This window comes from Eurosta solidaginis, chromosome 4 (genome assembly GCF_040869045.1).
Source record: "Eurosta solidaginis isolate ZX-2024a chromosome 4, ASM4086904v1, whole genome shotgun sequence".
Classification (NCBI taxonomy): domain Eukaryota; kingdom Metazoa; phylum Arthropoda; class Insecta; order Diptera; family Tephritidae; genus Eurosta; species Eurosta solidaginis.
In genome coordinates this window covers 215,582,045-215,654,133 of record NC_090322.1, presented here as the reverse complement: position 1 = coordinate 215,654,133, position 72,089 = coordinate 215,582,045, and the positions used below count along the sequence as shown (strand labels likewise).

The 72,089-nt window shown below is 35.9% G+C and overlaps 1 protein-coding gene across 2 annotated transcripts; it reads right to left on the bottom strand.

Moving 5' to 3' along the window:
- Positions 1–21,536: 21,536 nt before the first annotated feature.
- Positions 21,537–45,363, bottom strand: LOC137250964 (very long chain fatty acid elongase F-like). Of its 2 annotated transcripts, none has more exons than XM_067784754.1 (5): positions 45,233–45,363; positions 44,445–44,635; positions 37,845–37,988; positions 29,655–29,760; positions 21,537–22,265 (listed from the first exon to the last, which is right to left on the bottom strand). In XM_067784754.1, the coding sequence occupies exons 2-5, from the start codon at positions 44,589–44,591 to the stop codon at positions 21,697–21,699; spliced, it is 966 nt and encodes a 321-aa protein (XP_067640855.1). In that variant the 5' UTR covers positions 44,592–44,635; positions 45,233–45,363; the 3' UTR covers positions 21,537–21,696. The 2 variants fall into 2 exon arrangements, with proteins under 2 accessions (XP_067640855.1, XP_067640854.1); XM_067784753.1 differs by lacking the exon at positions 45,233–45,363 and adding an exon at positions 44,796–45,208.
- Between the last annotated feature and the right edge of the window lie 26,726 nt (positions 45,364–72,089).

Sequence of the window (72,089 nt, the reverse complement as noted above, 5' to 3'; positions counted from 1 at the left end):
CATATGTACGCCGCAAGTACAGTCACTTACGCCAATAAACATTCATCATTCATTGCAGTACACATAAATTACGATGGAAGTGTAATTAAAATTGCATTAAAACATGCTTACAAATTTACAATGAAGGTAAATACTTGTAAACAAATATGACTACAAAGTATATATTAAATGGGTTGTAAGCATAAATGTATGTATGTTAGTTTGTGTCAATATATGTAATATAATAAGCTTACATAAAAGTTTGTGTAATACAAGTTTTTAATTAAAAATGCTCTTAAGTTCAAATTTTATCAATAAATTTCAATATAAATATTGCAGCATTCGATACTGAAATCATATTATCTATTAATATTCATATCAGTCACTTTCAATAACACCATACATATATCTAACAAGCAAGCTATCATTGGCAAGGTTTTAAGCACAATAATAATTCGCTGGGAGTTAAGGGAAAAGAAAGGCCTGGAAGGACTTGTCAATTGTGGGCACTAGGGGATACTCTCAACAGCGTATACTCTCCCGTGAACCCAAGTCATATACGACTTCCTTAAATTTGACACACAAACGTATGCAGATGAGTAAGTAATCTGTATTACAGGGAGGCATGCAACAAGCGCTACCCATCATAAAAAAGTATTGTCACAACAAAGGACTGTCTAACAACCCTAAAAAAAACAACCCTAGTGCTTTTACCAGGAGAAGAAACCTACCCATGCCCTAACCATACATAGGTGACACCAAAATCAGATCATCAATGGCATCAATACCTGTGGGTTTCACTGAACGCAATCTTCATGTAGGATGCTCATTTGGATACTATCTTAAACAAAGAAACATAAGCTTTCTTCGCCTGCCCTCGAATATGGCAACAAATGCAGGCTATTTTCTAAAATAATATACTGGACTTTTAATGCTATTGTGAAGCCAATAACCACCTATGGATTCTTTGTTAAATTGCCGAAGACCACGCAAAAGAACATCATTATCCAAATTATGCAAACTTCACCCACTTGCTTGTATAGAAAGAACGTCCGCTGCTGATGCACCTTTGTGGCAATACATCCCTTCCCCATTTTTTATAGAGAAAGAGGCAAGTCTCGCTGCACACAGAATATCTCTGAGCTAAAAGCGAAAACATGACAGGCCTTATGAAAGTTAAAAGGAAATTCATAGGAAATCCCGTATTGCAATTACGTGATACATGGGGTCAGCTCAGAATCTAATCGAGTTTTGTATTGCCCATTGTGGAAAGCACTCTTTGGGAAGAGGAAATCGCTATACCATCTCTGACTCAGAGGTCTGTTTAAAGCTGGATCTAAATTGGGTTATGAAAAAAAAAACGGGAAATAGCATCTATGACCCAAACTTCAAGAGATCGATACCAATGGGATGCTACCCCATTTTTTTTTTTTTTTCAGGCAGGAAGCCATGCAAGGGAAATTTGTGGCAGAAAATTCTCACGACAGGGTGTTCTCTTCAGCTTTACGCAATTACGTCTTGGCTAGTGGAGGAATTCTAGGAGTCCGAAATGATCTGGAAGCCAAAAACAATGTTTTTTGACGATTCGTTCCCGAGCATTGGGGAAATTAAGGTAATGAACATACACTACACCTAGTGGACCTACGAGCTCCCACTGGACACTGTAATCTAATATTGCACTTAAGGAAGTTAAATCTATTCGACACACAAATCTGTCGCTTTTATAAGCTGCAGGATTAAAAGAAGGTTCACATTTTCTGCGAATGTATCGCTCATGAAGGGCAGAGACTCTGTCATCTATACAGCGTGAAACTTAATCACTTCGCGATATGGAGTAAAAAGCCTTGAGAGGTGCTAAAATATGATTAAATTTTCCCCATACTTTTATAAGCTAAAAGGACTTGCGAAGTTCTAAATAATTTTGTCTTCAAATTAAATAGAAGATGTCCAGGTGGTAAAGTCAAACCACAACAGAGGTAGCTTTGCTAGAAACAAATAATAGAATAATAGAATAATAACAGAATAGAAGATTTAATATGGTCTTATTAATCGTTCCCCGTATGGTCGGGCTTTAATGGTGCCTTTATTAGCAGAACGTACCGGATCAATATCTGGCAAAGGACCATCAACATTGATAATACTCCCCAAGATCTTCGGTAGTGCTTTTGTCGTTAATACAACAACAACAGCAAAGAGTCAGCGCATTAGTATCTGTATACCCACGCCTCTGCTCGCAGTTATCATTTGGAAATAGTAAAAGCCCACGTTTATTTGAGAAGCAGCATTAACATAAACAGCGACATCAGCTCTGGAATATAGTGAAGAGTTTCTTTTGCTTATAAAGCCTAGTCCAACAAGGTGGGCAATTGAAAAGTTAAGTCCTCTCTCGGCAAACGAAAATCATGCTCTTCTAGTCACTTATCGTACTCATACTGCTTTATGATGCAGGAGCATGGACAATGACAACATCAGAATTTTAATTATTTTCCAACAAATCAGAGACATTTCCACAATTTTCATGCGCCAAAATTTAAATTGTATAAACCCAGCAGCTAATTTGTTTAGCGGGCAAATTTAGTAAATGGAAAATGTCGCAATGCAGCGTAAAAATTTCAATTTCTCCAAACCGATGTCTCATAAAACTGTTACGCATTAACACAAGCGTAACAAAACACATACATTTGCATGTATAAACAAGTAAGGAAGGCAAAGTTCGGGTGTAACCGAACATTACATACTCAGTTGAGAGCTATGGAGACAAAATAAGGGAAAATCACCATGTAGGAAAATGAACCTAGGGTAACTCTGGAATGTGTTGTTTGTACGATATGGGTATCAAATGAAAAGTGTTAATTAGTATTTTAAAAGGGAGTGGGCCTTAGTTTTATAGGGGGACGCCTTTTCGAGATATCGCCATAAAGGTGGACCAGCGATGACTCTAGAATGCGTTTATACAATATTGGTATCAAACGAAAGGTGTTAATGAGTATTTTAAAAGGGAGTGGGCCTTAGTTCTATGGGCGGATGGACGGATTTTCGACATATCGATATAAAGGTGGACCAGGGGTTACTCTAGAATTTGTTTGTACGATATGGGTATCAAATGAAAGGTGTTAGTGAGTATTTTAATGGGAGTGGGTCTTAGTTCTATAGGTGGACGCCTTTTCGAGATATCGCCATAAAGGTGGACTAGGTGTGACTTTAGAATTTGTTTGTATGATATGGATATCAAATGAAAGGTGTTAATGATTATTTTAAAAGGGCGTGGGGCTTAGTTCTAAAGGTGGACCCCTTTTCGAGATATCGCCATAAAGGTGGACCAGGGGTGACTCTAGAATTCGTTTGTGCAATATGGGTATCAAACGAAAGGAGTTAATGAGTATTTTAAGAGGGAGTGGGCCTTAGTTCTATAGGTGGACGCCTTTCGAGATATCGCCATAGAGATGGACCAGGTGTGACTCTAGAATGCGTTTGTACGATATGGGTATCAAACGAAAGGTGTTAATGAGTATTTTAAAAGGTAGTAATCCTTAGTTCCATAGGTGGACGCCGTTTCGAGATATCGCCATAAATGTGGGCCAGGGGTGACTCTAGAATTCGTTTGTGCAATATGGGTATCAAACGAAAGGAGTTAATGAGTATTTTAAGAGGGAGTGGGCCTTAGTTCTATAGGTGGACGCCTTTCGAGATATCGCCATAGAGATGGACCAGGTGTGACTCTAGAATGCGTTTGTACGATATGGGTATCAAACGAAAGGTGTTAATGAGTATTTTAAAAGGTAGTAATCCTTAGTTCCATAGGTGGACGCCGTTTCGAGATATCGCCATAAATGTGGGCCAGGGGTGACTCTAGAATTCGTTTGTGCAATATGGGTATCAAACGAAAGGAGTTAATGAGTATTTTAAGAGGGAGTGGGCCTTAGTTCTATAGGTGGACGCCTTTCGAGATATCGCCATAGAGATGGACCAGGTGTGACTCTAGAATGCGTTTGTACGATATGGGTATCAAACGAAAGGTGTTAATGAGTATTTTAAAAGGTAGTAATCCTTAGTTCCATAGGTGGACGCCGTTTCGAGATATCGCCATAAATGTGGGCCAGGGGTGACTCTAGAATTCGTTTGTGCAATATGGGTATCAAACGAAAGGAGTTAATGAGTATTTTAAGAGGGAGTGGGCCTTAGTTCTATAGGTGGACGCCTTTTCGAGATATCGCCATAAAGATGGACCAGGTGTGACTCTAGACTTTGTTTGTACGATATGGGTATCAAATGAAAGGCGTTAATGAGTATTTTTAAAAGGGAGTGGGCCTTCGTTCTATAGGTGTTCGCCTTTTCGAAATATCGTCATAAAGGTGGACCAGGGGCGACTCTAGAATGAGTTTGTACGATATGGGTATCAAATTAAAGGTATTAATGAGAGTTTTAAAAGGGAGTGGTGGTAGTTGTATATGTGAAGGCGTTTTCCAGATATCGACCAAAATGTGGACCAGGGTGACCCAGAACATCATCTGTTGGATACCGCTAATTTATTTATATATGTAATACCTGCCAAGATTTTAAGGGTTTTTTATTTTGCCCTGCAGTACTTTTTCATTTTGTTCTACTTAATATGGTAGGTGTCACAACCATTTTATAAAGTTTTTTCTAAGGTTATATTTCGCGTCAATAAAACAATCATTACCTTACCATGTTTCATCCCTTTTTTCGTATTTGGTATAGAATTATGGCATTTTTTTCATTTTTCGCAATTTTCGATATCGAAAAAGTGGGCGTGGTTATAGTCGGATTTCGTTCATTTTTCATACCAAGATAAAGTGGTTCAGATAAGTACGTGAACTGAGTTTAGTAAAGATATATCGATTTTTGCTCAAGTTATCGTGTTAACGGCCATGCGGAAGGACAGACGGACGACTGTGTATAAAAACTTGGCGTGGCATCAACCGATTTCGCCCATTTTCACAGAAAACAGTTAACGCCATAAAGTCTATGCCCCTACCAAATTTCAAAAGGATTGGTTAGTTTTTGTTCGAATTATGGCGTTAAAAGTATCCTAGACAAATTAAATGAAAAAGGGCGGAGCCACGCCCGTTTTTAAATTTTCTTTTATTTTTGTATTTTGTTGCACCATATTATTACTGGAGTTGAATCTTTACATAATTTACTTATATACTGTAAAGATATTAAATTTTTTGTTAAAATTTTACTTTAAAAAAATTTTTTTTTTTAAAGTGGGCGTGGTCCTTCTCCGATTTTGCTAATTTTTATTAAGCGTACATATAGTAATAAGAGTAACGTTCCTGCCAAATTTCATCATGATATCTTCAACGACTGCCAAATTACAGCTTGCAAAATTTTTAATTACCTTCTTTTAAAAGTGGGCGGTGCCACGCCCATTGTCCAAAATTTTACTAATTTTCTATTTTGCGTCATAAGTTCAACTCATCTACCAAGTTTTGTCGCTTTATCGGTCTTTTTTAATGAATTATCGCACTTTTTCGGGTTTTCGAAATTTTCGATATCGAAAAAGTGGGCGTGGTTATAGTCCGATATCGTTCATTTTAAATCGCGATCTGAGATGAGTGCTCAGGAACTTACATACCAAATTTCATCAAGATACCTCAAAATTTACTCAAGTTATCGTGTTAACGGACGGACGGACGGACGGACATGGCCCAATCAAATTTTTTTTCGATCCTGATTATTTTGATATATGGAAGTCTATATCTATCTCGATTCCTTTATATATGTACAACCAACCGTTATCCAATCAAACTTAATATACTCTGTGAGCTCTGCTCAACTGAGTATAATAAGAATTTTAAAATGGAGTTGTGGTAGTTGTATATGTGAAGGCGTTTTCGAGATTTCGACCAAAATGTGGACCAAGATGACCCAGAACATCATCTGTCGGGTACCGCTAATTTATTTATTTATGTAATATCACGATCAGTATTCCTGCCATGATTCCATGGGCTTTCGATTTCGCCCTGCATAACTTTTTCATTTTCTTCTGCTTAACGTGGTAGGTGTCACACCCATTTTAAAAAGTTTTTTTCTAAAGTTATATTTTGCGTCAATAAACCAATGCAATTACCATGTTTCATCCCTTTTTTCGTATTTGGAAGAGAATTATGGCATTTGTTTCATTTTTCGTAATTATCGAAATCGAAAAAGTGGGCGTGGTCATAGTCGGATTTCGGCCTTTTTTTATACGAATACAAAGTGTGTTCAGATAATTATGTGAACTGAGTTTAGTAAAAATATATCGATTTTTGCTCAAGTTATCGTGTTAACGGGCGAGAGGAAGGACAGACGATCTACTGTGTATAAAAACTGGGCGTGGCTTAAACCGATTTCGTCCTTTTTCACAGAAAACAGTTATCGTGCTAGAATCTAAGCGCCTACCAAATTTCACAAGGATTGGTAAATATTTGTTCGACTTATGGCATTAAATGTATCCTAGACAAATCAAATGAAAAAGGGCGGAGCCCTTTTATATTTTGTTGCACCATATCATTACTGGAGTTGAATTTTGACATAATTTACTTATATACTGTAAAGATATTAAATTTTTTGTAAAAATTTCACTTTAAATAAAATTTTTTTTTAAGTGGGCGTGGTCGTTCTCCGATTTTGCTAATTTTTATTATGCATACATATAGCAATACAGGTAACGTTCCTGCCAAATTTTTTTCATGATATCTTCAACGACTACCAAATTACAGCTTGCAATACTTCTAAATTACCTTCTTTTAAAAGTGGGCGGTGCCACGCCCATTGTCAAAAATTTTACTAATTTTCTATTCTGCGTCATAATTTCAACCCACCTACCAAGTTTCATCGCTTTATCCGTCTTTGGTAATGAATTATCGCACTTTTTCTATTTTTCGAAATTTTCGATATCGAAAAAGTGGGCGTGGTTATAGTCCGATTTCATTCATTTTAAACAGCGATCTGAGATGAGTGCCCAGGAACCTACATACCAAATTTCGTCAAGATACCTCAAAATTTACTCAAGTTATCGTGTTAACGGGCGGACGGGCGGACGGACGGACGGACATGGCTCAATCAAATTTTTTTTTCGATACTGATGATTTTGATATATGGAAGTCTATATCTATCTCGATTCCTTCATACCTGTACAAGCAACCGTTATCTGTGAGCTCTGCTCAACTGGGTATAAAAAATTTACCTGCAGCAAAAACTGGCAGTTTTTCGTAGAGCAACGTTTATTTAAATAGCTGGAAAATAATTTTGTTTCATGATTAATGTTTTATGATTTTGTTGTTATTATTTAGTAATATACATGTATATTTAGTAATATACATATATTCATATATTCATTTTTTAAAACTTCGATTGCCTTATAGTAGTATTTTATAATTTTACAATTTCACGCTCACTTGCCAAAGCTTTATGTCCTTCGGCTCTCGTATGTCACAGCAACTCTTAACTGCTGCAATACGAGGTGTATACGTCAAACGCAAGTTCCATAAGCACCTTAATTGAAAATCTCATAACTAGGCTGTAAATTATTGACCAATTATTAATTAACTAGAAAAGCAATTTTCGGTGCTTGAGATCGGGTAGGTGATGCGAATATTGTAGAAGCAGTAGCAGCTTCACTTAAATATCCTTTACCGCTTGCCTAAATTTTGCTGCGAAAAACATACACACATATACACTGAGTTACTTATTAATATCGTTATAAGCTTACGAATATGTTACCCATATGTGTATGTATATGTGTATTATGATGGGTCGATTTATAAACCTATATCGCGCCATCGATTTTTCGATAGGTTTTGGGCTCAGAAAAAAAAGTTCCACTAAGCATACCCAAAAAAATAATTTTCGATCCTGCAAAATTTGATTTTTTTGACTTTTTTTCTTTGATTTTTAAGGTTTTTTTCATCACCTACTTAAAAATTTTCATTTATACCCTGTCCGACTCAAAATTGTCCGCTAAAACCTTTGGCACTAACACTTTTTTGAGAAGAAAAAAATTGTTTGGGTTTTGAGGAGCGTTTTGGTGAAAAAATTTATTTTTTTGCCACTTTTTTTAAGGGTTTCTTCAGAAACATGCAAAATTGTTGCCGATGAAAACGAATTTGTCTCATAGTTCCTATCCCACTTAACATTATGCGATAAAAACGTTGACGTTAACAGTTTTTAAACAAATTTTTGTTTTTTGTTTTTGGGACTTGTTTTGGGCGAAATCGATTTTTTTCATTTTCAAGGCTCCAAATCATTTTTTATGTATATGTTTCCGTTAGACCCACCAATAAGTATACCAAAATGATCAGGGGACCAGCTAAGTTGATATAGCCATGTCCGTTCGTCCGTCTGAACGCACCTAGTGCATCAATTATCTTGATGAAATTTGGTAAGCAGGCATATTTTGATGGGGGATTTGACATTTGTCGGAATCGACCGGATCGGACCACTATAGCTTATACCTCCCATTCTACGCTGAACACCGTGAATTTACTGTGAAATATTGCCTTTCATAATAATGCAGCGAGCTTTTTGAACAGAAATAACTGCTGTTTTAATTTTGGCCAGCTAGATTATTCAAATACCCCACCGTGCATTGACTGCTGACTATAACCAATCTGCAAAATGTAACCTAGGTTAGGCATAAAAATATTAGCACTATTGCTGTTTATAAAGTCCGTGTTGCTGGCGTTATTAGCAAAATCTCTTTACTCATGTCACGTGCCAAGTTGCTGCACCGCAGGCTGTATATACAGGGTAATTTAAATATTATTACATTAAATAACTTCTTTAAGTTTATGTATATATTGACGTGCCATCATTTTTGATAGCGTTGATTGTAGGCGTAAGAGTAGTATTTTGAATTCGAATATCCAAATATTGTTATCCACTTTGCTTAAGCACGTATAAATCAAATTTTGAAATACTTAAGTTAGGTTGAACTAGCCGGTCTATGAGGACCTCACATAGGCTGATTGAGTCCGTAGTGTTACCAGAAGTTTGTTTTAACGACCAGAATGGAAACTCCTATCAAAAACCACGACCTATGTTATAAAATAACTCCGTCCACTTGGCAAAACCTAGCAGCGTCATAGGATTTAAGCCAATTGCTGCTTTTAGATCTGTCAGCTGTATCACTCCTAATAGCTGGAGTCTTAACCTGGCAAGTGCAGGGCACGAGCATAGGACGTGCTCGATCGTTTCCTCCTCCAAGTCGCAATTCCTACATCTGCTATCACTAACCAAGCCTAATTTAAAGGCATGTGACGCCAGAAGGCAGGGTCCAGTCAGAATACCCGCCATGAGTCTACATTCCATGTAATAATGAGCCACTAAATGAACTAAATATAATGCGAAATAATAGGCAAAAGTGTTGGACGCGCCAAATATTTATTGATAATCATAAGCAAGACCAACTGAACCTTAATCAGGTTACGCTACGCCTCACAGTTTTAGAAATTTCACGCGCTCACCGCTTTTAGTTATTTGTCTGGTAAACGACCTAGATAGATAAGGAGTGTGATGACTAGTAGCTAGGACCAACCTGATTATTTTCTAGCTTTTAAAATTAAAATTTTTTTTTACAAACTTGCAGGTAGGGACCTCTATGTTTTATGCCGATTTCAAACGGCATCTGCAAGGCAGGTGAATTTTTACTGAGAGGCCTTTCATGACAGGACTACACTCCAAATGCTTGGCAAAATATAGTCGAGGGGCCACTCCGCTTAGAAAAACTTTCTTCTAATTGAAAAAAACTTGTTTCTAAAATTTTTATGATGCTTTAACCGGGACTTGAAGCCATGATCTTCGGTGTGGTAGGCGGAGTAGGATACCACCATACCTCGACGGCCGTCAACTCAACAATTATTTTCATATCAAGCATTAAAGGAGGCTCAGCAGCAGAAACTGGAGAATTACCAACCTCTAAAGGCTCATTCCATTTCAAGACACCCGGCCCGCGCAGGACAAGATTTTTGATTTCAATGAAATTTTAATATGTTGTTCTTTGGTGAAAATAATGCAACAAGTGTTTTTTTTTGCATCAAAAAAATTTTTTTTTCCGATTTATCGGCAATTGAATTCGATAAAATGCAATCGATATTCTATTCTTCTATTTCTTCAACTGTCAATAACTTTGTCAAAAACTAACTGATTCTCATGATTTTTTCTTTGAAATATTCGTTATTACTTTTACTTTATATAAATTTATGAACAATGGCATATAGTTTAAAAACAATTACAGTGATTTTGTAACAGGACAGGTATTGAAGGTTTAGTGAAATATTTTGCCATATTCTGAAAAATAATAACAAATGAATGCTTTCAATAATAAATGTGATATTTTAATTAATTTTAAGCATTTGGCATTGACCGACTTGTATACTGATATGTATTGCATCAATATGTGGGCGAAAAAAATTTTTAATATTCAAAAGTTCACATCTCGAAAACAACAAGTTTTGGCTAATAGGCATTTGGCCAAGTTGAAACATGAACTGTTTACTCAATATACAAAAAGTTTAAAAAAAATAAACTTTTTTGAGAAATTAATTTTTGAGAAAAGTCATAAATTTTTACTTAATACCAAAAAAAAATTTTTTTTTAAGTAAATGCCATTGTTTATAAATTTATATAACAGTAAAAGTAAAAACGAACATTTCAAAGAAAAAATCATGAGAACCGGTTAATTTTTGAAAAAGTTATTGACAGTTGAAGAAATAGGAGAATAGAATATCGATTGCATTTTATCGAACTCAATTGCCGATAAATCTGAAAAAAAAATTTTTTGAGGCAAACACAAAAACACGTGTTTCATTATTTTGACCAAAGAACAACATATTAAAATTTCATCGAAATCAAAAATCATGTCCTGCGCGGACCGGGTATCTTGAAACGGAATGAGCCTAAATGATCAGGCCGGCGCTTAACAACGAAGCTAGGGTGAAGGCGTTTACTAGTGGGAGCCCCGAGCGGACGGCACCCTCCAAACGAACGCATTACTATGCCAGCCTGCTGAGGAGGTTCATGATAAGCGATACCAAAGGCTGATCCCGGCGCATATATGTGGAACATGTTAGCGGCACCAGACAGTACCGCGCCACATCCACGTGAAGATGACAAAACTCTTAATCTGCAGCCAATCAGTGTTTAATTGTAAGATGGTGCAGTTTCATTGTGATTGAAATATATATTTTGTCAGCAACCTTTTAACCTTAACTTGACGTAGAGAAGTATACAAATTATAAAAAAAATATGTAGCTATAAATTCATTGTTTACATTTAACTACGTGGATGTGCTTAAAAAAAATAATTGACCTTGGGACCACTTGAAAAATTTGAGTTGACCTTATTACTACATCAGAAAACGACGTTGTTATTATTTAAATTTAACTATTTTAAATATATTTTCTTGGCTGAGATATGAACTGGAGTTTATCTGTATTTGTATACTTTAACTTTTGTCAGTTTTTTGTTATTTTTAAACGGTTTGTAATTGAAATTTAAGTAACTTCCCGATAAGCTACAAGCTTGTAACTTGGAATATAGTTCAGAACCCGATGACAACGCAATAATAAGAAAAAATCGCCGCTAGGTGGCGCAAGGATCGAGATATTCACAAAAATCGTATTTGTGGTCCGATTTCGCTCATACTTGAAACACATAATACATACAAGAATAGAAAGCGACCTATGTAAAAATCGACGCAAGGTGGCGTAATGATCGCAAAAATCGTATTTTTGGTCCGATTTGGCTCATATGTGGAACACATAATACATACAAGAATAGAAGGCGACATATGAAAAAGAATCGCCGTTAGGTGGCGCAAGCATCGATATATTCACAAAAATCGTATTTATGGTTGGATTTGGTCTATATTTGGAACCAATATTACATACAGTCCGGTAGAAGTAACATCAAAATATTTTGGAGTTGGAGGAGGGAAAAGCATACTTAGCAGGACCTTGATTGCAACAAATTCTCAGGAAAGAGTCCTTGTAATAATGAGTCACTAAAAAACTAAATAGAATGAGAAATAATAGGAATTAATTAAACACTAAAAACTTTAAAATAAAATAATTTAAAACAAATGTTTAACTTAACGTTTTTATTGAAGACAATACTTACATTAAGTAATAATAATACTAAAAGCTAGAAAATAATTAGGTAGGTCCTAGGTACTAGTCATCGCACTCCTTATCAACCTAGGGCGTTGATCTCTTATATTCAATAATGTGAAAGGAAAATACAATTATTAATTTTATTTCAATGTAGAAAATGGATGATTTTTTTTTTTTTTTTTATAAAAAGTGCAGCTTTCTATTTTGCTAAATGTTATCCAAGAGTTTTCAAAATATGTTTCTGTCATGAAAATTTTCTGATTAAAGATTGAGCCTCGAAAATTTATGCAAGAAAAAATTTACACAAAAATTAATAAATCGAATTATTTCATCAATCACCCTGTATAGCATTATTGTATGTATTCGCATGCACTACGACAGGTTTGGTCTACGACCAATGTCAGTCGTCTGTTGCTGTCAGCCAACATCAGCTTCTGTTATGAAATAATATTGTCATTAACAGACACTTTAAGTTCAGCTGCCTGGCGTATAGTAAAGGTTCTGTAATGAATTTAATGTACCGACACATATTTAACACATACAAACATATATATATAGGTAGAGTGCGGCTCATAAATAATGTACACTTTTTTCTTTCGAAAAGGTTAAGCTTATTTTTATTCCAAATATATATACCTAGCTCAGAATTACGACTTGTTTGTACAAGTGTGGCTACCAATTGTTCATCTTTGCATCCAATTAGCCTCTCTTCGGAGCTAGGCAATGAACCTGTAGTGCGAAATTGTCACTTTTCGTAAATGTCTTCCTTTTCTTTGCAGGATATGTACATATACAAATATGCATAAATACATGAATATACTTAATAAATATAATAATATTTATGTCGCATATGAAAAAGAGGTCTATAATATTATAGACCCGATACATAGTAGTTTTCCTGCAGCACCGTTCGCCAACAGATCACCTCTGACATGGAAACGTAGCCAGCTTTCCATTTTTGTTGCAAGCACAGCATTAGAAAAAGAATTTTACATCTGGTTTGGCTATGAGTGCTTTCAGAAGCTATGTATATTAGTGCTCTTGCAACGTTTTTCATAATTAAGAACTGCATTTTGACAAATGATTAGGAGAAAAAAAACCTTTTTAGTATAATGAGAATGTTTATTAGAGTTCTTCGCAAAATTTTGTTTATAAATTGGCAAATCGAAATAAGTTTCAGTGCTAGGGTTAGGTTAGGTTAGGGTGGCTGCCCGAGGGCACACTTAGGCCAGTAGTATTAGGCCCATTGTGATACTAAGAAAAACACCGCTACCTTTCCTCTTCGAGCCATTTTGAGGACCTGATGAAAGCTACCATGTCCTTGACGTCATGCTGCACAACCTGGCTCAGATTATCAAGAAATGGAGCTTCCAAAAAGCGCTGCCGTGTTCCGCTTAATGCTGGGTAGTTGCAAATGAGGTGAGCCACCGTTTCCTCCTCCTCATCCTCTTTACAACTCCTACAGCAACGACGATAAGGCGCTCCTAACTTTTCTGCATGCCTACCTATGAGGCAATGACCCGTTAGTGCCTCCACAAGTGTGGAAATTATATCTCTTCTTAGGTTGCACACGTGACGGGATCTTTTAGGATCCCATTTAGGCCTGGTGCTTGACACCCCCCTCTTTTAGCATTAGCTTGCATGTGGACTGGGGCATACCCAAGCGTTCTTGTCCAGGAAGTTTCAGTGCTAAGTCTGAATTGCTATTTATATTATAAATGCAACATCTTGCGCTATTGCGATTATATTAGCTTCTGCAAAGAAATTCACGACTACGAGAAAATCTATTCTGAGGGGGCCATTATACAAACTACAAACAAACAATTATTTAAGACTAAAAGAATTAAAAGGAACCTTATTTTGGGCATAAATTAAACAAGAATGCTTTTTTGACTTACAATGTTAGATAAAAATGTAATCATCGTCTATCCGAAAATTATATGCAAATAAGTAACGACTTTGATTGATACATATTTTTAAGCAATTTGGCAATAAGCCTTCCTTAAGATGTATACTTTGTCTCCTTGGATTTCTAAGCGTATTTTTAAACGCTTTGTCGTCAAAATTTCGGCTTCATTTAAAGCAGCAGAAAGATAACAATGACAGTTTTTATCGAATTTCGTCAAATAATTTTTTTTTTTATTTTATTGTGGATATTTGAAAAAAAAAAACTATAAACTTTCTGATTGAATCAATGCAAACCAAATTCGGAAATAAATTTTGGAAAAATTCAAAAGTTTTACGAAAATTTAGAAATTTATGCTTGAAGTTCTTTGAACTCTTCTTAGTGTGTAGTTTTGTAGCCCAATTAATTTTAGCCAAAAAAATACAAGTTATAGGTCTTTCCAAATTCGCCTTGATTTACCAATTTTTTTTTTTTTCGAAAGGTGTTTTAGACTTATTTCCATAGAAAGTGTGATTTTTTTATATGAAATAAACTCCTTCCACGAAAAATCAATGCAAATTTCGGGAGACCTATAACTTGTGTTTTGTTGGGCTAAAATTTATTGATCTGCAAAACTTTATACTTAGAAAAGTCAGAGAACTTCAATTAGAAAGTTCGAAATTTTCGTAAAACTTTCTCAAATTTTCGATTTTTTTTTTATTTTAACTCTTACACGCATAAGAGGCATATATGTCCCCGAGAAATTTTCACCATTTTCAGCAATACTGGCATCCCAAAACACTTCTAACTTCATTTTATTTAAATTTTACTATACTTTTTTAAGCTTTAGAGTTGGCAACATGGATAAAAACCGTTATGTGTGTAAATACTCGTGGATAAAGAAGCAGAAATCTCTTTAACAAGACATCAGTATTTAAAACTGTTTAATTCTATCTATAAAATATATCTCAATAATTTTTTACTTGATATATACTCACTGGTAAGTAAAATTAGTACTTTATTACATACTTTTGGTTTTTTGGCAAAAAACCCAAAGGCACGCGGGTGTCCCTACATACATCAAAGGAGCCTTTTGCTTTCATCTATTAATATTTTATGCTTTGAAATTATTTTAGGTTTTCGCTATTATTTTCTTATATTTTGGTGCCGAAAATGTTTTCAAATATCCGCAGAGAATTCTCGTTGCGGGAAGAAGAAATTATAGAAGTCTTAATGGCTGATAACAGCGACGACGGGAATGGTTCGCTCCTTGATGAAGAGGACCAAACATTTTTAGCGCAAGAGCTGAATACCGGGGGACTGCTGTTGAAATTGAACCTTATTCAAGCCCTCTTCAGTAAGATGTAATTCAAAACCTGCCAACCAGTGCTAGTGCCCAATATTTTAATTGGCGAAAAAATGCGTATTTGCCCCATAATTATCTGGAGGAACAAGTTCTTATTGCTTATAGCAACCGCTCTTTTGATGAGGAATCGACTCCTGTATACATTTTCGATAAGGTTGTTCACTTCGAAAACTTAATTGATAAGATTATAGTTCTTGAATCAATACGTTATGCTGAACAAAACGGCCGATCTTTTACTATGAGTAATAAAGAGGCAAAACTTTCTTCGGAATGATCTATCTAATGAGCTATCATTGCTTACCTACATTTCGGAATTATTAGTCTACGGATATTTATATGGGAGTTCCTTACATTGATAATGTGATGACTATAAGACATTTCGAAGAAATAAGAAGAGACTTGCATTTCAGTGACAATTCTAAAGAGCCGCGTAGGACCGATCTAAATTATGACAGAGCTTCCAAAATACGCCCAGTTTTGAAGAACTTCAATCGAGCTTTTCAAAGCTCTATGACCTATACCTAGACCCAGGCAATAGACGAACATATGGTTAAGTCCAAAGTTAAGTCCAAAGGTCAAAATATCATGAGACATGTGTAGAATGAGCCAACAAAGTGGGGATTAAAAATATGGTGAAGGGCAGACTCTTCTACGGGATATTTATTTCAGTTTGACTTGTATACTGGAATAAAAAATAGCGGCCCTGAAACTGGATTTGGGGAATTGGTGGTGTTGCAATTGTTATTCCTAACATAATTTGTGTTTATTTTAAAACAAATATTCGCAACTACTTTTCTTTTTACACATAAAAACATGTATACCTTTTCGCATATAGGGTCATATATGTCCCCTTTAAAAACCACATAAATATAAAAATTAAAAATTGTTTTCTTAAATTTTATGTTGAACTAAACCAAAATAAATAGATACAAACCAAAAAAAATTATTTTTACTACCTTGGTTTCCTTATAAACGTGTAAGGGTTAATTATTGACATTAAAGGCATTATTTTTGAATAAAACAAGAAGAATTTATTTAACGACATTCGAAAAAACGCCATTACAATTTTTTTGTTTGCTGCTGTAAATAAAATTCATATTATTAGGGTACAAACGTTGAAAAAAACGTATAGAAAGTCCTCTCTCGACAAAAAAAACCCGCCCTACAAGTCGCTCATCATAGTTGTCCTGGTGTACGTCTCGCAAATATGGACGCTGTGGAGAGATGAGACGGATTTTTATGGATTCGAAAAAAATTCTGTCGAAGATTTATGGTCCTGTATGTGATGATAACGGCAAGTATCGGGGGAGGTATTTTGAAGGGTTTTACGCAGATATGATAATAGTGCAGCGAATAAAACCCCTAAGGCTTCGCGGGCTAGGTCATGTTATGCGAATTGATGAATATTCTCTTGCCAAGAAAGTATTTCAGTCGACAGCGCAGTTTTGAAGAAGAGGAAATAGAGACCCACACTGAGTTTGGGAGAGTCAGACTCGACCTCCCTCGATAACCTCCAGTTATCTCGAAAAAGCGATAGCAAATAGATAGAAAAACAATTAGTTACTCGTGGTTAGCTATTGTTGCTTATATAAATATTAGTACCAGGGCAACCGAGCTTTGCTCGGCAATCTTCGGGTATGCCGCATACTTTATTCCACATGTCATCATTAACCAAACTCTACTTTTTATAACTTTCATGAACATGAAATGGTATATTAACTTTGGTCCGATGTTTGTAACGTTACGAAATATAGAAAATAGATTCGGCATTAAGTATACCGAATTGACCAGGGCGACGAACTGAGTTGATATAGCCATGTCCGTCTGTCCGTCCGACTGTCCGTCCGTCTGTCTGTTTGAACGCAAACTAGTCCTCAAATTGTCAGATATCTCAATGAAATTTGGCACAAGGATGTATTTTTGTATTTTGCGGATGCGGCGGGATCGGACCACTATAACATATATCCACCATACAACCGATCGTTCAGATAAGACGATTTTGGTCATTCCTGCCGCAATTTAGAAAGTATAAACGTGAAATTCGGTGATATGTATTTTAATATATAATAGAAGATTTTCTGAAAAAATAACTTTGATCGGAGCTATATGTATATAGTATATACCTATCCCATACAACCGATCGTTCAGATAGAAATATTTTTGGCAATTTCTCCCTTAATTTCCAATATAAAAACGTTAAACTTGGTGATATATATTTTAATATATCATAGAAGATTTTCTGTAAAAATCATTTCGATCGGAGCTATATATAATATATATTCCATACAACCGATCGTTCAGATAAGGGGGTTTTTTGCCACTTTTATTTTATATTTATCTTAAAAATCGTTTAGGTATGTACATCTGTCCACTATATATTTCTTATCTTATACATCCGATTATTTGGAGATTACGAACGGGATAAGATTTTTGTTCAGCCCCATTTATGAAAGGTATGAAAAATAAATTAAAAAAACCTTTTAATTCGGATAAGTTTTTTATTTTTGTATAAGCCGTTTCTTTGTTATCAAGCCGGACTTTTATTTTGGCCCTAAAAAATAAAAGTCCGGACTTAACTTTTATTTCAGGACTTTTATTTTTAGAAGTCCGAGTTTAACTAGTTCTATCGGGCTCAGGTAATAAAAATTCGAAAATAATTTTTATCTTGATCCAAATATATTAAAAGTCCAAAACTAATAGTTTTGCAAGGAATTATATTATAAAAGGAATAATAGATTAAGCCCCTGAGTTCAATACCAAAACGACATAAATCCTCATACAATTTTTTAAGGATTCTGATAAATGCATATTCTCCTTTCCAATATCTTCAAGATAGCAACTAAAAAGTATAAGGCTAATTGGTCTTACCTAACTAAAACAATTGTATTTGCACTAAGACATTACATGTCTTGATTTTATTTTTTTCAACTTCCTCGATCCTGTTCGATTTTGATTATTACGTTTTGATTTGGAGCTTCACAAATGGTAGAAATAAGAAGGAGATATGGAGGAGAAGGAAGTAAGTTTGTTGCCTATTCGATGGTTTAGAGGATGAGAAAGGGAAGGGAAGTCCACTTTTCAAATATAAGTCAGACCAACTTCTACCTAGTACGCTATTATGTAATAAAGTAAAAAAAAATATAAAATAAAAATATGAAGATGCTCCGGCTCAGATAGTATTCTTATGGATAGCCATGTTTAGCAGCAAAGACATCGCAATAACTAGACTGAGTTGTGAGAAAGGTGGAGGAAGATTTTGTTTCCTAAGTGCTCCCAACTGGCGTCAAATTTCATAAACTAAAAGTGGCTGACATAATTTGCTACTCAATGGCCAAAATCCCCTAAGTGGTTAAGAGCCAACTAATTGATCAATGAATGTCATCCCCATTGATTTATGTCCTGATAATTATGTTGTGTTTCATTCATATTTAGCTCAATTTAATTTCCTCATTTAATTAATATAAACTCATTAAATTTGTTTTTATTCAAACACCACTAATGATTTTTTACAGAAAACCCTTAAATCTCAGCCACAGGCTTTATTATTGTCATACTGTGGTTGCTAACGCCAAAAATAGTAGTCGAATTTTTTCGAAAAATATTTGCGGTTTTCTGTGTATAAAAAGTCAGCTTAGTTATGCTATTAATTAAATAATTTAATAAGGTGTACACTGTTTTTATTAAAGTGTGTCACTGGTGATTTTATTGCAGTTTTTATTTTATTCTTTTCGTTTGCCATCTCATCATTATCATTAATTGGCGCTTAACCGCCTAGGAGATCGTGACAGTTATGTAGAAAGTTTGGCCATTCATCTCAGTTTCGTTATAACTTTCACCATGTGGAAGTACCATGGGAAAATAAATCTTCATCCATCTGTCTTTTGCAGCCTTTTACCTCTGCTAATAAATGCGTCTTCTTGTATTCCCAAAACATGACCCCTCTGCAAACATACCATGCAGTTCATCATTAAGCTTCCTTCGATATATCCTGTTAGCATCACGAAAGCGACCATATCCTCTCTCAACACTGCCTATGATTGGGAGCTAAGAAGTATAATGAGGTATTTAAAAAGCATTGGTTCTACATTGAAATGGGAAAGATGGTTGGCGTCATGTGGGGACACTTAACATGCGTGAGGTCATTGCTTATTCTGTATAAATAATATCGACGGTGTGCCAGAGTGAAGCGCGTCTCACAAGGGATAGTGCTTTAATTAGCTGCGAGTTTCGGTTATTTGTCGGGGAAAACGCTGTCCATAAGTCATTTATCGGCACCGTACCTTTCCGAATATTTAATGATGACTACGACGGTCTTTTAGGCTTTTTTCATTTAAATGGCTAAAAAGTTTTATGACAGGTTTTTTTGTTGTACCAGCGGATATAAGACCTTATCTCCCTGGGAGGCCTAGACTCTTCAATCAGATGCCTGCTGGGATGTCACAGTTTCTCATAATTCAATAAAAATAGTCTGATCAGCATTTCGTTTCTTGTCTTTGGGGAAAATTCTCGACTACGACGTTGAATGCTGGAATGCTCTCGCGCAATCTCCTTCAGTTACTGAGCTCGTGCTTTGCACACAGAGTATATTAACTTTGATTGTATAACGGTTGGTTGTACAGGTATAAATGAACCGCGATACATATAGACTTCCATCTATCAAAACCATCAGTATCGAAAAAAAATTTGATTGTGCCAAGTCCGTCCTTCCGTCAGACCGTTAACACGATACCTTGAGTAAATTTTGAGGTATCTTGATGAAATTTGTTATGTAGGTTCCTGGGTACTCATCTCAGATCGCTATTTAAAATGCACGATATCGGACTATAACCACGCCCACTTTTTCGATATCGAAAATTTCGGAAAACCGAAAAAGTGCGATAATTCATTACCAAAGACCGATAAAGCGATGAAACTTGGGAGGTTGGTACACCTTATGACGCAGAAAGAAAATTAGTACAATTTTGGACAATAGGCACGGCACCGCCCACTTTTAAAAGAAGTTAATTTAAAAGTTTTGAAAGCTGTAATTTGGCAGACGCTGAAGGCATAGACTCTATGACGCTAACATTTTTCTGTGAAAATGGGCGAAATCGGTTTAAGCCACGCCCAGTATTTATACACAGTCGATCGTTTTTCCTTCTGTCCGCCCGTTGACACGATAACTTGAGCAAAAATCGATATATCTCTACTAAACTAAGTTCACGTACTTATCTGAACTCACTCTATCTTTGTATAAAAAATGGCCGAAATCCGACTATAACCACGCCCACTTTTTCGATATCGAAAATTACGAAAAATGAAAAAAATACCATAATTCTATACCAAATACGAAAAAAGGAATGAAACAAGGTAATTGGATTGGTCTATTGACACAAAATATAACTTTAGAGAAGCTTCGTAAAATGGGTGTGACACCTACCATATTAAGTAGAAGAAAATGAAAAAGTTCTGCAGGGCGAAATCAAAAGCCGTTGGAATCTTGGCAGAAATACTCTTCGTGGTATTATATATATAAATAAATTATCGGTACCCGACAAATGATGTTCTGGTCACCTTGGTCCACATTTTGGTCGATATCTCGAAAACGCCTTCACATATACAACTAAGGGCCACTCCCTTTTAAAACCCTAATTAATACCTTTAATTTGATACCCATATCGTACAAACACATTCTAGAGTCACCCCTGTTCCAACTTTATGGCGATATCTCGAAAAGGCGTACACCTATAGAACTAAGACCCACTCCCTTCTAAAATACTCACTAACACCCTTCATTTGATTGCCACATCGTACAAACACATCCTAGAGTCACCCCTGGTCCACCTTTATGGCAATATCTCGAAAAGGCGTCCACCTATAGAACTAAGGCCGTCCCCCTTTTAAAATACTCTTCAATACCTTCCATTTGATACCCATGTCATACAAACACATTACAGGGTTACCCTATGTTAATTTTCCTACATGGTGATTTCCCGTATTTTGTCTCCAAAGCTCTCAGCTGAGTATGTAATGTTCGGTTACACTCTCATTTGCAAATGACTATTCTCCTATCGAAGTGACGCTTTCTCTTTTACAATTGACGATTCTTATTTCCAAATTACGTTTTCTCGTTTACAAGTTGAAATGCCGTAGAAAAATATATTAAAAATTAGTTTATGAATGGATAGCAAAAATAATAAATATTCCAAAATTACGTTCGCTTTGAATTTGTTTAATACTTAAGCACTAAGACCTACATATACATTTTTTTACACACAAAGTAAATATAACTAAAAATCTAAGTGAAAGTGGTTTTCTGCTATGAAAATAAAAATAAACAAAAGAAAATTTCTTTAAAAGAAAATATAAAATTAACTGCACTTTGCTTCAAGCAAATTTGATGTTTGCAAAGTATAAATATTGTTCGTACTGCTCGTCGTGTTTGTTGTTGTTGTAGCAGTATTCGGACTACTTGTCATATGAAAGCGTGAATTCAATTGCTCGGCAGCTTTTGATGCCCGTTTCTGCTGCTGCACCTTCTCAATCTGATCATCGGACGATAATTGTGCTTGCACTTTGCCGCTCTGTATAATCTGTGTTTGTATTTGCAACTTTTGTTGGTTTTCAAGCTTTTCACTTGATTCCACCTTTGGTTTCCGCATATATGCTCTGTAGTAGAAATCGAAAAATAGCGCAAACATAAAAAGATTCTGTATTAGGCCAACAAATGATACAATAACCGGATGTTGACAGTGATTATTAACAATTGACATTGCAAAATGTAACATTAAATAGCCAAACTGAAACAATTGCAGTTGGGTTATATGACGCTTCCACCATACGGACCCTTTCGTTGGCCATACTGAGGTCACAAAATAATAAGCGTACATGACGGTATGAATGAAAAGATTGATAATACCCAACATGGTGCAATGACTACCTGCAAGAAAGAAAATGGAACAGAGTAAATGGTATTAAGTGTTGATTATTGAGATGTAATTAAGAAATAATGCTGATTGTATTCACAGTGTTGCGCAATAAAATTGAATCAAAAAATGTGAAAGTGCTTTAACTCTCGTTTCGACGGATACCTGTATTATAGACAGGGCCGTAAAGAGAATATCCGGGCCCGGGACTAAAAAATTTACGGGCCCTATAAAAAAACCACTTTTACATTTGATTAATTTTAATTAATAACGTCCCTTCATGAATCATTGTTGATGGATTACATAAAAAAAAAATTTTTGCCACATCAGCTAAATGATTTTTGGACTAAGAACTGAAAATAAAATTAACACAGAACATTTACAATTTATACTGTTTTATTGTAACGTAGAAATAAAATTCTCTTTTAACAGCCACATATTGTTTCAAATAATCTTTTCTGGTTATGTATTTTGTAACATTTTAGAAGATTTCTTATTTAATGATGATTATAAATTTTAATTATTCAATATAGAAGGTCGGGTATCAAAGTATGGCTTCTCTTGCTTTTTTTCGCTGCAAAATTTTTTAAATTAATATCAAAATTTGACTGTCTTGCCAAAACGGATTCAACACAAAGCGCGGTAAGTCCTAAAACCCGCTTTTTAGATCGAAAAAAGATCTATGAAAGTTGTTGATTCTTGCAAGGACGCTGAAAGAATATTCTGCACTAGCTACAGTGGCAGGTATAGTGCAAAAGATACGTTTTTTTCCCGACTTGTATTTTTCGAAAAATTTTGCTGAGCTCGCCCGAACCGTAGTTTCATCTATGTCTTCAAATTGCCACAAAAATGAAAACGTCTCGCTCTAATTTCTCATAGCTGCAAATCGTTCACTAATGCCAGTGATTACCGAATCAACGATCACCAGGAATGTATTGTTTTTAAAATCAGACCCTGAATCATCCGTAATCATCTCATTTAAATTATCTTCAGAACGTCTTTTGGCGTTTCTCTTTCGAATATCCGGAAATTTTGGCAGGTTTTTCAAGTGAATAGCAATTTTTTTGCATTAGTTTAAAACTGTTTCCCATTGGTTCAAATCAGCTAATAAGGCATCTAGATGTCACCTCAACAGCTGTGGTTACGTCTCTAGCTTTGAGGACCACGTTTCTTTCATTAATGGTAGTCAGTATTTTGAACCAAATTGAGGACAGCAAGATACATTCGAACTTGTTGATATACTTGAGAATGCCGGTAACATCGCCGTATGCTTGCGCAGTCAAATTTGGCTTTTGGCTGAAATACTATGAAGAGGGCTCGGTAAATTTTTTTTTTAGGATGTCCCATCGTTGTGGAGTGCTGCTGAAAATAGTAAAACATTTTTGTACAACTCCGAAGCAAGTAATCGCAGCCCCACAACAATCTGCAGCACCAAACCACATAAATTGAGATTGTGGGTTGCACAAGGCGAGTAATCATCGTTCGAGTTTTTGTCGAGAATGTGACGTAGTGCTCCGTTATAAGCTCATATTGGCGCCGTTATCGTATCCTTGTGCACGATAATCTTCGATCAAGTATGGCAAATTAGATCAGCGATTTTCTGACCAGTTCTTTGGTTACAAATTGAAATGGAGTTAGCGCAAAATGAACGCAGTCAACGTGACTAGCATCAGTCATAGCATCAACGATAATAGTAAAATACTTGGATTTCTTGCCTTGATCTATAAGTTTTCCCTCACGTGCTTTGCACACATTTCTATAAACTCGTTCTGAATGTCTGGGGAATTTGTAAACGTTTGTGCTGCTGTTGTGAAATCCTAACTTTCTCCAAATTATCTCTAAGTATCGGATCATATAGGCTTATGTGGGCTTTGATGCCCAAAAAATGTCCATTGTTTCGCTCACCAAGATATGTATATACTTTCGCCCTTGAAAGCTAGGCCTCTTTCACCCAAAAATAAAAGTGTCCAAACTTCTATATACAATTTCTTTCCACTTTTGAGTTTCAGTTATTAGCTGGTCATTGATAAGTGTATCAATTGTAGCCTCCTTTTGAATTAGGTTTTGTAAAGGTCGCCATTGACTATAACATTTAATGTGATCTTGAGTATTTTCGTGTGATGGCAGTTTATCGAATCGTTTCTTCCATACCTGGAATTTCGAATATACCCAGAACAAATTTTTTTTTTTAAGTATTGGTGCTTAACAGACGACATGGTAGGCAATAAAAATAATTGATACTGGCCCTCCACACTACCCAGTCACGCTCCACTTTCTCTCCATTTGGCAAGATTCTGTTTAACGACGAGGTAGGAAATGCTTCGTCATGAAAATCACGTGGAAAAATAACAGGACACTTTTGATGACCTCGACGAATTATTTCGTTGACATCTTCAGATCGCAAAAACTTATTATTCACGGTACTGATATCGAAGTCGCTTAAATAATCTGGACTTTGATACAGAGTTGGTGCTATTGTTGAAAGATTTTTGAAGATGAACCTTCATCAGTGTCACCACGAAAACTTTACGATTTCGGATTCGTGTAAACATACATTTTTGTTTGATGTTTTTATAGTCTCCTCAGGCTCAGGCAAAAACTCGTTATCAATATTCGTTGCGTTTGAAATTCGGCTTAAAATTTGCACATGGAACAACTATAGATCCTCCTGAATTAAAAAAAAAATGTCTTAGTACCTCTAAACCGCGGGCCCCCTGAGAAACCCCGGGCTCGGGGGGAATCCCCCCATCCCTCCCCCTCTCGTCGGGCCTGACTATAGAGTACCAATGGGTCTGCCTGGATCCAAAAGCAAATTTTACATATGTAATTTCGCGGGAAGTTTAGTTTATATTTTATAATAATATCTTCAGAGTCCAAATAAGGAATTCTGTAATTTAAATAAAATATCAAAATTATAATTAATTTGTTTTTATATACTAAAAACATATAAAACACAAGTGTACCCAGCAGGCTTCTTTCTGCCTGAAATTTGGTTTGCCTGCATTTATAAACTCTTCACTCTCCTTACCATTCTCTTCTACAAAATATTCCATTGCCTTATTATTCTTGTCAGTGTACTATTCCATTTGTCTCCTTACCATTCCCACTCCCAACCTAGTTCCCGTTTCCAGTTAAAATCCCACTCCTACTCTTACACCCACTCCCACCCATACTCCTACTCTCACTCCCACTAGCACTCCTACTCCCACTTCCACTCCATTCTACCATTCCCGCTCCCACTCCCACATTCACTCCTACCCCCATTACCATCCCCGTGCGCACTCCTATTCGCGTTTCCAATCCCACTCTTATTCCCACCCCCGATCCCCCTCGTACTACTTCGCTAATCCCTTTCCCGGAGCTCCTATTTACATGCCCACTCATATTTCACTCCCACCCCAATCAAAATTATACCCCACACTCCGCACTCCCGTTCCCACTTCCTATCTCACTATCATAGTTTCTAAGAATAAGGGAATATAAATTTTTCTTAATAAAGGGCGTCGTACCGTCCGTCAGTCTTTCCTACTTTTTTTTCCAAACCATCCTTCAACCATTACGCAGGGAAAAAACAAAAATTGCAGAAATCGTTCAATTGGTGTTTGCGATTTAGTCTAACTAGCACACAGCATATAATTTTCATGTACTTATATGGATTCTGAGGCGGTACGAAGCTTGTAGTGTCAGATAGTTAGTTTCTAATATTTTTGTCATATTTTTCCACCACTTAAATCTTCGCTGTACTTTCAAACATAATTCAAACAAAAATTTGTGAAATCAGTACAGTGGTTTTCGGGTTTTACCGAAACTAACGACCAGCAATTAATTTTTATACTCAGTTGAGCAGAGCTCACAGAGTATATTAAGTTTGATTGGATAACGGTTGGTTGTACATATATAAAGGAATCGAGATAGATATAGACTTCTATATATCAAAATAATAAGGATCGAAAAAAAATTTGATTGAGCCATGTCCGTCCGTCCGTCCGTCCGTCCGTCCGTTAACACGATAACTTGAGTAAATCTTGAGGTATCTTGATGAAATTTGGTATGTAGGTTCCTGAGCACTCATCTCAGATCGCTATTTAAAATGAACGATATCGGACTATAACCACGTCCACTTTTTCGATATCGAAATTTTCGAAAAACCGATAAAGTGCGATAATTCATTACAAAAGACAGCTAAAGCGACGAAACTTGGTAGATAAGTTGAATTTATGACGCAGAATAGAAAATTAGTAAAATTTTGGACAATGGGTGTGGCACCGCCCACTTTTAAAAGAAGGTAATTTAAAAGTTTTGCAAGCTGTAATTTGGCAGTCGTTGAAGATATCATGATGAAATTTGGCAGGAACGTTACCCCTATTACTATATGTATGCTTCATAAAAATTAGCAAAATCGGAGAAGGACCACGCCCACTTTTAAAAAAAAATTTTTTTAAAAGTAAAATTTTAACAAAAAATTTAATATCTTTACAGTATATAAGTAAATTATGTCAACATTCAACTCCAGTAATGATATGGTGCAACAAAATACAAAAATAAAAGAAAATTTCAAAATGGGCGTGGCTCCGCCCTTTTTCATTTAATTTGTCTAGGATACTTTTAACGCCATAAGTCGAACAAAAATTAACCAATCCTTTTGAAATTTGGTAGGGGCATAGATTTTATGACGCTAACTGTTTTTTGTGAAAATGGGCGAAATCGGTTGATGCCACGCCCAGTTTTTATACACAGTCGTCCGTCTGTCCTTCCGCATGGCCGTTAACACGATAACTTGAGCAAAAATCGACATATCTTTAATGAACTTAGTTCACGTGCGTACTTGAACTCACTTTATCTTGGTATGAAAAATGAACGAAATCCGACTATGACCACGCCCACTTTTTCTATATCGAAAATTACGAAAAATGAAAAAATGTCATAATTCTATACCAAATACGAAAAAAGGGACGAAACATGGTAAGGTAATTGGATTGTTTTATTGACGCGAAATATAAATTTAGAAAAAAACTTTATAAAATGGTTGTGACACCTACCATATTAAGTAGAAGAAAATGAAAAAGTTCTGCAGGGCGAAATAAAAAACCCTTAAAATCTTGGCAGGTATTACATATATAAATAAATTAGCGGTATCCAACAGATGATGTTCTTGGTCACCCTGGTCCACATTTAGGTCGATATCTGGAAAACGCCTTCACATGTACAACTACCACCACTCCCTTTTAAAACCCTCATTAATACCTTTAATTTAATACCCGTATCGTACAAACATATTCTAAAGTCACCCCTGGTCCACCTTTATGGCGATATCTCGAAAAGGCGAACACCTATAGAACGAAGGCCCACTCCATTTTTAAAATACTCATTAACACCTTTCATTTGATACCCATATCGTACAAACACATTCTAGAGTCACCCCTGGTCCACCTTTATGGCGATATCTCGAAAAGGCGAACACCTATAGAACGAAGGCCCACTCCCTTTTTAAAATACTCATTAACACCTTTCATTTGATACCCATATCGTACAAACACATTCTAGAGTCACCCCTGGTCCACCTTTATGGCGATATCTCGAAAAGGCGAACACCTATAGAACGAAGGCCCACTCCCTTTTTAAAATACTCATTAACACCTTTCATTTGATACCCATATCGTACAAACACATTCTAGAGTCACCCCTGGTCCACCTTTATGGCGATATTTCGAAATGGCGTCCACCTATAGAACTAAGGCCCACTCCCTTTTAAAATACTCATTAACACCTTTCGTTTGATGCCCATATTGCACAAACAAATTCTAGGTCATCCCTGGTCCACCTTTGTGACGATATCTCGAAACGGCTTCCACCTATGGAACTAAGGATTACTCGCTTTTAAAATACTCATTAACACCTTTCATTTGATACCCATATCGTAAAAACGCATTCTAGAGTCATCCCTGATCCACCTTTATGGCTATATCCCTAAATGGCGTCCACCTATAGAACTATGGTCCACTCCCTCATAAAATACTCTTTAATGCCTTTCATTTGATACACATTCCAGGGTTTCCCTCGGTTCATTTTCATACATGGTTATTTTCCCTTATGTTGTCACTATAGCTCTCAACTGAGTATGTAATGTTCGGTTACACCCGAACTTAACCTTCCTTACTTGTTTTTTATATAGACTACGCTAAATACGTAAGTGTATAGTCAGGTCCATCATTACTCAATATGATTCCTTCACTGAAACTCTTAATTTAATAACTATTGATAAAACGCTTTAAATATTTGCATGAAAAAAGTTATGGTAAAATAAATAACTAAGAATATCAAGAATCGTTTAAATATACAATCATATCCTGGCATAGAAATGGTGAATGAAAAAAGGTCCGGCTGGACCCATCATTACAAATGAAGGTTAATAATTAACAGCGAGCACTTAATTTTAGTGGCTGCGCAGATTATATACTTGTGATTTCAAATTGCTATCAATTAACATTAGTGCCGCCTAAAACAATGCAGTGTTAATGTGAAATTTCTGTTACAGAACTAAAATTAAAACAAGTAAGGACGGCTAAATTCGGATATAGCCGAACTTTATATACTCAGCTGCCAAATTACAGCTTGCAAAACTTTTAAATTACCTTCCTTTAAAAGTGGGCGATGCCACTCCCATTGTCCAAAATTTTACTTACATCCAATTCTGCGTCATACCTAACAAGTTGCATCGCTTTATCCGTCTTTGGTAATGAATTATCGCGCCTTTTTCGGTTTTTCGAAATTTTCGATAAGGAAAAAGTGGGCGTGGTAATAGTCCGATCTCGTTCATTTTAAATAGCGATCTGAGATGATTGTTCAGAAATTTACATACCTAATTTCATTAAGATACCTCAAAATTTACTCAAGTTATCTTGTTTACGGACAGACGAACGACATGGCTAAATGAATTTCTTTTTTCGCCCAGATCATTTTGATATATAGAAGTCTAATCTATCTTGGTAAGTTTATGCCGTACGGGGTACCGCTATGCGAACAAAATTAATATACTCTGTGAGCTCTGATCAGCTGAGTATAATAAAAACTTGTTCTTAAATAAAACTTCACTACTTCAAAAACCGAAAATTGGCATACAAGAATATAGCAGGAATAATTTTCGAGCGCTCTAGCACTCTTTTAAACACTCAGTTAAAGTAATTCAGCCTTGTCTCTCCTTTGCGTTGCTATCACATTGCACAACACTGTAAAAATGTACTGGATAACTTAGAAGCAAAATTTTAAATACATCTTTTCAACTTTAGTTTCATTCGCCATTCTTCATACATATCTTCACTTTTGCCATTAACTTTTTTATTTTCTGTTTTTGTTTTTTTTTTTTTTTTACTCCTTTAAATGTTTATTCTTTACGAGAAAATTACCTGCCAGGAAAGTCATGAAACAGTAAACTCCGAAAACCATACCAGCGTGATGGTAAACATGCAAAAAGCTGATTTGATTGTTTTTCTTTCGCAGCACAAAAAATACCTGCGAGTAAAGAAAATAGAGCGTAAATGAAATGAAGTTAGAAGAAACGTAGAAAATAATATGTAAAAAACATGCAAACATCGCCTTGTGTTCGAATAATTTATATAAAAGCTAGGTGCTACTGTCAGTCTGTTAGCTTAAGTAAATGAATTTCAGCTAACAATTTCGCAGATCCCTCTATGTCTTCGGTACGTGATATGACCTTTGGTATATGTCTTTGTAGTAGTAACGTAACTTACACATAGTATATGTATATATGTATGTACATACCCTGTAAGGAAGTAAAGATATTTAATGTAGCCGGCAAACGGTTCGCCATATGAGTAATTTGTTATCGAAGTGTTTAGGTTTGTTTTCGACAAGTCATAAGCGTACTATCAATATCTTATCGATGAGTTATCGATTTCTTATAAATTTTGCAAGTTATAGGCGAGTTGTCGACTTGTTATCAAGTCTAATAAATTAGGTATCGATAACAAAGGATATCAATGATCAAAGATTTTTAATAGACGAGTTCTTGTTATTTTACCGATAAGTTATTGTTTATTTACTAAATAGCTATCAAAATTTTTTGAAAACTTATTCGTTACCGATGTGTTACGAATTTTGTAACAGTGTTCTATCGGTTTCTTGTAGAAAATGTATCGATTTAATCTCGAAAATTACCGGCTTGTTATATAAAACTAAATTTTTTATCCAAAAAATATCGATTTGCTATCCAGAATATCAGCGAGGGGTTATCGAAAGTTATCGATGTACTACCCGAAACTTTATCGACAATTAATGGAATAGCTATCGATATATCATCAAAAAGATTCCTTTTGTTTATAAAAAGTACTCGATATATCATCGATATAATATCGAAAAGTAATCAATTTTTTTTTTAAACCTGTCGCTTTGTTATCGAAATGTTACGAATTTTTTATCGTTATGCTATCGGTTTCTTATCGAAAATTTACCGATTGGCGTTGGAAAATTATCGGCTTGTTATAGAAAAGTAGTCGGTTTTTTATCCGGAAAATATCAATTTGCTATCCAAAATGCTACCGAGGGTTTATCGAAAGTTATCGGTGTACTATCTGAAAATTTGTCGACAATTAATCGAAAGGTTATCGACTATCAATCGTAAAGTTATCGATATAATATCAAAAAGTCTCAAAAACGCTCGATATAACATCGATTTAATATCGAAAAGTAATCGATTTGTTATACACAAATTATACCCAATATCGATTTACTATCTAAAGTTATCGATATATTATAGAAAAGTTATCGATTTCTTTTCGCAAATGTTTTCCCAAATAAAATTAAACGAAACAGCAATTCTGCTTTCATTTTAAGGTCTGCATGCCCAATTTTTCGGGTTTTGTTATAAAAGCAAAAATGTGTCGAAGATTCTATTTTGTTTTAAACAATTTTGATATTTTAAACTTGTTGCTCAGTTAACAGTCAAAATTAATGAACGGAGTAGTATATTAAGAGGTAAGGTTTAAAAAACTAGTGGATAGGTGTTTCAAATGTATAATCGTAAGTGAGAAGCATAAGAGCTCATAACAAAATATATTTTCTAGTGGGAATTTGCTGCTCAGCTAAACACAAAACAAACAAACGCATCCTATTTTCACATAAACCATGTCTACGATAATGTCGATAGAAAATTGATATTTGTTTACTGATAAAAATCTTACTGGAGCAGCTTTATGAACGCAGCAGCAATATATTTGCACCTTTAGACATTACTTGGATTTATATATTTAACAAGCAGAACTTGTTTTGATTTGGTGTATATGTTAAGAGATACTTTAAAAAAAAAAACAATACTTGGGACACTGCATTTATTAAAGAGTGTAAATCTCCACAACAAAATTCAATCAAAGGTCTTGCGTCGTATTTCGCGTTCTCAATGCCAAGTGAAATAGCAGGAAAATACACATGGTGAAGGTTAAAAAATATATGTTTGTTGCAAATAAACTGCTTAGAAAAAAACAAACATTGTTGTTTTGTTATGTCGAAAACAGATTTGATCACGTAGTGTTTCTACTGTCATGATAGTGTACGGTATCTTAAATTTAAAGGCGGAGAACACCAAGCTTGAAGAAAAACAAGTAAGGAAGGCTAAGTTCGGTGTAGCCGAATATTACATACTTAGCTGAGAGCTTTGGAGACAAAATAAGGGAAATTCACCATATAGGAAAATGAACCTAGGGTAACCCTGGAAAGGTTTGTATGACATGGGTATCAAATGGAAGGTATTAAAGAGTATTTTAAAAGTGAGTGGGCCATAGATCAATAGGTGGAAGCCAATTCGGGATAACGCCATTAAGGTGGACTAGGGGTGACTCTAGAATGTGTTTGTACGGTATTGATATCAAATGAAAGGTGGTAATGAGCATTTTAAAAGGGAGTGGGCCTTAGTTCCATAGGTGGACGCCTTTTGGAGATATCGTCATAAAGGTGGACCAGGTGGTGACTCTGGAATGCGTTTATACGATATGGGTATCAAATGAAAGGTGTTAATGAATATTTTAAAATGAAGTGGGCCTTAGTTCTATAGGTGGACACCTTTTCGAGATATCGCTGTAAAGGTGGACCAGGGGTAACTCTAGAATGCGTTTGCCGGATATGGGTATCAAAAGAAAGGTGTTAATGATTATTTAAAAGGGACGGCCCTTAGTTCTATAGGTGGAGGCCTTTTCGAGATATCGCCATAAAGGTGACTCTATAATGTAATTGTGCGATACGGGTATCAAATGAAAGGTATTAATGAAGGTTTTGAAAGCGAGTGGTTCTTAGTTGAATATGTGAAGGCGTCAATAAGCAAATCAAATCACCATGTTTCATCCCTTTTTTTGTTATTTGGTATAGAATTATAGCATTTTTTTTTTTTTCATTTTTCGAAATTTTCGATATCGAAAAAGTAGGCGTAGTCATAATCGGATTTCGCCGATTTTTAACACCAAGATAAAGTGAGTTCAGGTAAGTACGTGAACTAAGTTTAATAAAGATATATCGATTTTTGCTCAAGTTATCATGTTAACGGCCGAGCGGAAGGTCAGACGGTCGACTATGTATAAAACCTGGGCGTGGCTTCAACAGATTTCTCCCATTTTTACAGAAAACTGTTATCGTCATAGAGGCTTTGCCCTTACCAAATTTCATAAATATTGGTAAATTTTTGTTCGACTTATGGCATTAAAAGTATTCTAGCTAAATTAAATGAAAAAGGGCGAAGCCACGCCCATATTGAAAATTTCGTTTATCTTTGTTTTTTGTTGCACCATATCATTACTGGAGTTGGATGTTGAAATAATTTACTTATATGCTGTAAAGATATTTCATTTTTTCTTAAAATTCCACTTTAAAAAAAAAGTGGGCGTGTTCTTCATCCGATTTTGCTAATTTTTATTAAGCACACATATAGTAACAGTAGTAATGTTCCTGCCACATTTCATCATGATATCTTCAACGACTGCCAAATTACAGCTTGGAAAACTTTGAAATAACCTTCTTTTAAAAGTAGGGGGTGCCACGCACGTTGTCCAAAATTTTACTAATTCTCGATTCTGCGTCATAGGGTCGACCCACCTACCATGTTTCATCGCTTTGTCCGTCTTTGGTAATGAATTATGGCACTTTTTCGGCTTTTCGAAATTTTCGATATCGAAGAAGTGGGCGTGGTTATGGTCCGATTTCGTTTATTTTAAATAGCGATATGAAATGAGTGCTCAGGAACCTACATACCAAATTTCATCAATTTACCTCAAAATTTAATCAAGTTATCGTGTTAACGGACGGACGGACGGACGGACGGACATGGCTCAATCAAATTTTTTTTCGATATTGATGATTTTGATATATGGAAGTCTATACCTATCTCGATTCCTTTATAACTGTACAACCAACCGTTATCCAATCAAAGTTAACATACTCTGTGTGCAAAGCACGCTGGGTATAACAAGTAGTTATGGGACAATGGACGGTAGCACTTACACTACTTCATCTATCCTTTAACCCCACCTATGCCGCGTGGGTCTCAATAGTCCAGAGCTAAATGGATACCATAACTAGTTGCAATATGTTCCTTCTATTAAATTTCTCAATGACGGGTTTCTACTAGAAGGTTCCCGGCCTATATATAACACAGAATTGTCGCAAAAGATTTCAGCTATGCTGTGGTGTGATGTGGTAGCCTACAACACCCAAAGTCCTTAGTATAGTGCTCGGGAAAAGCAATAAAAAAATATTTGGAAAAGAGTTTTTTGAATTAGAAAAAATAGTTTTAAACAGGTTCACCCGTTAGCTGTAGTTTGGCAAATACTTTGAGTGCATTTCTGACATAAGGAGCTTTCACACGGAAAATACATCTATTCTCAGTTGCTATTCGGAGTCTATATAAAATATATAGGTCCCGTTTTTACAATTTGTAGGAAAAATTTAAAAGCAGCATAAATAAAATGGGAAGATAACATCGGTCGAAGAAGCCTCGCAGGTATGTCGCACCTTATACCTTTTTATTTTTATTTTAGCAGAAAGAAATTTTCAGATAGCAGCCTCCAGATAACTCCGTTCCCAAGATAGCTCTGCTCTCATAGGCGTTACATTTTTGCTTTTTTTTCTTTCTACTTTTTTTTTCGCTGAACTAATCATTTTTTCACAACTTTGTGCCGCCTGTGCATTGCGAATGTTGGATTTTTTGTATGGTGTTTATTACTTTTGACATTTCCATGTGTCTTAGTACTCAGAACTTTTTCTTGCAACAGATTAAAACCGTAATTGGTTTCGTTGGTTAAATATAGGTCTATTAGCTCATTTTCGAGTACTGAGATTCTATCCCATGCACCAAGTTGATAAAAAAAAATAAATGTAAGGCGCGATAACCTCCGAAGAGATCTACGGCCGAGCTTCTCTTCCAATTTGCATCGTGCTCCTTTTGATTTTCCCTACAAATTGGCCGGACGGGACATACATGTTTTATGCCGACTCCGAAGGGAATCTGCAAGGAGATGAGTTTTCACTGAGAGCTTTTCATGGCAGAAATATACCCGGAGCGCTCGCCAAACACTGCTGAGGGGCGACCCCGCTTTGAAAAATTTTCTTCTAATTTAAAAACCTTATTTCTAAAATTTTGATGTTGCTTTGCCCATCACTCCACGGTGGCCGCCAAATTGATAATCGTTGTTAAATGCATGCGCTTCTAATCAATCGGCTTTCATGCGACCGGAGAGACCGCGGTCACAGGAAAGAAAAAATAATTGGCAGATCAGCCATATATTTGGGACTAGGTTTCAACCTCTGGAGTATTAGTCACCACAATCTTCTTGGATTAGACATAAAAGACAACCTGCCTCTGTGCTTTTGCAGATGATATATCAACTGTCAAACTACCACTAATTATTCAGCTAGTAGCTGCAAAAGTGAAGATTTTCCCTAAAATGGCGAATCCCCATAAACAGGTATATGACAATTGGGAATCATCTGGTAGAAAACTGACCTTCTCGATACAATTGAAAGCCTACACCACCTTGGTCGAGTTCAGATGGGCGCTGCAAAATATTGCAGCTTACCGCACGGTCTCCGAAGGAAGTTTTCTGGTTTTTGCGGGCAACAATATTTTCTCGCTGAGGGACAGAAGAGGGAATTTGTGTGACGCTCGCAACAACCGTGGAGCAGTTGCACTGCAGGAAAGTTTGCAAAAAAACTAATTTTATTGAATTGAATCCATGATTGAAGAGACCGGATGTGGTTATTTCCGTAAAACTTCAACAGAATGGAAAAGGTTGCAAGCCTGAACTGAATGCAATGAGGTTGTATGGACGGTGTACACCGGACTTTTTTGAATAACGAAGAAGGGTAGAAAAAATACTTGGCGGCCTATCTCCGGGCAAGGTCATTACTAGCATGACTTTCCGAAAAGTCATTTTGGATACAGCAAAATATATAAATCACATACTTCTCGGCAGAAGATAAGATGTTCGGTAGGTTACCTTTCTTGTGAATTGACCAGATTTTACTAACAATCTAATGCGAATATAAAAGCATGTTTCATGTGAATACATCTGAAGCATGTTTTTGGAATTCGTGCTCCAATATCTCGGTTAGCTTCATAACCTTCCGGTGCTTTGTTATTTTCAAGCCAGGATATTATTGTCCTAGTCCGATATGGCCCGTGTATCTCTTTCTTGTTGTTTTAACTACAAATCATGGAAAAAGCAGCAACTTATGTTAATTGGTGAAGACAAAGGGGACTCGAATTCACCATCAGCATTCCGGTCGTTATGTATGCTTGACCCAGCCGGAACACTTTTTGAAATGCTCTCAAAACCACGTTCCGCGGCAGAACAAGCAGAAGGACTATAAATCAACATGGATTTGGGCACATCAACAGTTTGTACTAAATCGGAACGAGTTTTCCTCCTTGCAACGCTTTCAGAAGCGCGATATGGGCTGCAGTGCTGGCTGTATTAGAGCAGCGATTCCAAATACCGTGCTACATACAGCGCGTCATCAGAAGCTACATCAGTGATCGCATCCTTATATATTAAACCTCAGAGGGTCAGTCGTTCTGAGTTGAAAATGCAGACGATATTTCTGCAGTCGTTACAGCCCGAAAAAGCAAGCATAAAGCTCGATTTAGTCATCATACGTAGAAAATTGTGCCTAGACTTTTGCGGACTACAGTTAGCAGCAGAAAGAACAGAACAAGCATATACCGCTTAAAGTTATCTTTGAAATCTTCTGCAGAAGTGTACGATCAAAAAAGTAGTCAATAATTTAGCTTTTATTCTCGACAAATATATTGAGCGAATATTCAATATACGACCGATAAGGCATCTAAACGGGTGTCGTTGTTAAGCACAGCAAAAATCGGAGGACCAACAGAAAGAAAGAGGAAACTGCTGATGGACAGTACCCCATTAACTTTACTGTAGGGCTCCTACCTGTGGAAAAACCTACTTCAAAATAAGAATCATTGTAAGCTTCTAACAGCTGTACAGGAGACAGCAGATTTGAGAATAGCCTCCGCTTATGGCACTGTATCAGGACACAACCGTTCAAGTGATTAGCGGAACAATCCCCATTGACCTATTAGCGATGAGAAAAAGAACGTTATGGGAAACATAAAAGAAGATCCGTCGGCCATAATGAAACTCGTTAGAAAAAGATTGCGAAATAAATGTTTATGGTGTAGCAGAAACGGATGGAAAATTAACAGCGAGGCATATGTACAGCGAAACTAATAACTGCTGTTAAAGCACGGAGCATTAGAAGCGAGGTAAATTACTAAGTTACCCAAATGTTCTTGGGTACGAAGACGATGCTGAACACATATTTTTCAAAAAATAACGAAGGAACTAGAACCAAAAATTGCTCTAGGAAAGAGTCGTCCAAAACACTGACAATAATGTTGCAGCCAAATTGCTAGCGGCGCAGAAGAGTGGAAGCAAATCAAATCACACTCAAAGCAAAAAAGCGGAACCTGAAGGCAGGAACCACGGAAGGTTCTTAAAAAATAGATAAATTTGGAACACCAACCTGAAGTTTTGCGAAAGTGCTAGTGGTGGGCAACAATTCCAAACGGGGTGGTTTTTATTCTACGAACTAACGGTTGCTGCGATGGCAGAAATTGTGGTGCATTTGGAATTATCTATCCCAATCACTAAAAAAATAATAAAATTTGTCGACTAATGCATTTGCTGTCCCACATGTGTGTACTTACTAAATACTGGCGAATGTAAACATATTCAGTGCTTTTAGAAAATATAATTACAAATTTCTGAACTTTGATTGACTTTGAATTTAATGCGCACTCGTTAATGAAGGGCCGCCCTGTGGTGAACAATTGAGAATTTAAGTGGAATTAAATGGAGCAACTTGCAGCATAAATTTGTTTGTAGGGGTTCATTGGCATAATGTAATTTTTACTTATTTCATGAACAAATTTAAAACCTTTATACACAAAAACAATTTAAAATTATAGCAAATTAAATTATTTCTAAAGTTGAATGCCATTTATCAATCTCTCTCACACTCATACTTTCAAGCTTTCAGCAGCAAAGTTGCCTAGTTGTCAGTCATTGGCTTACCGTATCAAGTAAATCCAAGTACTTCGTTAAGTAATAACCATAAGAAAGATAAATTAAATTCCACATCCACGGCTCTGTATTTGTGTGGTCAACCTTTTGACATGTAAAGCTAAACTCTTTGCGCATATACGAGTTTTGTATGCCCTGTGAAAATAATAACCAAATGTTAAAAAAAGCAACATAAACTCACTATATATTATACAGCGTATATGTGAAATTTTTAAGTTCGACACAAATGACACTTTATATACCCAGCTGTGAATTAACTGCATGCATTCTTTTAAAAATATTTCTTCGGCCTGAGTTAATTTAGTTGTTAAATTTAGATAAAAATGCTTTAGGACTGTTGCTTAAAGTCTACTGTTGCCAAAATTTCTTTCAAAGAGCGAATCATAAAAAAAAAACTTTATTAGATGAAAGTCTGTGAAGTGTAAAAGTTGAAAAATATGAGGGGATTTCTGGGACTTCTGATAATATATACCCCATTTAGCAATATCTGAAAGAACCCGCGCATTCATTGACTAGTCTCTTACGTAGTTACTCAGACTAGTTCGTGCTTGAATAGTTCATTGACAAAAATTTTATCTGCCAGACTCGATGAAATGCCCTAACGCTTTCTGCCGAAAATTTGCAATAAATACCACAGTCGTACATATCAATGGGCACATAAACACAAACATGAGAATATAACACTTCACCGTTACATCTGCATATTAAAAAAAGGCATTAAAAAAATCAAAGAAAAAAAACTTTTTTAAAAATAAGCTTTTATTATTTTGGTTAATAAAATTAACTAAAAAGTAAACAATAAATTGACTCTAAAGAAATATAACACTTTATAAGTTCATTGTAAGCTTAAACGATAATTAGGCTTTTTCGTCTGCGACAAAAAAATTCTATATTGTACATAATATAAATTTTTAACATTAAAACTTCACACCTAAATTATTAAATCTTACAGTTTATATCACAGTCCAAATTGTTCTAATAAAAAACATGTTAAATTTTGATGGTATAATTAAGAACATTTAGGATCTCATTTTCTTGCTATCGCAATGTAACACGCTTTTATTAGAACAATTAGGACTGTGATATAAACTGTAAGCTTTAATAATTTAGGTGTAAAGTTTTAATGTTAAAAATATATAATTATGTACAATATAAAATTTTTTTGTTGCAGACGAAAAAGCCTAATTATCGTTTAAGCTTACAATGAACTTATAAAGTGTTATATTTCTTTAGAGTCAATTTATTATTTACTTTTTAGTTAATTTTATTAACCAAAATAATAAAAGCTTATTTTTAAAAAAGTTTTTTTTTCTTTGATTTTATTTTTTACTTTTTAGTTCGTTTTATTAACAAGTAATAGAAGCTTGTTCTTAGAAAAGCCTTTTTCTTAAATTTAATTTAAATATGAATTTTCTTTTTAATTTTTAGTAGGGTAAAATATTGTTTAAATTAGTTACGTAAACTTTACTTAGTTATTTGTAACGTTTCTCATTCTATCCATTTCTTTTAATGCATCAACATTACAGGGTTTCTTCGAAGTCAACTTTGAACAGTCAAGTTCTTCGATTCGAATACCTGCTAAAGACCTAACTGGGTTTTGACAGAGAGCACATATAAAATTGTGTCAAACAGTGTTAACTGACTTAAAATCATATTTTATTGTGCTCTGTGTGTTAAATCTGTTTTAAAATAATAGCCGTATTTTTTTTTTTTTACACGTAAACGTCTATAGGCTTATAATTTATATGGACTGCTAAGCGCCAAACTTTAAATACACCTCTGAAGTTGCTGCGCATAAAATGTGTACTAATAAATTCAAATACGCATTATACGTAGATGTAACTGAAATATGTGTTTTTGTTTCACCCCCTACACTAATTCTATGTATTCTATGTGTGTTCACAATTCATCGAAACTGATTTAGCTATATGTTATACACAGGCATACAACAGAGGGTCGTGTCTCCGCTTTTCGGTACACGCTGTAGCTGTAGCTAGTTGTTTAACCACTGCCGCTAGATGGGACTCCTAAGCATTATGTAAGCGAAGATAGGCGTCTTTTTTTTCACGCGCAAACGTAAACCTATACGCGTGTATAAAAAACACGGCTAATATTTCAACTTTCGCTTAGCTAAATTCCATCGCCAAAAATCTGTAAAACAAAATCAAGTGCGCAGAAAAGTATGCAACACTTACCGATAAGAGCCTAATCGCGTTAGCGTTCGTTGTATCACAGAATTTTTACACTTTGAAAATGACGGCTGTTGTTTGCAAGGTTGCATTCCTTTGAGTGTTCGTTTTCACCATCTGGATTAACAAAGTCATGAGCCTGGGCATTCGCGCAATTTTAGTGATGTAAATTGCATGGCGCCAGCACCAATGCGGTACCAGCTCAATGGTAGCTCATTGACGAAATGACTCCAAGCGAATTTTTGACGCTACTTAGTAGTGAGTGCGTAGTACATTTTACCTGCGCTATTGAGAGAAACGACTTTTGTGTGTCAGGCACGAATTTGGTTTTATTGGCGCTACTGGCAATGATGACACTGAGCTGTTGACGGTAGCGCTGGTAGTTCAAATTTTGAATCAAAGAAATAATTGATGACCCGTGTAAATTATTATGGCTTTGGCCGTGTAAATTATTATGGTGTATTTATATATTTTAGATTTAATGCACAATTAATATGTGTGTGTTTGAGCGGCCAAATAATAACAGTAGTATTGCTAAAGTGCTGCTTAGTTGATGGAATGTCGCTAATTTCCTAGCGATGATCAGCAGATTGTCAATATTTCGTTCAACGGACGCGCGAAATTGCCACATCTGCTCAACTTTTCCAAGATTTTCCATTCTTGATTTAACTTAAGCTGTTATGCCAATATTTTTCAGCCAGCTTTTTTCAAATAGGTAATTTTTCCAAAAGCAAAATAAATTACAGAAAAGATTACAGAGTTAAACAGCCTTAAAAATGCAGCAATGTTGGTTATACACAGAAATACCACAGAGGGTTGTGTCTCCGCTTTTTGCAAGCGTTGAGATTCACCACGCGTGACACGCGTGATTCACCACGTCCAAATATCACAATCCACGGATAGGTACCGGCGGGTTTGTATGGGACTTAGGCTGTTATGCTAAAGTAAATACAAATCTTTACCAATAACTGTGTTATCGATTAATTTATCGAATTCTAACAAAGTAATATTGCATTGTCATCGGAGTTATACATGTGTGCAAAATTTCAGCTCAATCGGACACCGGGAAGTGTATCAAATTTAACTTGCAAGATTCCATTACAGACAACAAAAGTGAAACTAAATAAAAGCTTATAAAAAGAAAAGCGTTTTAGCCTTTGTTATTCCAGAATAATTAAAAATGGCAGGTATAATCCCGCTACCAAAGCATGTAAACTACTCTAACGATGGTGAGTCGTATCTGCCCATTCGAATAGCCAGCTATCAGCATAGCTTCCGTGAAATGCATATCACTACCACCGCGCTAAACGCCATTAAGACCCAGATAAATTGCGTAATAAACTACCCAAAACTTCATCTTTACCGGCCAACCTAATAAAACGCACTGAAGAGATTTTCTGTCAAAAATTTATTTTACTGCGTAAAACGCCAACCCGATTTCCAATGTATATTTTGCGTGACATTTCGGTTTGACATATGCATATATGTTTTACATTGTGCCAACGCATAATTATTTCGGTTCGTACGCAATGCGTTTTCTAAGTAGGATTCGTCATATCGATCTATCAAAAACTGTTGACACCATCAACCACCGCGCACTACACCAAAAGGCATAAAGAACATTTCCGTGAGCACTACCATGAGATATGACACCTTTCACCGCAACCCGTTTGTTCCAGATAATTATAAAAATTCGATAAATACCTTCGCTAGATCGGGCCCGGAGAACGCTGTTATGAGTAAGCTGTGTATAAACTAATTAGTATGTCAATTGGTATAATTTTAGTTTATATAACAACTAGTATTCTATCTGGTATAATTTTGATGCAGATACTGACTTGTATATAAATTAGTATGACCCTAATTCATATGCTGACTAGTATGGAATCTAGTACGATTCTGGACTACATAATTACTTGTTTGTCAACAGGTATCATGCTGATACACAAATTGGGAAATGATATTTCATAGGACATCGTCGTGCTGAAATTTTTTGTATGCACGCTCGGCTCTCGGCAATGGTTTAGGAAACACTTGTTGTTCTTGTTGAGTTAACGATTAAGACACTTTTCGAAGGTTTTGGAGAGTTTTCTCTATGTTGATCGGATATAGATCCTGTACGTTCCAGTAACAAGCACCATTTAAGTACTAAGCCGACCACCTCGGGGACAATTAGTATGACCATATTTAACTTTCTAAGCCATCCCGTAGTTCCATGAGGAACTTTGTGTGTACTTCTGTCATGAAAAACTACTCAGTGAGAATTCATCTGCCTAGCAGAATCTAAAAGAAATACTCATATTCAAAAAAAGTACTCAGTTTTATGTAAGAACCCGGTTTCAAAGAAGTTCCCAGATGCAAACATATACAATCCTGGATTTATAACTTATTATAAAAAGATATCCGAATATGTCAAATTTACCGGCTCTAAAAATGTACACGGATCCGAAAAAGAACCCGGGTGTAAAAATTTACCCAATATTAAAAAGTACCCGGATCCGAAAAAGAACCCGGGTGTAAAAATTTACCCAATATTAAAAAGTATCCGGATCCATAAAAGTACCCAGTTTTGCGGTTTTTTTGATTCTCAAATAATTCCTCAGTTCTTGCTTAAGCATATGGTCATTTAGTTTAATGGCATAGTTTTTGAGTTTATAGAGAAATTAATATAGTATAGGAGGGCCAGTTACCTACAACTTGGCCAAAAAACTTGGTAAACAAAAAAAACAGGCTTGAGGAATGACGTGGCATTCCCTATTTGGGAACTTGTGAAGTTGGGATAGGCAAAACATCCTAAAGCCTGTCTTATGGATTGGTTTTTTCCTCCCCACATGAAATTTTGTGCAAAATAAAAGTTATTGTAATCAATTAAAACGCAGTTAGGTGCTTTGTGGCATTTCTGCCCACTTGATATTGCTTTAGCTATTCTTGGCAAATGAGGTTTAGCGTTGGAATTTGAAGTCTGGATAAGTAATTTTCTTAAAAATCAAAACTATTATTTTTTCTTTGGTTATATGAACAATTTTTCTAAAAACGTAGAAAGTTTTATAAAAATCAAATCATGGTCATGGATTTTTAGTCGAGGTGCTCAAGTTGACAGTCGAGTGCTCTTATTCACTGATTTAACTTCTACTGTAAATATTGTGCCAAATATTAAATCAAGCGTACTTGGTTGAAAAAATTGAAGAAACAAATTTTCAAAAATTAATGAAAAGTTTTGTACAAAATTTGAAATTCTTAACCATTAATTGAAAATTTTCTCAATTTAAAGAAAATTTTTTAGGAAAACATCTTATTTTAGTTTATAGTTTTTTTTTTCGAGATTAATTTTAGATTGTAATTGGTGTTGTATTATATATTTGAGATTTTTTGTGTTATATATCCTAAAGCCTTAATAAATTAAGGCTTGGTATTTTAAATTTAACTAAATCATAACACTTTTGCACTGAGGCTGGCCAATATACTCAAATCTCACTTTCACTTAATGTCTGCAGTTACACTAATAGATCGGTGCCCGGGCCGCTCGTGGTGAAGGGGCTTAAGAATATAACTCGCTAGTTGATACACATTTATCTTCCATTCTCATCACAGCTCGGGTACAGGGAGAGGCATACATCTATATTGGATCCCAGGGCATATGTGAATAAATGGGAATGAAAAACCGGAAAAACTAGCTAAAAAGGGCGCATCCCTTGAAGCTTGCTCCATAGACGTCCCAGTTAGACTGGGCGAGATTAAGCGAAGGCGAGAGGTGCACATGATCGACCAAGCGGGGAAGGCGTGGGTTCAAGCGCGGGGCTGTAAAGTGTCGAAGATTATGTGTAGGTTTTACAACCTTAGACTAAAAAAGTTGCTTCTATCATTAAAAAGAGAGGACTGTAGTCTCATGACGGGTATTCTGACTGGACACTGCTTTCTGGCGTTACCTACCTTTAAATTAGGATTGGTCAGTGATAGCAGATGTAGGAAATGCGGGTTGGAGGAGGAAACGATCGAGCACATTCTGTGCTCGTGCCCTGCAATTGCCAGGCTTAGACTCCAGCTATTAGGAGTGATACAGCTGTCAGATCTAGATGCAGTAAGTGGTTTAAGTCCTAGGAAGCTTTTAGTATTTGCCAAGAGGACGGAGTTATTTTATAACATAGGTCCTGGTTTTTGATAGGGTTTTTCAGTTTGGTCGTTAAAACAAACTTCTGGTAACACTACGGACACAATCAGTCTATGTGAGGTCCTCATGGACCGGCCAGTTGAACCTAACCTAACCTCTCATCACAGCTGAGTATAAAAATTATTCTTCTGAAGAAAAAAAAGTAATGATGCCATTAACAAAATTAAATATTTTGCATACAAGTTATGGGCGCTTACTTCTAATGGAGGCTGAAAAAATGGCAGATATACTTACACATACAAATATAATGAAATTTGCTATCACTTGTATCGCATTATAAACGCGCATCACATATTTCAAATTAAATGGCTTTCGTTGCTCCATCCATTTTGGGCCATAATGTAAAACAAATGATAAATAAGCAATAATACTAAGGGCCATTGGTAGTGGTGAGCCCACAAGTGGTAAATGTTGTACGCGAGGATCTAAAAGTGAAAGAAGAAAAACACACACACACCAATACAAATATGTTGTCATAATAATCACACGCGAAACACAAATTCGAATAGGTTAGATAAGAACAGTAGATAATATTAGCTATTAAATCTTCTGCATAGCTGCATATTTTTCTATATTACAACACACCTTTGTGCTCCTCAAAGAGGTCATGAAGTAGCCGATACATATATTTGGTTATGAAAGCCATTTTTTTCTTTTACACTAAAATTTTCTAATTTTTGTTTCTTATTCTTGCCTTTTGCTACGCTTTTCGGCTTAGTTTTCGTAAACTTGTTATCACATTGAATAACACCAACGTTATTTTGGTGATCATGTGATCACTTTTGTTATATATAAAAAACAAATCTTTCACGATTTATGGCATTATATTTACTCCAGCAATTTATAAAACTGACATTGTTGAATTTGCCGCGCCTTACAAAGTGTTCAAACTGTGGAGTCTAGAATGGAAATGAGCTTCGCGTATAGGAGAATGTAAGCTTGCAGTTGAACTTTTTACAAGCGCGCACAATTCATTGCCCTCTAAAAGTATGTTTTGTATAATTAATTAATTAGCTATTTACTTTGTGCGTTGAACAATGAACCACTTGCAAGCGCGTGTTGTGTTGAATTCTCAGCCTATATGTGGCTAATTCCTCGCAAACTACTGAAGCAAATCAACTTGTATTCAGAAACTTTGTCGATCTTGGCATAATTCAGCGTCGTTTAAAAAAAAAGGACGAATGGCACTCGGGGACTGCCGCGGTAAAGCTGTTGCATATTATCAACTTATGCAATTATAATATTTATGCAACATTTTGTTTTCTTTGATAATAATTCAAGTTTTGTCTTTGATATTAATTCAAGTTTTGTCTTTGATATTAATTCAAGTTTTGTCTTTGATATTAATTCACGTTAACCTTTTTAAGCGTGGTGACCGATAAGAAAACAAATTTTTTACTTATATTGAATAAATGAGAAGTTAATATCTAACCTTCAACTTATCTTTAACTTTACTTTTAACTTTAACTTTCACTTTAACTTTAACATTCACTTTAACGTTAACTTTTACTTTAACTTTAACTTTATTTTTAACTTTATCTGTAACTTAAACTTTAAATTTAACTTTAACTTTAACCTTAACTTTAACTTTAACTTTAACTTCAACTTTAACTTTAACTTTGACTTTAAAATTAACTTTAACTTTAACTTTAAAATTAACTTTAACTTTAACTTTAATTTTAACTCTAAATTTAACTTTAACTTTAACTTTAACTTTAACTTTGACTTTAACTTTGACTTTAACTTTAACTTTCATTTTAACTTTAACTTTATTTTTAACATTAACTTTCGCTTTAACTTTAACATTCACTTTAACTTTAATTTTAACTTTAACTTTAACTTTAACCTTACTTTAACTTTAACTTTAACTTTAACTTTAACTTAAACTTTAACTTTCGCTTTAGCTATAACATTTACTTTAACTTTAACTTTATGATCCGGGGTGGGCGTGAGCTTAACCTGCTAACAAGCCAACCTAATATAAACGCACGCAAGTCATTTTCTGTCAAAAATGTCTCATGCACATACAACTTGTATGAGAGAAACTCAAATTGAATTTGCTGCGTGAAAGCCTAACTCGATTTCCAATTTTTGTTCTGCGTGACATTTAGATTTGACATTTGCACACATGCTTTACATTGTCGCAACTCATGCTTATTTGGGTTAGGGCAAAGAACGCCGGTTGTTTGAGTGCGCTAAAAAAGGCATGGCGCTTTTATTAGGTTGGCTTGTAAGCGACCATATATGTATACGATAAGCGATAGCACAATGGCTACTTCGTGAAAATCAACGGCAGCTCTTTTAGTTTGATTTCGATGGTCGTACGGTGAGGAAGTGTCGCACGCGCGCTTAAAAGAGAGTACCAAGGAGTGCGTGTGACACGTATTCACCGTTCAAGCATTGAAATCAACTAAATAAATAATTGATTTTGCATTCGTGCTCGCTACGCGTTCGGGTTTACTAACACATTCTCAATTTGTTAACCGTGTAAATGTAGTGGTGCCCACCGCTGTTTTCGGTTCTTTTTTGACAAATATCCGTTACGGTTTTTTTTGATTTAGTTGCCAAGCCGGCGATAAAATCTACGCAATAGCTTAGAAATAAGTTTCCGACTTTCGATCGACTTATGTAAATCTGGAAAATTTAGCTATACATACTTAAGAGCTGCCAAAACTATTTAGTTTTATTTCTATTCCTTAAATGATAATGAAATCGTATAATAGAAAAAGCATCAAAGAGTAATAACAACTGCAAGAACAGTTTATATAAAAATGCCAGACTTCATTGGGAGGAAAAATTGCTAAAATCATCTGAATTTATTCCATCGCAGAAACCTGTTGAATCAACTTCTCATAAGCTTTTGATCCTGCATTAAGCGTTTTAAAAATCATATCAATAAGCCTCATCCATGTTAAAAAAAACTAAATAAATACAAATAAAAACCTTTTTTCTAAAGATTTTAATGTTGCTTTTTCCATGCCTTCAACACAGGATCTTCAGTGTGGTAGGCGTACCACACTACCATAACATCACGGTAGCCGTCTAGCTTTGCTCTGCTAACAAACAATTAATAATGTCACCAAAAAGCCAGTTTTCCAGTGAACTAAAATTCCAGTTAAAGTTGACTAGAATTTAACCCATCCACTTCGACCGCTTAAGATGATATAAGTAAAATTTTACGTTATTGAGCAAAGTGGCACGGTTAAATTCTAGTCAACTTTATCTGGAGTTTTATATATCACTAAAAGACTTTAGGCCCGGAGTAAAGGAAACTGTTGAAATATATCACTGGCTGTAAATATGGCAGAGCTTTCTGAGGTACTATAATCAGTTTCAGTTTCTCTCTAAACTAAGCTAATGCATTTGTATAATATTGATAATTTTTTCAAAATATTGTTAGCAGTTTTTTTCTTTTGACGATTGACATAAAACTCCATTGAATCATAATCCAATCAGTTTTACAAAATAACTGTTAATTCAAGAAAAATAAGCCTTATTTGTTGATTTAATTAACTCCAATATTCAGTGTTGCAATATGGTCTTTAGGCTAATAATTTGGGAGTAGTACAATTATAATTACATATCACGTACTTCACAAAAGTGTGTTTAGATCAAACTGATCCGTCATTCCTCAGATTGAGCTGCTTTTATACTTTCGGATTTCTCGTTCACCCATTTCCTTATGATTTTTTTGTAGCCATATGCGTGTTTATGTATGAGTAACTACTTCGGCTGATGACTACATGTGTGTGTGTGTGATATCTCTTCGTTTCCTTGTACATAAGTGTTGGCGCTTGCTGTATTTTGTTATTGCGATTATTTACTACCAACGTAGTGATGCTAATATTAGGACAATATTATATGAACAAGATGGGTCATGTTTTGTTGATTTGATTCCCTAATTCAATTGAAACATTTAAATTTTTATTTTGATAATCGCGACTTTTATACTCATGACTTTTTTACGAGATTTTGAAGGTGTATTCGAAGTCAAGGCCCTGGAATACGTATAGGTACATGGATTTATTCCCATTTGCACAATTCGTTTTATGTCCCGGTGAATTTGATACCGTTTATGGTTTTTTTAGTTACTATGTATACATAAGGAGGCATTGTAAAACTGAGCATTTAAGTATGTATATGTGTGTTGTGCAATTTTGTGATTTGGTTGCTATTGTTTTTTATTGTATTGTTCTTGTATTTGCCATAAGTATTTGTTTGATGTATCAGCAAGATTCTTTTGCTCCCAATTGTTGCTGTTGTTGTAGCGATAAGACCATGGAGATGTTGATGATCTTTTTCCTGATACAGATCCGGTAAAAAGCACCATTAAAGGACTAGCCTGACCATCTATGGAATGATTTGGCCACATGAAAGCTTCCAGGCATACATGCCCTCCCACACACTAGATCCATGTGGAACCTGCTGTCGTCAGAGCCTCGGCTGTTAAAGAAACAGGATTCGCCGTGGGTAGGTGAGGTTGACAATTGAGTTGGGGAGCTATAAATTCCACTGGCAAACCCTTGAAGCAATTCAGTATTTTTAGTCGCCAATTACCACAGGCATACATACTTGCCGCGGGTATATGCCAAGCCCCCTAGCCCACTGGGGACTTTACACCCAATTGACATACGTGCTTGAATAACTGCGTTGTTCCTTTACAAAATAGGAGGAAAAGTGTTAGCAATTTCTAGATAAGTACTGAACTGCATAATTTCTTGGTACTATTTTTCTGATTATATTGTAAATTTTTTACATATACCAGGATCTACTAGTGGGGCTGAACAAAGGCAATTTTATGAAACACAAATTTTTCCACTTTTGTAAACCTACGAATATTATATACCCAAATCAAAATTTTAAATTCGTGGCTGAACATCAAAAACTCGACTTGAAAATCAACACACGAAAATATGCCATCATTGAATACTGACATGCCATAGCAAATTATTGTACTCATTAAGGCTAACTTGCAGTATGACCAGTTAACTTTTTAACTCCGATTGAACCCAACAGGAGGGGTTAAACTAATGTATTTAAAAAAAAAAATTTTAATTGGGTCTCATCTAAAAACATAACTTTTCGATCTGCAAGTGGACCTAAGCATGTTAAATGATTCTATAACTCGTTCAAAATATTTTTCAAATATTCTACATATTAGAATCTGTTTCAAAAGCACGCTATTTCAGAATAAGTTTAAAAAACGCTCTATCTCATAATTTTATCCATAAATTCCCTACCTTATGACAAAAATAATGAACTTATGCTCAGATAGGGCGGTTTTGAAAAAATTTTTGAGATAATGTGCTTTTAAATAAAATTCTTAAGTACCGTGTTTTTCAAACCAATTCGATGTCACTACTTCAAAATAATATAACTCTTTATCATTTCACGATAATCTGATTTGGTGCTCTTAGTTTTCATCCTAAATTGGTACATGTTTCTTCATTTGGATCAATAAATATACCGTAATATTTTGCACTGTATCTAATTAATACATCTTAATTAATACAGATTATAGTTCAGTTACATAAATGAAAGGTATAAAATATATGGCAAATACGAAACCAATCACGCCCTCATCTGTTTAAAATGTAACATATACATTAGACTGGTCTTTATAAATCAAATTTACGATTTTTTCCAGGCTCTTTGATTCAAACGGCAATACAAATGAAAAAATACACACATACATGTTGGTTCCCTATGGAGATGGCCAAGGGGTATCGTACAGGGGTCAAGGCTAATACCCAAAATCTATAACAATATGTAGCCGAATTCATGTATAAATTTTAGTCCTGATTAGAATTAGTTAAAATGTACTGCACAGTGGTTAAAGTTAAAATTTTAATTCATTGATGTATAACCCCCGTGCAACATTACTTCACCGTTTCCAATCAGGACCAAAATTTATGTGTGATATCTGTAACTATTGTACTATCGGTTCTATCTTTAAGCCAATAAACATTTTATTTTAACGTTTGAGTCTCCATAAAGATCTTTTGTTCTTGATCATTGGCAGACACCGCTTCATTTTCTCTAATCAGGACCAACATCTATGAGTGATATTTTTGACTTGGTATTATCGTTTGAAGGGGTGAGATTGGCAAAAATAAGAAACTCAAGTTATAAATAACACTATAATGTACATTGTTTCGTTGTTCTACGTTAAATGTATTGTTTTTATTACCTACCTTTTGTTACTACGAAGTACAAAACGCACTATAACCAAACTAGCGCAGAGCTATCGCACTAAGAGACGGAATTGGTTCTAATGCTGTCCCCTCACAGTGATTCGAAATGACAATTTGCGATCTTCTACGAGATGGCAATCCCATCAGTTTTTTTTAAATTATCTTCAATGTACAGACATCCATCTGTTAAAACTGAACGTTTCGCATAGATGACTCCTTTATACTGAAAGAAAAGAACTGGTAAAATTAACCGAAATACGGGTCAATTCAACCGAAATTTCTGTCAATTTTTATCAATCGCAACAAAATGTTGAATCAACTGCGCACAAATCGTTGATTCGTAATTGACCGTTTTAGTAGTCAAATGAATAAAAAGAGTTGTTGCGACAGCTTTGTACGAAAGTACCTATGTTGCGGCATTTGCAAGGCAGATGAGTTTTCACTGAGATCTTTTCATGGCAGAAATACACTCGGAGTGCTTGCTGACCAGTGCCGAGGGGCGACCCCGCTCTGGAAAAATTTCTTCTAATTTAAAAACCTTATTTCTAAAATGTTTATGTGGCTTTGCCCGGGGTCTGAACCCAGGGTCTTCGGTGTGGTAGGCGGAGCACGCTACCATCACACCATGGAGGCCGCCATATACATACGTAAATATGTGCATACATATATTACACAGCATACATAAGTACAAAGTAGAGAGCGCAGTGAGCGTAAAATTCTCTTTAAAATTTGCTCATGTATTGACTGTTGATCGCTGTTGAAATGACCAGTGATGTCAGTTGTTTTAACTAAAAAAAAAGTTAGATTGTTTAGGAATCTGTCAATTTTACAGAGTTTTGTTAACTTAAGAGCGACAATTTCTCTTCTGTTGAAATGACTAAACTAATTTGTTCGCTTGACAAAGAACTCGGTCGAATTAACCATAATTCGATCAATTTCACCGAATCTCCGTTAAGTCAAGAACAACAGAACCGATTTTTTGATTTTACTAGCACCATTTCTTTCAGTGTATATTACTTCTTATTGCTATCTGTTCTGCTCTAACTTGGAACCAACCTTGATAAATGTGTCATCCTTTTAAAGGTTGTGATTAGTTTTATGTTACTTAAATTCTTGGTGTTGTTTGTGTCTGTTGTTTCAATTATTGCAGTTTTTAATCTGTCAATTGGAACAGTTTTTATATTATTATTGATTTCAAGTTTAAAAATGTCTGACCTTTTTCCACAATTTTGCAAGGTCCTTTATATGGTTTTTGTAATGAATGTTTATTAAAAACCCGAACAAATGCAAATTTACAAGTTTGAAGATCTTTTGGAACGTAAATTCCAGTATCAGAATATTTATGATGACTTAAATTTGATCTAATATTTCGAAAATGTTCACGTAAATTACTTAAAATTTCAGTTGATGAGAATGTTTTAGCTGATGGCACAAGTTCCCCTGGAAAACGTAAATTTTGACCAAAAACCATTTCCGCTGGCGTAGCAGAAATATCATACAAGTATTTATTCCATCCCTAGCCATAATAGTAGCTTTTAGCTGTCTATGAAATCTCTCAAAAATACCATTACTCTGAGGGTGATACCTAGATGTTGTTATTTGATGACTACCAAGTAATTTAGTTAACTCTGAAAATAATTTTGATGCAAACTGGCTACCTTGATCAGTAGTAACTTTTAACGGAACTCCGAAACGAGAAATATATTCTCTGAAAAATTTTTTTGCAACTGTAGTTGCTGACATATCTTTTAACGCTTTCGTCCCGAGTGGTACACATATGTACCAACCTTTCTTAATGAACTCTAAAAGCTTTAAAATACAGTAAAAACCGTATACAATTGTACCTTCCGGTAACCTTGAATGTTGATGAAAGTGTGGTTAGTAAATGTTTAACAGCTGCCTTTTCATGCACGAGTTTATGTTGCGAAGTGCGCCTTATTTAGTATTTTTTAGCAAAAAAAGTGGTAAACTAGAAATGTAACTGCAAACTTTCGTAATATTTTGAAGCACAAATCCTATCAGAATAAAGGTATATAAATTTGATGTAGTATCTGATTCGTATTGAAAGTGTATTGGGTACTAAAGTTTGTGGTACATATATGTACCAACAGTCGTTTCTGCTGGTACATATATTTACCAAAATGTATGTTGACAAAGTCTCTTTCAATCCAGGACGAAAATTAATAAGAGGTCGTTGAGCTAAAATGAGCTTGAAAGCATAATTGAGAGTATGTCAGATTTTTCTGTGGACTCATCAGACGCCTACTAACCAAACGAAGATGAAACAGATTCTTCATTTAATGAAAGTGACGACGAAATGGACCTTGAAACTAAAAGTGAGAGTGACCACAACCAAAATGATTTTGAGCAATCTTCCACATCTGAGTCGGCACAGCGGGTTCTGCAGCAGTCTTGAAAATTTGTCACTGAACCTACGACTGATAATAATCGAATTATTGATTAGATAATGCCAAACAACTCATTCTGTACTGCCAAAGCTATTCAACTAAAAATTTTATTTTGGACAGATACATGGTCCTTACGTCCCAGTTATACATTTCAGCACCCAGTAAGCCTCAATGCAAATCAAAGTCTTACTATGTCGATGACAAAGTGGCACGACACAAAATAAGTGTTGATAATGGCTAATGGTCATAAACTTTATATGACTAAAATTACAAAAGAAGATAAGTCAGGTCCTCAAGAGGAAATAGACTGCCCGAGGCAATTGTATTCTATCGAAAATGGGCGGAGTTGATCGGGCTGATCAATTCATAAGTCTTTACAATCATTATAGAAAGTCTTCCAAATGGTAGAAGAAAGTCTTTCATTCTGGCATTGGTATGTGTACAGCAAAGCATGGATACCTTACCACGATTTGAGGCGTAAAAATGAGAAAGTTCCTTATCTTACATGCTGTGAATGCTGAAGAATTGATTACAGAAGGGAAGAAGAATACAGGATTGCCATTACCAAGAAGACGTACTCTTTCCAAAAAGAGCAAATACTTTGGCTCTTTCTGTCGAAGGTGTTACAGGAAGACGTTGTAGTCGGTGCGCGTTTGCAAAAATTCATACGAGAACAAAAACTATTTGCGAAAAATGTAATTTTCCATTATCTAAAGATTGTTTCAAGCTGTTCCACACAAAAAAAAATATTTCTTTATATTATAGCGATAACACTAAGAAAACAATGTAACTTTTTGTACCTGTTGGTACATATGTGTACCGGTTAAAAATGCTATTGGTACATATAAGTACCACAACTCACCCTCCCTCCACGGCCACGCACAAACATATGTTCTTGTTTTTTCATATGAAATAGTGTATATTAATCGAGCACAGGACTTTAAGTTCACTATTTTTGTTGGAGAGAGGAAATTCGAATTCAGGGACGAAAGGGTTAAAGCATGTGCTTTTGGCCAGCGAGTAAACCTATCAATAATAGTCAAAATAAAACAATGTCCTTTACAAAGTGGCAAGGGTCCAAATATATCTAAATGGATGTGTTCGAGTCTAATTTCTGGAATTGGAATTTTACTAATAGGAGACTTAGTGTGACGATAAACCTTGGATTTTTGACAGTTAAGACACTCTTTCGACCAAATATTAATATCTTTGGTCATATTAGGCCAATAATATCCCTTAATAACTAGTCGTCGTGTAGCTCTCGTACCGGGATGTGTAATTCCATGTAACATATCAAATATTGTCTTTCGTAATTTACTGGGTACAAAAGGTATAGGATTGGTTCAATTTTATTGTTAAACAAGTAAGGAAGGTTAAGTTCGGGTGTAACCGAATATTACATACTCAGTTGAGAGCTATGGTGACAACATAAGGGAAAATAACCATGTAGGAAAATGAACCGAGGGAAACCCTGGAATGTGCTTGTATGACATGTGTATCAAATGAAAGGCATTAAAGAGTATTTTATGAGGGAGTGGGCCATAGTTCTATAGGTGGACGCCATTTAGGGATATAGCCATAAAGGTGGATCAGGGTTGACTCTAGAATGCGTTTGTAGGATATGGGTATCAAATTAAAGGTATTAATGAGGGTTTTAAAAGGGAGTGGTGGTTGTTGTATAGGTGGTCGCCTTTTCTTGATATCGCCATAAAGGTGGACCAGGGGTGACTCTAGAATGCGTTTGTACGATATGGGTATCAAATGAAAGCTGTTAATGAGTATTTTAAAAGGGAGTAATCCTTAGTTCCATAGGTGGACGCCGTTTCGAGATATCGCCATAAAGGTGGACCAGGGGCGACCCTAGAATTTGTTTGTACAATATGGGTATCAAGCGAAGGTGTTAATGAGTATTTTAAAAGGGAGTGGGCCTTAGTTCTATAGTGGATGCCGTTTCGAAATATCGCCATAAAGGTTAACCAGGGGTGACTCTATAATGTGTTTGTACGATATGGGTATCAAATGAAAGGTGTTAATGAGTATTTTAAAATGGAGTAATCCTTAGTTCCATAGGTGGACGCCGTTTCGAGATATCGCCATAAAGGTGGACCAGGGGTGACCCTAGAATTTGTTTGTACAATATGGGTATCAAAGAAAGGAGTTAATGAGAATTTTAAAAGGGAGTAATCCTTAGTTCCATAGGTGGACGCCGTTTCGAGATATCGCCACAAAGGTGGACCAGGGGCGACCCTAGAATTTGTTTGTACAATATGGGTATCAAGCGAATGGTGTTAATGAGTATTTTAAAAGGGAGTGGGCCTTAGTTCTATAGTGGATGCCGTTTCGAAATATCGCCATAAAGGTTAACCAGGGGTGACTCTATAATGTGTTTGTACGATATGGGTATCAAATGAAAGGTGTTAATGAGTATTTTAAAATGGAGTAATCCTTAGTTCCATAGGTGGACGCCGTTTCGAGATATCGCCATAAAGGTGGACCAGGGGTGACCCTAGAATTTGTTTGTACAATATGGGTATCAAAGAAAGGAGTTAATGAGAATTTTAAAAGGGAGTAATCCTTAGTTCCATAGGTGGACGCCGTTTCGAGATATCGCCACAAAGGTGGACCAGGGGCGACCCTAGAATTTGTTTGTACAATATGGGTATCAAGCGAATGGTGTTAATGAGTATTTTAAAAGGGAGTGGGCCTTAGTTCTATAGTGGATGCCGTTTCGAAATATCGCCATAAAGGTGGACCAGGGGTGACTCTAAGATGAGTTTGTACGATATGGGTATCAAATTAAAGGTATTAATGAGAGTTTTAAAAGCGAGTGATGGTAGTTGTATATGTGAAGGCGTTTTCCAGATATCGACCAAAATGTGGACCAGGGTGACCCAGAACATCATCTGCTGGATACCGCTAATATATTTATATATGTAATACCTGCCAATATTTTAAGTGTTTTTTATTTCGCCCTGCAGAAATTTTTCATTTTCTTCTACTTAATATGGTAAGTGTCACACCCATTTTACAAAATTTTTGTCTAAAGTTATATTTTGCGTCAATAAACAAATCCAAATACCATGTTTCATCCCTTTTTTCGTATTTGGTATAGAATTATGGCATTTTTTTCATTTTTCGTAATTTTCGATATCGAAAAAGTGGGCGTGGTCATATTCGGAATTCGTTCCTTTTTCATACCAAGATAAAGTGAGTTCAAGTAAGCACGTGAACTAAGTTCATTAAAGATATGTCGATTTTTGCTCAAGTTATCGTGTTAACGGCCATGCGGAAGGACAGACGGACGACTGTGTATAAAAACTGGGCGCGGCATCAACCGATTTCGCCCATTTTCACAGAAAACAGTTAACGTCATAAAATCTTTGCCCCTACCAAATTTCAAAAGGATTGGTTTATTTTTGTTCGACTTATGGCGTTAAAAGTATCCTGGACAAATTAAATGAAAAAGGGCGGAGCCACTCCCATTTTGAAATTTTCTTTTATTTTTGTATTTTGTTGCACCATATCATTACTGGAGTTGAATGTTTACATAATTTACTTATATACTGTAAAGATATTAAATTTTTTGTTAAAATTTTACTTTAAAAAATTTTTTTTGTTTTAAGCGGGCGTGGTCCTTCTCCGATTTTGCTAATTTTTATTAAGCGTACATATAGTAATAGGAGTAACGTTTCTGCCAAATTTCATAATGATATCTTCAACGACTGCCAAATTACAGCTTGCAAAATTTTAAATTACCTTCTTTTAAAAGTGGGCGATGCCACGCCCATTGACCAAAATTTTATAAATTTTCTATTCTGCGCCATAAGTTCAACTCATCTACCAAGTTTCGTCGCTGTATCGGTCTTTTGTAACGAATTATCGTACTTTTTCGGTTTTTCGAAATTTTCGATATCGAGAAAGTGGGCGTGGTTATAGTCCGATATCGTTCATTTTAAATAGCGATCTGAGATGGGTGCTCAGTAACCTACATACCAACTTTCATCAAAATACCTCACAATTTACTCAAGTTATCGTGTTAACGGGCGGACGGACGGACGGACATGGCTCAATCAATTTGTTTTTCGATCCTGATTATTTTGATATATGGAAGTCTATATCTATCTCGATTCCTTTATGTATGTACAACCAACCGGTATCCAATCAAACTTAATATACTCTGTGAGCTCTGCTCAACTGAGTATAAAAATTTGATGCACCAACTATTAAAGATAATTGTGCATCTTTATTAAAATGATTTAATAATATCGATGATGCAAACTTATCTTTAATATATTCAAAAGCTTCAGTCGTTACTTCATCTTTCCTATTAATTAAATAAATTAAATGTCCTATTAATTAAATCGTAAATTTTATTTGTATATTCAGCTAGTTTTGGAATGCATCGATGATAATAGTTTACCATGCCTATTAGGCCGGGTCGATTTGTGGGGAGGCAAAAAAATCGCCCATTGCTCTGTGAAAATCATATTCTAGGGATCAAAATAAGAAACTTTGCCGAAGGAACCATACCATACGAATTCTGATGTCCCCCTCTTTGGGTCGTATGGGCAAATTTTGAAAAATCCCACTTTGAAATGCTTATGTTTTTTCTTTTTGGAGTTTATTTTTCTCTTTAGAAATTTATTTATTCAGAACATATGTAAATGAAAAAATGAATTTAACTTAGTAATAGAAAAGAAATTTAAAAAAAAATATTAGAAATTAGCGTTTTCACAACCCCCTTTTTAAACCAAGGCATCACTGTGATGCAATTGCATGTTGTAAACATAGTTGTGTGGGTTTTTTATTCAACCGTTTTAAAAAATGAAGGTATCACTGTGACACAATTGCAGATCGTAAAATTGCTTGTGTTGTTTTTTTTTAAGCCACCACAAGACACAGCAGAAATTTCCCCTACCCAAAAGTTCGACCCAAAGGGGGGGGACATCAGAATTCGTTTTAGAGGTATGGTTCCTTCGGCAAAGTTTCTTATTTTGATCCCTAGAATACGATTTTCATAGAGCAATGAGCGATTTTTAAATCGACCCGCACTAATGCCTATACATTTTTTAGTCTGCTTTATTGACTTAGGACGCTCAAAATTACCAACAGCTGATACTTTGTCATCCGATGTTCGGATCCCTGAGCTAGATATATTATGTCCCAAAAAGTCAATGCTCATAACTCCAAAAGTACATTTACTGGGTTTAATATTCAAACCGTATTCTGTTAGACGCATAATGTAAAAACACTATCTAGGCGATCACGGGCCCACATTTTGGCCTATACCCTCTACTAAAGCACGCATCAACAGATTTCATATGATATCCATATCCTATAAACACATTCTAGGGGTACCCGGGTCCACGTTTTGGCCTATATCTCGAAACCCTAGTCACCCAGGGGTACGAAAATTACCCTCTACGAAAGCACTCATCAACAGCTTTTATTTGTTATCCATATTCTATAAGCACATTCCAGGGGTAACCGGGTCCACGTTTCGGCCTATATCTCGAGACCTTTATCGCTCAGGGGTATGAAATATACCCTCTACTAAAGCACTCATCAACAGCTTTCATTTCATATCCATATTCTGTAAACACATTCTAGGGGTACCCGTGTCGCGGTTTGGCCTCTATCTCGAGACCCAGTGCGTCGATCCTGAATTTTCTTTGCTATAAACCTGACGGAGTCCGAGAAATTTCCAACGAATGCAAAACCGTGGAATCGGTTCGTGCGTTCTCGAGTTATAGCGTCAGGGAGGAAAACCCGACTTATTTTTATATTATAGATAAATAAAATTGATCTCACCAACATAGACGTAAATACTTAAAATAGTAATCGTTGATGTTGTCACAATTATATATTTTTAAACGGTTTTATTTAGCTTGAGTTGACAGGCTGCACGGCCGCATGCACGGCCGTTCTGAACGAATCTTGTAATTGAAATTTAAGTAACTTCCCGATAAGCTACAAGCTTGAAACTTGGAATATAGTTCAGAACCCGATGACAATGCAATAATAAGAAAAAATCGCCGCTAGGTGGCGCAAGGATCGATATATTCGCAAAATTCGCATTTGTGGTCCGATTTGGCTCAGATTTGGAACACATAATACATGTAAGAATAGAAATCAAGCTGTGAAAAAAAATCGCCGATTTGGCTCATATTTGGAACACATAATACATGCAAGAATAAAAAGCGACTTATGAAAAAAATCGCCGCCAGGTGGCGCATGGATCCAGATATTCACAAAAATCGTATTTGTGGTCCGATTTGATTTGGTCAATATTTGGAACAAATAATACATATCTACATGAATAGAAAGCGACCTATGATGCCCGATTTGGCTCATATTTGGAACAAATATTGCATGCAGTCCAGTAGAAGTGACATCACAATATTTTGGAGTTGGAGGAGGGACAAGCATACGTGGCGCAGAGTCGAGTAAAGTCTTTGGAAGGATTATGTATTGAGGACTTAGGTTGTAACAAATTTTCAGGAAAGAGTCCTTGTAATAATGAGTCACTAAATGAACTAAATAGAATGAGAAAAAATAGGCAGTTAAATAAGGACTAAAAACTTGAAAATAAAATAATAAAAAAAAAATGTTTAAGTTAAACGGTTTTATTGAAAATAATTTTTACATGAAATAATAATAATACGAAAAGCTAGAAAATAATTAGGTAGGTCCTAGGTACTAGTCATCACACTCCTTATCAATCTAGGGCATTGATCAGACAATTAAATAAAAGCGTTGGGCGCGTCATATTTCTATTGATAGTCATAAGTAAGACCAATTGAAACTTAATCTGGTTATGCTACGCCTCACATTTTTAGAAATTTCACGTGCCCAACGCTTTTATTTAATTGTCTGATCAACGCCTTAGATTGATGAGGAGTGTGATGACTAGTACCTAGGACCTACCTAATTATTTTCTAGCTTTTCGTATTTTTATTATTTCATGTAAGTATTGTTTTCAATAAACCCGTTTAACTTAAACATTTTTTTTTAATTATTTTATTTATACTCAGTTGAGCAGAGCTCACAGAGTATATTAACTTTGATTGGATAACGGTTGGTTGTACAGGTATAAAGGAATCGAGATAGGTATAGACTTCCATATATCAAAATCATCAATATCGAAAAAAAATTTGATTGAGCCATGTCTGTCCGTCCGTCTATCCGTTAACACGATAACTTGAGTAAATTTTGAGGTATCTTGATGAAATTTGGTATGTAGATTCCTGAGCACTCATCTCAGATAGCTGTTTAAAATGAACAATATCGGACTATACCCACGCCCACTTTTTTGATATCGAAAATTTCGAAAAACCGAAAAGTGCGATAATTCATTACCAAAGACGGATAAAGCGATGAAACTTAGTATGTGAGTTGAACTGATGACGCTGAATAGAAAATTATTAAAATTTTGGACAATGGGCGTGGCACCGCCCACTTTTAAAAGAAGGTAATCTAAAATTTTGCAAGCTGTAATTTAGCAGTCGTTGAAGATATCGTGATGAAATTTGGCAGGAACGTTCCTCCTGTTACTATATGTATGCTTAATAAAAATTAGGAAAAACGGAGAACGACTACGCCCAGTTTTAAAAAAAAAAATTTTTTTAAGTCAAATTTTAACAGAAAATTTAATAACTTTACAATATAAAAGTAAATTATGTCAAAATTCAACTCCAGTAATGATATGGTGCAACAAAATGCAAAAATAAAAGAAAATTTAAAAATGGGCGTAGCTCTGCCCTTTTTCATTTGATCTGTCTAGGATACTTTTAATGCCATAAGTCCAACAAAAATTTACCAATCCTTGTGAAATTTGGTAGGGGCTTAGATTCTGGGACGGTAAATTATTTCTATGAAAAAGGGCGAAATCGGTCGAAGCCACGCCCAGTTTTTATACACAGTCGACCGTCTGTCCTTCCGAACGGCCGTTAACACGATAACTTGAGCAAAAATCGATATATAACTCACTTTGTATTGGTATAAAAAATGGCCGAAATACGGCTATGACCACGCCCAATTTTTCGATATCGAAAATTACCAAAAACGAAAAAAATGCCATAATTCTATACCAAATACGAAAAAAGGGATGAAACATGGTATTTGGTTTGGTTTGTTGACGCAAAATATAACTTTAGAAAAAAACTTTGTAAAATGGGTGTGACACCTGCCATATTAAGCAGAATGAAATGAAAAAGTTCTGCAAGGCGAAATAAAAAACCCTTGAAATCTTGGCAGGAATACTGTTCGTGGTATTATATATATAAATAAACTAGCGGTATCCAACAGATGATGTTCTGGGTCACCCTGGTCCACATTTTGGTCGATATCTGGAAAACGCCTTCACATATACAACTACCACCACTCCCTTTTAAAAGCCTCATTAACACCTTTAATTTGATACCCATATCGTACAAACACATTCTAGAGTCACTCCTGGTCCACCTTTATGGCGAGATATCGAAAAGGCGTCCACCTATAGAACAAAGCCCCACGCCCTTTTAAAATACTCACTAACACCTTTCATTTGATACCCATATCGTACAAACGAAGTCTAGAGTCACCCCTGGTCCACCTTTATGGCGATATCTCGAAAAGGCGACCACCTATACAACTACCACTACTCCCTTTTAAAACCCCCATTAATACTTTGAATTTTATACCGATATCGTACAAACACATTCTAGAGTCACCCCTGGCCCACCTTTATGGCGATATCTCGAAAAGGCGTCCACCTATAGAACTAAGCCCCACGCCATTTTGAAATACTCATTAACACTTTTCGTTTGATACCCATATTGTACAAACGCATTCCTGAGTCACCCCTGGTCCACCTTTATGCCGATATCCCGAAAAGGCGACCACCTATAGAACTAAGGCCCACTCCCTTTTAAAAAGACTCATTAGCACCTTTCATTTGATACCCATATCGTACAAGCAAGGTCTAGAATCACCACTGGTCCACCTTTATAGCGATATATCGAAAAGGCGTCTACCTATAGAACAAAGCCCCACGCCCTTTTAAAATACTCATTAACACCTTTCATTTGATACCCATATTGTAAAAACAAATTCTAGAGTCACTCCTGGTCCACCTTTATGGCGATATCTCGAAACGGCGTTCACCTACAAAACTACGGCCCACGCCCTTTTTAAATATTCATTAAAGCCTTTCATTTGATACCCACATCGTACAAACAACACATGCCAGGATTACCCTCGTTTATTTTGCTTCATGGTTATTTTCCTTATATTGTCACCATACCTCTCAACTAAGTATGTAATGTTCGGTTACACCCGAACTTAACCTTCCTTACTTGTTATATATGACACCATAAAGAAATTTATTTTAGATTTTCAGACAACGGTTCCTCCGTCGTCATTTATTTCATTGTATTATATACGATTTACTTAGCGAGTTACTGAACCTGTTTGCGCAAATTTCTTTATTTTTTATTTTTGTTATATTCCATTTGCGTATGGAACTTAATTACTAAATAGACCTATTCAAATATATTCTTGGTGTCCATTAGCATAATTCAGAGTACACAGTGAAAAAATGTTTATAGATTTAGAAAAATCAATTAAATTGCTTAAGTATTCACAGCTGTCTCTTGTACTCGTGCTCGTTTGCATGGAAGACTCACATGTTTAAGCTTCTCGCTTAGAAGACTAACATATTTCTGCTTCTAGGGCGGAAGAATAACACGTTTTAGCTGTTCGCGTGGAAGACAAACACATTTCAACTTCTCGCGGAGAAGACTAACACGTTTGAGCTTCTCGCAGACGAACCAACATTTTTTAGCTTCCGGCATGGAAGTCTAACAGATTTCAGCCTCTCGTGTAGAAGACTAACACGGTTTAGTTATTGGCGTGGAAGACTAGAACGTTTCAGCTTATTATATTAATTATTTTAGAAACTCTCATTAGTTTAAAAATTTATCAATTTTTGTTATTATATCTGCCTACCAATTTGTATATCTGATTTATATGTCTCCACGTAACACCAACAATATTTTCAATCGCAATGTAGAACCAACACCTCTTACACCCTTATCTATTTGGTCCAACGCTGTTGAAATTGCAAGTTTCCTCGGAATTTCATTAAAGAATATTGATGCCAGTTTGTGAGTGGGTGGTCGCACCTTTTATATGGGGCAAAGAAATGCTACAAAAACAGCAACATTAATAACAACTGCTCCTACAGTCATCAACAAAGAAAACAAGTAACGAAGGCTAAGTTCGGGTGTAACCGAACATTACATACTCAGTTGAGAGCTATGGAGACAAAATAAGGGAAAATCACCATGTAGGAAAATGAACCTAGGGTAACCCTGGCATGTGTTGTTTGTACGATGTGGGTATCAAATGAAAGGTTTTAATGAATATTTTAAAAAGGCGTGGGCCGTAGTTCTATAGGTGAACGCCGTTTCGAGATATCGCCATAAAGGTGGACCAGAGGTGACTCTAGAATTTCTTTGTACGATATGGGTATCAAAAGAAAGGTGTTAATGAGCATTTTAAAAGGGAGTGGGCCTCAGTTCTATAGGCCTTTTCGAGATATCGCCATAAAGGTGGACCAGGGGTCACACTAGAATTTGTTTGTACGATATGGGTATCAAATGAAAGGTGTTAATGAGTATTTTAAAAGGGAGTGAGCCTTAGCTCTATAGGTGGACGCCTTTTCGGGATATCGTTATAAAGGTGGACCAGGAGTGACTCTAGAATGCCTTTGTACAATATGGGTGTCAAACGAAAGGTGTTAATGAGTGTTTTAAAAGGGAGAGGGCCTTATTTCTATGGGTGGACGCCTTTTCGAGATATTGCCATAAAGCTGGACCAGGGGTGACACTAGAATTTGTTTGTAAGATATGGGTATCAAATGAAAGGTGTTAATGAGTATTTTAAAAGGGAGTGGGCCTTAGTTCTATAGGTGGACGCCTTTTCGAGGTATCGAAATAAAGGTGGACCAGGGGTGACTCTAGAATTTGTTTGTACGTTATGGGTATCAAATGAAAGGTGTTAATGAGTATTTTAAAAGGGAGTGGGCCTTAGTTCTATAGGTGGACGCCTTTTCGAGGTATCGAAATAAAGGTGGACCAAGGGTGACTCTAGAATTTGTTTGTACGTTATGGGTATCAAATGAAAGGTGTTAATGAGTATTTTAAAAGGGAGTGGGCCTTAGTTCTATAGGTGGACACCTTTTCGAGGTATCGAAAAAAAGGTGGACCAGGGGCGACTTTAGAATTTGTTTGTACGATATGGGTATCAAATGAAAGGTGTTAATGAGTATTTTAAAAGGGAGTGGGCCTTGGTTCTATAGGCGGACGGCTTTTCGAGATATCGCCATAAAGGTGGACCAGGGGTGACTCTAGAATTTGTTTGTATGATATGGGTATCAAACGAAAGGTGTTAATGAGAGTTTTGAAAGGGAGAGGGCTTTAGTTCTATGGGTGGACGCCTTTTCGAGATATTTCCATAAAGGTGGACCAGGGGTGACTCTAGAATTTAGTTGTACGATATGGGTATCAAATGAAAGGTGTTAGCGAGTATTTTAAAAGGGAGAGGGCCTTATTTTTATGGGTGGACGCCTTTTCGAAATATCGCCATAAAGGTGGACCAGGGGTGACTCTAGAATTTGTTTGTACGATATGGGTATCAAATGAAAGGTGTTATTGAGTATTTTAAAAGGGAGTGGGCCTTAGTTCTATAGGTGGACACCTTTTCGAGGTATCGAAAAAAAGGTGGACCAGGGGCGACTTTAGAATTTGTTTGTACGATATGGGTATCAAACGAAAGGTGTTAATGAGTGTTTTAAAATGGAGAGGGCCTTAGTTCTATGGGTGGACGCCTTTTCGAGATATTGCCATAAAGGTGGACCAGGGGTGACTCTAGAATTTGTTTGTACGATATGGGTATCAAATGAAAGGTGTTAATGAGTGTTTCAAAAGGGAGTGGGCGTTAGTTCTATGGGTGGACGCCTTTTCGAGATATCGCCATAAAGGTGGACCAGGGGTGACTCTACAATTTGTTTGTACGATATGGGTATCAAACGAAAGGTGTTAATGAGTGTTTTAAAAGGGAGAGGGCCTTAGTTCTATGGGTGGACGCCTTTTCGAGATATTGCCATAAAGGTGGACCAGGGGTGACTCTATAATTTATTTGTACGATATGGGTATCAAATGAAAGGTGTTAACGAGTATTTTAAAAGGGAGTGGGCCTTATTTTTATAGGTGGACGCCTTTTCGAAATATCGCCATAAAGGTGGACCAGGGGTGACTCTAGAATTTGTTCGTACGATATGAGTATCAAATGAAAGGTGTTAATGAGTATTTTAAAAGGGAGTGGGCCTTAGTTCTATAGGTGGACGCATTTTCGAGATATCGCCATAAAGGTGGACCAGGGGTGACTCTAGAATTTGTTTGTACGATATGGGTATCAAATAAAAGGTGTTAATGAGTATTTTAAAAGGGATTGAGCCTTAGATCTATAGGTGGAAGCCTTTTCGAGATGTTGCCATAAAGGTGGACCAGGGGTGACTCTAGAATTTGTTTGTACGATATGGGTGTCAAACGAAAGGTGTTAATGAGTGTTTTAAAAGAGAAAGGGCCTTAGTTCTATAGGTGGACGCCTTTTCGAGATATTGCCCTAAAGGTGGAACAGGGGTGACTCTAGAATTTGTTTGTGCGACATGGGTATCAAATAAAAGGTGTTAATGAGTATTTTAAAAGGGAGTGAGCCTTAGCTCTATAGGTGGACGCCTTTTCGGGATATCGTTATAAAGATGGATAAGGGGTGACTCTAGAATGCGTTTGTACAATATGGGTGTCAAACGAAAGGTGTTAATGAGCGTTTTAAAAGGGGGTGGGCCTTAGTTTTATGGGTGGACGCCTTTTCGAGATATTGCCATAAAGGTGGACCAGGGGTGGCTCTAGAATTTGTTTGTACGATATTGGTATCAAATGAAAGGTGTTAATGAGTGTTTTAAAAGGGAGTGGGCCTTAGTTCTATGGGTGGACGCCTTTTCGTGATATTGCCATAAAGGTGGACCAGGGGTGAATCTAGAATTTGTTTGTACGATATGGGTATCAAACGAAAGGTGCTAATGATTATTTTAAAAGGGAGTGGGCCTTAGTTCTCTGGGTGGACGCCTTTTCGAAATATCGATATAAAGGTGGACCAGGGGTGACTCTACAATTTGTTTGTACGATATGGGTATCAAATGAAGGGTGTTAATGAGTATTTTAAAAGGGAGTGGGCCTTGGTTCTATAGGTGGACGCCTTTTCGAGATATCGCCATAAAGGTGGACCAGGGGTGACTTTAGAATTTGCTTACGATATGGGTATCGAATGAAAGATGTTAATGAGTATTTTAAAAGGGAGCGGGCCTTAGTTCTATAGGTGGACGCCTTTTCGGGATATCGTTATAAAGGTGGAACAGGGTTGACTCTAGAATGCGTTTGTACATTATGAGTATTAAACGAAAGGTGATAATGAGTATTTTAAAAGGGAGTGGACCTTAGTTCTATAGGTGGACGCCTTTTCGATATATCGCCGTAAAGGTGGACCAGGGGTGACTCTATAATGTGTTTGTACAATATGGGTGTCAAATTAAAGGTATTAATAAGAATTTTAAAAGGAAGTCGTGGTAGTTGTATATGTGAAGGCGTTTTCGAGATTTCGACCGAAATGTTTACCAGGGTGACCCAGAACATCATCTGTTGGGTACCGCTAATTTATTTATATATGCAATACCACGAACAGTATTCCTGCCATGATTCCAAGGGTTTCGATTTCGCCCTGCAGAACTTTTTCATTTCCTTCTACTTAATATGGTAGGTGTCACACCCATTTTACATAGTTTTTTTCTAAAATTATATTTTGCGTCAATAAGCCAATGCAATTACCATGTTTCATCCCTTTTTTCGTATTTGGTATAGAATTATGGCATTTTTTTCATTTTTCGTAATTTTCGAAATCGAAAAAGTGGGCGTGGTCATAGTCGGATTTCGGCCATTTTTATACCAATACAAAGTGTGTTCAGATAATTATGTGAACTGAGTTTAGTAAAGATATATCGATTTCTGCTCAAGTTATCGTGTTTACGGCCGAGCGGAAGGACAGACGACCTACTGTGTATAAAAACTGGGCGCGGCTTCAACCTATTTCGCCCTTTTTCACAGAAAACAGTTATCGTCCTAGAATCTAAGCGCCTACCAAATTTCACAAGGATGGGTAAATATTTGTTCGACTTATGGCATTAAATGTGTCCTAGACAAATCAAATGAAAAAGCGCGGAGCCACGCCCGTTTTTAAATTTTCTTTTGTTTTTGTATTTTGTTGCAGCATATCATTACTGGAGTTGAATGTTGACATAATTTACTTATATACTGTAAAGATATTAAATTTTTTGTAAAAATTTCAATTTAAAAAAAATTTTTTTTTTTAAGTGGGCGTGGTCGTTCTCAGATTTTGCTAATTTTTATTAAGCATACATATAGTAATACAAGTAACGTTCCTGCCAAATTTCATCATGATATCTTCAACGACTGCCAAATTACAGCTTGCAAAACTTCTAAATTAACTTCTTTTAAAAGTGGGTGGTGCCACGCCCATTGTCCAAAATTTTACTTATTTTCTATTCTGTGTCATAAGCTCAACCCACCTACCAAGTCTCATCACTTTATCCGTCTTTGGTAATGAATTATCGCAAATTTTTTTTCGATACTGATGATTTTGATATATATAAGTCTATATCTATCTCGATTCCTTTATACCTGTACAACCAACCGTTATCCAATCAAAGTTAATATACCCTGTGAGCTCTGCTCAACTGAGTATAATAATTCCTCCCTCGACAAACAAGATCGCAGATTGATTGTAGTACCGCGAATAAAAACGACTGAAAGATCGCAGCGACAGCTTAGGAGAAGTCGACGCAACTATATGTATATGAGAGAATTTGTTCCTCGTTCGCAATCATGGTTAAAAATAATTGAAATCACTGACACAGGCAAAGATCTCCTCACAAATACAATGAGCTGCAGCAAAATGAACCTATCATGTTGCGTTGCAGTAATTCGCAGGTGAATTTTGTTATCTATTACTGCGTTGAAGTAAATGACGTAGTCCCAGCTTACTACCACATCATCATCATTAATTGAAGCTTAGCTGCTTAAGCGATTTTGGCCGACCTCTCGAATACTCCAAGAGCCAACTCATCTTTTCCCCACACCGTCCATGATTCCGAGCCGTAGATAAGGACAGGTATGTTGAGCACTTATAGAGCGAGATTTTTGATCGTTGTCGAGAGGAATTTGCTTTTCAATTGCCTACTCAGTCCAAAGTAAAAATTGTTGGCAAGAGTTTCTCTCCGTTTGATTTTTAAGATGACATTATTCTTGCTGTTAAATCCGGTTCCCAAATAAACGAAATTTTCAACAGTCTCGAATTTATATCCATCAACAGTGACGTGGCTGCCAACGTACGAATGCGCAGATTCTTACATTGATGACAGCAATTAATATGTCTTGACCTTATTTATTGCAAGACCCACTTTTTACTTTTTTGTCTTACCCCGTGAAGATAAAATTCATAGCGTGTTTGTTAAGGCCATTAATATCAATATCATCAACTTACGGCAGTAACTGTACGTTGTTATAATAGATTGTACCATCATCGTTTAGTTATGCTGCTAGAACTATCTACTTGAGCATAATTTTAAAGAAATCGTTTGGAAGGGAGTCATCTTTCCTGGAACCTCGCTTGGTTTCGAGAGCTCCTTTGCCATCCTAGCAGAGCTGGCAGAGTTTTATTAACATTGCAAGGAACTTAAGCCTAGCAGCATACAAGCAGCATTTCGGTCTCTCTCACGTAAATATGGTGAGTGTCGATTCTCTTATTGTGAGTCATTTCCAATATCTGGTGCTACGTAAAAATCTGGGCAAGGTCTGAAGCCGAACTGATAATGTCCAATCAGGCTTTGCTTTCTTTGTGGATTGAACAGTTTTATACTACTATAATATTATCTTTTGAAAACTTATTCAAATTTCAATTTCAATGAAAACTTAATGTACCTACGTAACTTCTTTCATATATTCGAGCAATTTAGATATGCACGTTTCCGTATATTTTACCTAAGACCATTTAAAAGAGCTAAAGTCAGCCCCTTTACGAATGTTGGAACTTTTGTTTAATCTGGACTGAGATATCGATTTTTTTTACATTAACCCTTCTGTTACGTAAAGTTCCTTTGGTGACCTTTTTGCTTTGTTATATTATTGTTTGATACCTCATGATAGGAGAAGCATTTTGGAATTTCCTTTCATGACTTTGTGTATTAACCGAAATTTCTTCCAAAAAGCCTAGGAAGCAAGATTTGGCTTAATCCAATAACTGATAATAAATAAACTTACGTGAGCTCACCATAAGGTCATTCTGTGACCAGAGCTGTTGTTCTGAGCATAAGAAGAAATCATCGTATGAAAAATAATAAAAATGATAAAAATTGTATACCATATTTCAAAACATTTAGGCGACATTTTTTTCCACTTAGTGATACGGGGCTATTTTTTTTTCCTAAATATTTATGGAGATCTATATTTTCCAGGCTGATTTCATATGATAACTGCTTAAAGGGTGTTATTATCTTATAGAAAGCGTTTCATTACAGAATATATTCATAGGGTATGCCAGATCACTTCCGAAAGGCGACCTCGCTTAAAAAACTTTTTTGAATGTGTTTTGATCTTAATATTGCCATAAGCTGGTATAAGGACCGTCGGTCGGTATGATAGGCCAGCATCCTACGTATATACCACGCCCACCGTATCGCAAAAATACCGATATATAATCAACTAAACTAAAGTCGGCCACCGTGGTGTGATGGTAGCGTGCTCCGCCTATCACACCGTATGCCCTGGGTTCAACTCCCGGGCAAAGCAACATAAAAATTTTAGAAATAAGATTTTTCAATTAGAAGAAAATTTTTCTAAGCGGGGTCGCCCCTCGGCAGTGTTTGGCAAGCGCTCCGGGTGTATTTCTGCCATGAGAAGCTCTCAGTGAAAACTCATCTGCCTTGCAGATGCCGTTCGGAGTCGGCATAAAACATGTAGGTCCCCTCCGGCCAATTTGTAGGGAAAATCAAGAGGAGCACGACGCAAATTGGAAGAGAAGCTCGGCCTTAGATCTCTTCGGAGGTTATCGCGCCTTACATTTATTTATTTATTTTAATCAACTAAACCAATTAATCTTAGGTAACAACTGCATCAGAAATTATCAAAGTTTTTACCGATAAGCATTAAACATAACAACAATAAATACTTATGAGAGCCAAAATATTAGACAATGTTGTCTAGAGCATTTAAATTTAGCATGTATCGTAAGAGTTCATATACATATATGTAAACCTAAAATTTTTCTGTAGCCCAAAAATTAAACAATAAAATTTATAAATGTTGAAAACTGCATCTAAGATTATAAACCTTTAAGCTGATAAACATAGAAAACATGGGGCAGGTTATCACGTGACTTTACCAACATATATAATTTTTTCTTAACGTAACGGAGGGGTTGAAAAAGAAGCCGTGGCTATTATCACATTTTGCAATAATAAACAGACTTCCTTGGCCGGATAGTAATAAGTGCGAACAATTTTTTACCAATTTTTTGGTCATGTTTACAGAGAGATTAAGGGCCAGATTATGTATGACGCCATGACAATTTGCGTCGCAATCACTCAAATTCACATCCACCACTACATAATATAAAAATTTTTATAACGGCATTCAGATTTACAGACAGACACTCAATGAAGTAAGTGAATGCTCTTATATGAGAGGACTTTTCGTTCACACGAAAAAAATCACTTGTTAGATTATGTGTAAAGGAATTATCTTTAGCACAATTGCGCCACATATTTTTTATCATCTGGCCACACTACACCTTTTGAATAAAAAACATTCCCTTTTGGTATGCAATTCTAATTAGAGCGAGAGAACAAAATGCAAATTAGTTTGGTAATTTTTAATTTTGTGGTGATATACAGTTCATTAGACAAAATATGTGAAAACATTACTCGAACAAGACCAAAATATGTACATACATACTATGTATACAATTTCAGGCTAAACAAGCAACAACACAATGTAAATAAATACATAAATTGCATAAAACAAAGAATGAGTCCATCAAAAACAATTGAAAGCACAAAAACAATTTACGTGAATATTTAGACATGTGCGGATGTATGTATAAACTTTTATTTAAACTCAAAAATACATGGAACAATTTCTAGCTAATTTACTGAAAAAGTTTGAGCTTTTTGTTTTCAAACATACTCATCCATTCATCCTAATAAAGTAAGATAAATAAATTGGTACTAATTTTCGGGTGTAAACAAAGTTTTCAAGAGTTTCCCAAAAGACAACGTTGTCAGTATAAAATGGAACTCAATTAGGATAGCGGCGGGTTAGGGGGTCAAAATATACCCTGTCGTAAGAGGCGACTAAAATACCAGATTCAAGGGGTTGTGTAACGCAACCCTTCAGGTTGCCAGCGCAATATATAGCTTCTCCAAACCCCATTGTTAACCTCACCTATCCGCGGCGAATCCTGTTTCACTAACAGACGAGGCTCTGGCGAACCCAAGCTCCTCATGGAAGTTGGGGGTGGGGAGGGAAGGATGGCCTGAAGGTTTAACGTGGTCATACAAATCGTTCCCGAGATGGTCGGGCTAGCACCTTAATGGTGCTGGGTTACCGGAGCGTACCGGATCTGTATCCGGCAAAGGACCATCACATCGATAACACTCCCCAAGGCTTTCGGGGAGCAACCTTATCGCTACAGCAACAACAATAACAACAGGATAGCAGCGCCACCATCATCATGAGTAAACATAACACAAGTTTACAAATTCAGGTCAACTTTTGGATCTGAGCAGATAAGAACGATTCTTAACTATATTTGATATGCTGAATTCGAATCTGCATTCAGTTTTTTAAGGCTAATTCTAGTTTCCGAGTTCTCGCATGATAGCACCATTGTGCTGTTATAGCAGCTTTTAAATAGTGGCACTGCATGACAAGTCATTTCAGCTGTAACTGTAAAATAATATAAGTGATTAGAGCAAATAAAAATGTAGAGACCGTGTTGCAAAGTTGATTCAAAGTGTTTTTGTTACGTTTGTGGTTGTTATATGATTAAAAAAAGTGCCAAATAATAACAAATGCGCTCAAAGATGCGTATCTGCACTACTTTGG

Excerpts from the sequence above, each read along its gene's own strand:
- LOC137250964 (XM_067784753.1), bottom strand. The coding sequence starts at position 44,856 with ATGGCTTTCATAACCAAATATATGTATCGGCTACTTCATGACCTCTTT. Across the intron at positions 37,989-44,444 it reads ATTTCATTATATTTGTATGT|GGCATACAAAACTCGTATAT; the intron begins GTAAGTATATCT and ends TTATTTTCACAG. Across the intron at positions 22,266-29,654 it reads TTTCATGACTTTCCTGGCAG|GTAGTCATTGCACCATGTTG; the intron begins GTAATTTTCTCG and ends TCTTTCTTGCAG.